Genomic DNA, 72089 nt, shown 5'->3' on the forward strand with positions numbered 1-72089 from the left:
CACACGGGGAGGACGTGCAGACTCCACACAGACAGTGACCCAGCCGGGAATCGAACCTGGGACCCTGGAGCTGTGAAGCATTGATGCTAACCACCATGCTACCGTGAGGCCCCTTGCTACCGTGAGACCTCTCCTTTCCTGTTTCTAACCTCAGCCCATATTACCTCAGTAAACGTGTCCTCATCAGACGTCCTTTCTGCCACCGTAATACTGTCCTTGACTAACAATGCCACACCTCCCCTTTTTTTTTACCACCTTCCCTGAGCTTACTGAAACATCTGAACCTCGGAACCTGCAACAACCATTCCTGCCCCTGCTCTATCCATGTCTCCGAAATGGCCACAACATCGAAGTCCCAGGTACCAACCCATGCCGCAAGTTCACCCACCTTATTCCGGATGCTCCTGGCATGAGGTAAATACACTTCAAACCACCTTCTTGCCTGCTGGTACACTCCTACGACCTTGAAACCTTACTCATGACCTCCCTACTCTCAACCTCCTGCACACTGGAGCTACACTTCAGGTTCCCATCCCCCTGCTAAATTAGTTTAAACCCTCCCAAAGGGCATTTGCAAATTTCCCCCCCAGGATATTGGTAACCCTCTGGTTCAAGTGTAGACCATCCCCTTTGTAGAGGTCCCACCTACCCCAGAATGAGCCCCAATTATCCAGGTATCTGAACCCTCCCTCCTGCACCATCCCTGTAGCCACGTGTTCAACTATTCTCTCTCCCTATTCCTCATATCGTGAGCACGTGGCACGGGTAACAATTCAGAGATAATAACTTTGAAAGTTCTAGCTCTAAGATTCCAGCCTAGCTCCCTGAATACCTGCCTTTCATCCCCATCCCTTTTCCTACCTCTGTCGTTGGTGCCTATGTGGACCACGACTTGGGGCTGCTCCCACTCCCCGTTAAGGATCCCGAAAACACGATCCGAGACATCACAGACCCTGGCACCTGGTAGGCAACACACCAACCCAGTCTTTCTCGTTCCCACAGAATCTCTTCCTGCCTATGTCATTTGAACCAATGTGGACAATGACATCTGCCTATTTGCCCTCCATTTTCAAGATGTCCTGCACCTGTTCAGACATCCATGACCCTGGTATCATGGAGGCAACACACCATCATGGAATCTCTTTTGCGGCCACAGAATCATCTATCTGTGTCCTTTACTTCTGAATCCCCAATTAATATTGCTCTATTATGCTTTGACCCCTTCCTCTGTACAGCAGACAGCCATGGTGCCACCACTCTAGCTACCATTGCTGTCACCTAATGGGACATCCCCCCTCATCAGTATCCAAATGAGCATACTTATTAAAGAGGGGCACGGACACATGGGACTCCTGCACTGTGTGCCTGCCCCGTCTAGAACAAAGAAAATTACAACACAGGAACAGGCCCTTCGGCCCTCCAAGCCACGCTGCCCTTCCGGGGACCATGGGCGGGCTTCTCCATTTTGCCAGCGCCTGGGGGTTTCCAGACAGTGTGGGGCTCCCCCGCAATGGGAAACCCCACTGACTGGCCGGCTTAACGGAGAATCCCGCCAGTGGGTTGAGGCTGAAAAGTGGCGCAGCGGGGCGGAGAATTCAGCCCGATATCCCTCTATTCATGCATTTGTCAAGACGCCCCTTAAAAGTCACTATTGTATCTGCTTCCACTACCTCCCCAGCAGCGAGTTCCAGAGTCCCACCACCCTGTGTAATAAACTTGCGACATCTCCTTTAAACCTTGCCCCTCGCACCTTAAACCTATACAGTTGAGTGGTCACCCATCTATATTCCTGTACCTTGGGTGTGCCCACATGTCTCTAACTTCTATCTATGATGCTTTCTGCAATTTGGTGCTCCAGCTGCTGCTCAAACTGATCATTCATTCAGTCAGCAAGTACAGCTGAATACACTTCCCACAGATCTAATTGTCAGGGATGTTTTCAGCATTCATGATTGACCACAAGTCAGGGGCTGTTTAGCTCACAGGGCTAATCGCTGGCTTTGAAAGCAGACCAAGGCAAGCCAGCAGCACGGTTCGATTCCCGTAACAGCCTCCCCGAACAGGTGCCGGAATGTGGCGACTAGGGGCTTTTCACAGTAACTTCATTTGAAGCCTACTCGTGACAATAAGCGATGATTGACCACAAGTCTCAGTCAAAACACTAAGCCCCACCAACTGTCACGACTAACTCGCTGTTAAATAGGAAATTACTTTAATAAAATAAAAACATGCCTTCTTATATCCACTCTCAGAAGAATTTCTCTTTATGTTTGGTGCTTTCCTAAAGTACTGTTTCTTTTTTTTTGGTTTGATGAGGAAGGAGGGATGTGAACAATACACAGGGGCTATTTCGTTCTTTGGCAGTGGGTCCTCCTCAATTCCCTTCCAAGTTGTGGTGACTGCACTGATTTCTCCCAAAAGGTTTTCAGTACCACCCTCTGGTAAATCATCCCAGTGACTCCCTTTGAACAGTCACGCTGGCCAAAGAGCTTCTGCGCAGACACATTCCATTGGAACCAAGGTTACACAGATTGGGAACACATTTTAATTTTGAAATGCAAGTGGAACAGCAAAGGTCTGCAGTTAAATTTTATTGCCAACCAGAACAATACCAAACATCTCCCCCTCCCACCCCCCACAGACCAATAAAAACCCACTGACAATCAGAGTCTCATAGCCTTTCCAACTCAAGGGCCCATTAAATCCAAAACACCCCCATCGTTAAAGCCAGCTGCCCTCCTGACCACCAACAGCCCAGCCTCTGAAGGCTTGAATGCTGAATTCTCAGCTCGGGGTGAAACATTTCAGATATTCTGCTTGCTCCCACTCTAGTGGGCAGTTGCAGAACCAAACGCTTGGTCTCAGTACCCTCAAGGCTGGAAGGGGCAAATTCAGAAGTTACCAGGGTGCCTGATCACTCACCTGACCCCATCAGTTGGAAAGGCTGGTTTGAACTTTGTCAAGGTGGCCAAGTACATCGCAAAGACTCACTGTCCGTGTACAAAGACAGTTGCTTGGTAGCATGCCGGTGAGAGCGGCAGCTTGAGAAGAATGGATCAGAGGGCGGGGAGCAAATAGTCACTGGGCTAATGCTGTGCTGGAGCTCCATCGCTGTCGGCCTCTCATATCAAACAGTGGCAGCAGAGACTATTTACTTTACAAACACTTACAGCGAAAATGAATGGCAAACTGAAGGTCAGCCAAGGACCTGGACATGGCTTTGAATCAGCGAGAGCCCCCGATTACCATGTACATTTGGGCAGAGCTGTTGCAGTCAATAAAGTTACGTGAATTGAACAAACCATGAGTTTCAAATCCAAGGGTGGCCACAACAGTGCCAGTCCGATCTCAGCAGCACCCCCCGCCCCCGTGGTGTGACGCCTCGTCTCACTCCGTGCTAAGATATCTCTTCTTTTTGGCGGTATTTGTATATGGATGCCAGCGCCATTCAGTGTCAGAGATTTTCTCGTTTTCCAGAGTTCCCAGCTTAATCTGATATACTGCCAGAGGGAAAGACAGAGACAGAGCAGTTATTGGATTTACACAGTTCAAGGCACAGAGGCAGTGGCTGGGAAGAGTCACAAGGCATTGAAATAAAACTACCAAATGTTCTCAAGTACCAGAAGCCCTTGGCCAATCAAATCCGCAACAATGTTTTCTCCATAAACTAGCTAAATCCCACCATAGGCTCAGGCCCAATTTCTTTAATGTCCCAGCTAATCTAATCCCACTCTATGCTCACTCACAATATCAAACAGGGACCACAGGATTTATGAGCAGACATGGTCATTCAGTCCTCGTGCCTGCTCTGCCAATCAACACACTCGTGGCCGATCGGATTGTGGTCTCAACTCCACCTTCCCGCCCGACCGCAAGCCCAGCCCCACTAACCCCGAATCCCTAGTTTTCGACAAGAACTCACATAGCAGATTAATATGTAAAGTTAAAGCGTATGGAATTCCAGGTAGTGTCTTTAGATTGGCAGAACGTTGGTTAGCAAACAGGAAGCAAAACGTTGGAAGCAATGGGTCTTTTTCTGATTGGCTGGCAGTGACGAGTGAGGTCCCACAGGTATCTGTGCTAGGACCCCAACTGTTCACATTATATATTTCTGCCCCCCATATCTTTTCAATGTTCTCTTTGAGTAACAATCTAATTTGCTCAAGAGCAACCTGATTACGCTGCTTCAACATGGGACTTGTGGCAGCCATTCAATCCACAAATGTACAGACCAAATCCCAAGAACAGAAGCAGCAGGAAAATTTAGCCATGGGATAGGCAGTGATGGATTCGGAAGGTCCTTACACTGTGAACGGTAGTGCTGTTCCAGAAGTGGTCTGTGGGTTTGAGATGCTCGGGGATGGAAAGAACCAATTTTAGTGTAGAAAAGAATGATGTGAATGAATGCAAGAATTTCAATATATATTATGTGTATCTGGTGCAGTAAGTTTGTGCATGATTGTTGTAGTCATGTTTTTAAAAATCCTGATTTGAAAGACTGCTAGGCTTTCTGAAGCCAGAGGTGCAATTAAAGCATTGTAAACGTTTGGACTAATGAAATTTTATTTATATTAAGAGGGTTCCTTGGGGAGTAGGCAGTTAGAGACATTGTGTTCAGTTTAGTAAAATTATGTAGTTAATGGGAAGAGATTGGGGCTGATGCAATCATGTGTTAAGGTTCAGAGTACATAGAACGATACAGCGCAGTACAGGCCCTTCGGCCCTCAATGTTGCACCGACATGGAAAAAACTAAAGGTCATCTAACCTACACTATGCCCTTATCATCCATATGCTTATCCAATAAACTTTTAAATGCCCTCAATGTTGGCGAGTTCACTACTGTTGCAGGTAGGGCATTCCACGGCCTCACCACTCTTTGCGTAAAAAACCCACCTCTGACCTCTGTCCTATATCTATTACCCCTTAATTTAAGGCTATGTCCCCTCGTGCTAGCCACCTCCATCCGCGGGAGAAGGCTCTCGCTGTCCACCCTATCTAACCCTCTGATCATTTTGTATGCCTCTATTAGGTCACCTCTTAACCTTCTTCTCTCTAACGAAAACAACCTCAAGTCCATCAGCCTTTCCTCATAAGATTTTCCCTCCATACCAGGCAACATCCTGGTAAATCTCCTCTGCACCCGTTCCAAAGCTTCCACATCCTTCCTATAATGAGGCGACCAGAACTGTACGCAATACTCCAAATGCGGCCGTACTAGAGTTTTGTACAACTGCAACATGACCTCATGGCTCCGGAACTCAATCCCTCTACCAATAAAGGCCATCACACCATAGGCCTTCTTCACAACCCTATCAACCTGGGTGGCAACTTTCAGTGATCTATGTACATGGACACCGAGATCCCTCTGCTCATCCACACTACCAAGAATTTTACCATTAGCCAAATATTCCTTATTCCTGTTATTCTTTCCAAAGTGAATCACCTCACACTTCTCCACATTAAACTCCATTTGCCACCTCTCAGCCCAGCTCTGCAGCTTATCTATGTCCCTCTGTAACCTGCAACATCCTTCCGCACTGTCTACAACTCCACCGACTTTAGTGTCGTCTGCAAATTTACTTACCCATCCTTCTGCGCCCTCCTCTAGGTCATTTATAAAAATGACAAACAGCAACGGCCCCAGAACAGATCCTTGTGGTACGCCACTCGTAACTGAACTCCATTCTGAACATTTCCCATCAACCACCACTCTCTGTCTTCTTTCAACTAGCCAATTTCTGATCCACATCTCTAAATCACCCTCAATCCCCAGCCTCCGTATTTTCTGCAATAGCCGACCGTGGGGAACCTTATCAAACGCTTTACTGAAATCCATATACACCACATCAACTGCTTTACCCTCGTCCACCTGTTCAGTCACCTTCTCAAGAACTCGATAAGGTTTGCGAGGCATGACCTACCCTTCACAAAACCATGCTGACTATCCCTAATCATATTATTCCTATCTAGATGATTATAAATCGTATCTTTATAATCCTCTCCAAGATTTTACCCACCACAGATGTTAGGCTCACCGGCCTATAGTTACCGGGGTTATCTCTACTCCCCTTCTTGAACAAAGGGACCACATTTGCTATCCTCCAGTCCTCTGGCACTATTCCTGTAGCCAATGATGACCTAAAAATCAAAGCCAAAGGCTCAGCAATCTCTTCCCTGGCTTCCCAGAGAATCCTAGGATAAATCCCATCAGGCCCCGGGGACTTATCTATTTTCACCTTGTCCAGAATTGCCAACACTTCTTCCCTACGCACCTCAATGCCATCTATTCTAATAGCCTGGGTCTCAGCATTCTCCTCCACAATATTATCTTTTTCCTGAGTGAATACTGACGAAAAGTATTCATTTAGTATCTCGTTTATCTCCTCAGCCTCCACACACAACTTCCCACCACTGTCCTTGACTGGCCCTACTCTTACCCTAGTCATTCTTTTATTCCTGACATACCTATAGAAAGCTTTTAGGTTTTCCTTGATCCTACCTGCCAAAGACTTCTCATGTCCCCTCCTTGCTCATCTTAGCTCTCTCTTTAGATCCTTCCTCGCTTCCCTGTAACTATCAAGCGCCCCAACTGAGACTTCACACCTCATCTTCACATAGGCCTCCTTTTTCCTCTTAACAAGAGATTCTACTTCTTTGGTAAACCACGGTTCCCTCGCTCTACCCTTTCCTCCCTGTCTGACTGGTACGTACTGATCAAGAACACGCAATAGCTGTTCCTTGAACAAGCTCCACATATCCAGTGTGCCCAACCCTTGCAGCCTACTTCTCCAACCTACACATCCTAAGTCATGTCTAATGGCATCATAATTGCCCTTCCCCCAGCTATAACTCTTGCCCTGCGGGGTATTCTTATCCCTTTCCATCACTAATGTAAAGGTCACCGAATTGTGGTCACTGTCTCCAAAGTGTTCACCTACCTCCAGATCTAACACCTGGCCTGGTTCATTACCCAAAACCAAATCCAAAGTTGCCTCACCTCTTGTTGGCCTGTCAACATATTGTGTCAGAAAACCCTCCTGCACACATTGTACAAAGAACGACCCATCCAATGTACTCGAACTATATCTTTTCCAGTCAATATTAGGAAAGTTAAAGTCTCCCATAACAACTACCCTGTTACTTTAGCTCTTTTCCAGAATCATCTTCGCCATCCTTTCCTCTACATCTCTAGAACTATTAGGTGGCCTATAGAAAACTCCCAGCAGTGTGACCTCTCCTTTCCTGTTTCTAACCTCAGCCCATACTACCTCGGAAGAAGAGTCCCCATCTTGCATCCTTTCTGCCACCGTAATACTGTCCTTGACAAGCAGCGCCACACCTCCCCCTCCTTTGCCCCCTTCTCTGACCTTACTAAAGCACCTAAACCCCGGAACCTGCAACAACCATTCCTGTCCCTGCTCTATCCATGTCTCTGAAATGGCCACAACATCGAAGTCCCAGGTACCAACCCATGCTGCCAGTTCCCCTACCTTATTTCGTATACTCCTGGCATTGAAATAGACACACTTCAAACCACTGACCTGAACACTGCCGCCCTCCTGTGAAGTCAAATCTGTGCTCCTGACCTCTCTACTCTCAATCTCTCGCACCCCAAAACTACAATCCAGGTTCCCATGCCCCTGCTGAATTAGTTTTAACCCCCCCAAAGAGTACTAAACAATCTCCCCCCCAGGATATTGGTGCCCCTTAGGTTCAGATGTAGACCATCCTGTCTATAGAGGTCCCACCTTCCCCAGAAAGAGCCCCAGTTATCAGAAATCTGAATCCCTCCCGCCTGCACCATCCCTGTAGCCACGTGTTTAATTGCTCTCTCTCCCTATTCCTCGTCTCACTATCACGTGGCACGGGCAACAACCCAGAGATAACAACTCTATTTGTTCTCGCTCTGAGTTTCCATCCTAGCTCCCTAAAGGCCTGCTGACATCCTTGTCCCCTTTCCTACCTATATCGTTAGTGCCAATGTGGACTACGACTTGGGGCTGCTCCCCCTCCCCCTTAAGACCCGAAAACACGATCCGAGACATCACGTACCCTTGCAACCTGGGAGGCAACATACCAAACGTCGAGTCTCTCTCGCTCCCACAAATAATCTCCTATCTGTGCCCCTGACTATTGAGTCCCCAATTACTAATGCTCTGCTCCTCTCCCCCCTTCCATTCTGAGCAACAGGGACAGACTCCGTGCGAGAGTCCCGCACCCCATGGCTACCCCTGGTATAGTCGTCCCCCCCACAAGTATCCAAAACAGTATACTTGTTACTCAGGGGAACGACCGCCGCTCTCAATGTTCCCCTCCCGCTCTGCCTGACTGCTTCTTCCCAGTCCCTCTTACAGTTCCCCATCTATCTCCAATCTTTGGTGTAACTACTTCCCTGAAGCTCCTATCTATGACCACCTCTGCCTCCCGAATGATCCGAAGTTCATCCAACTCCAGCTCCAGTCCCATAACTCGGTCTTGTAGGAGCTGGACTGGCTGCACTTCCTGCAGGTAAAATCAGCAGGGACCACAACGGCATCCCTCACCTCAAACATCCTGCAGGAGGAACATTGCACTACCTTCCCTGCCATCCACTTAATTTCAACCAAGTTCTGGGTAAAGAAATATAAAACAAATAAAAAATAATAATATAATACGTATAGCACTTACCTGCTCACACCAATGGGTCTTATTATTAGGTTAGAGGAGGAGGGCGGGGTGGGAGACACTACACGTGTCGTGTCACGGGTATCCTCTCCACCAGAATTATTGGCTAGGAGAAAATCCTGCCCAGAAGTCCGCGGGTCGTACTTCCGGTTCCCGCCTTATATTATCTTTGCTCCACTGGCACCACCGCCGCTCTCAATGTGTCCCCTCCCGCTCTTTCACTGACTCACTGCTGCTCTCCTCGCGCTCTTTATCCTGTGTCCCTCTGAACTCCCGCCGCTTTCTGGGCTCCCTCTGTCTCTGAACTCCCGCCGCTTTCTGGGCTCTCTGTCTCTGAAGCTCCCGCGGCTTTCTGGCTCTCTGTCTCTGAACTCTCGCCGCTTTCTGGGCTTCTCTGTCTCTGAACTCCCGCTGCTTTATGGCTCCCTCTGTCTCTGAACTCCCGCCCGCTTTCTGGGCTCCCTCTGTCTCTGACTCCCGCTGCTTTCTGGGCTCCCTCTGTCTCTGACCTCCCGCCGCTTTCTGGCCCTCTGTCTCTGAACTCCCGCTGCTTTCTGGGCTCCCTCTGTCTCTGAACTCCCGCCGCTTCTGGGCTCCCTCTGTCTCTGAACTCCCGCAGCTTTCTGGGCTCCCTCTGTCTCTGATCTCCCGCCGCTTTCTGGGCTCTCTGTCTCTGATCTCCCGCTGCTTTCTAGGCTCTCTGTCTCTGATCTCCCGCTCATTTCTGGGCTCCCTCTGTCTCTGAACTCCCGCTGCTTTCTGGGCTCCCTCTGTCTCTAAACTCCCGCCGCTTTCTGGGCTCCCTCTGTCTCTGAACTCCCGCCGCTTTCTGGGCTCTCTGTCTCTGAACTCCCGCGGGCTTTCTAGGCTCTCTGTCTCTGAACTCCCGCTGCTTTCTAGGCTCTCTGTCTCTGAACTCTCGCCGCTTTCTGGGCTCCCTCTGTCGCTGAACTCCCGCTGCTTTCTGGGCTCCCTCTGTCTCTAAACTCCCGCCGCTTTCTGGGCTCCCTCTGTCTCTGAACTCCCGCCACTTTCTGGGCTGAAAGGAGAGCTGAGACGGTTTCTGAAGAATACAAACCATGATTCTACATTATTCTGACAGGTTGTCAGGTCTCTATTTCAAGTAGTCTCAAAAGATCTCTTTCTCAAAGTGGATTATCCAAGACATCTCTTTACAGCAAGTATCCTGAGTACTAACGGTATTTACAAGGGAATTGAGATCTGAGATGGGTTTGTTGTTCGAGTGAAAATAAAGATAGCAGTTTAGGGTTGTGTCACTGTACTGATTAAGGAGTAACTGTCAGCTATTTTCTTATGTGATGTTAAAGACATTTTAATACTGTTAGTAATAAAGTTTAAAAAAATATGCCATATCCCTATTTTGCCTGCAATCACTTCTGGAGCGAGATGCCTTTTCCTCACAGTCTTATAAATCAAAATAAAATTTTAGGATTTCCTGTACAGTATCCAGCCATTGTTGGGGTCTGGTCTGAGATCATACTAAAATTGGGGGCTCGTCAGGATTTAAAAGTATAATTCCTCTTTTAAATGGGATTATTGAACTTAAGTTCTTTTGAACTCTTCTCCTCAAAAGGCAGTGGAAGCGGAGTCATTGAGCTTTCTAAGGCAGAGTTAGATAGATTATTGATAGGCGGGTGGGGGGGGGGGGTGAAGGTTTATAGGCAGGGAAGTGGAGTCGAGGGTACAATCAGGTCAATCGCACTGATGGCGGAGCAGGGTTTGAGGTGCGGAGTGGCCAGTTACTAATTTGCATGCTCGTAAACAGTTTGGTTTTAGTTTAGAGTGGTTGAGCTGAACAGACAGTAGGACCAAATCATTCATTGCAAACTGAAAAAAAATACAAGCACGCAACAAGCAGAAAACCTACTATGAATGGAAATAATCAAGTAAGTTTGGGACCTCCGAATCCCTCCTCGAGTGCCTTGCAAGGTCCAATGGCAGCTTTTTCTGGAGACAAGGATTTTACTTTTGCCTTTTCCTGGAAGATCAGTGGGGGGAACTGTGGGGTTGGCAGGCAGTGAACATAGGAACAGGAGTAAGCTATTCAGCTCCTCGATCCTGTGCCGCCATTCAATGAGATCTCTGGCCTAACTCCATATTGGCCCAATATCTTCATTACAGTGTGAATGTAAGCCTACTTATGACAATAAAGAGTATTATATCTCTTAAGACCTTTGCTGGACAATTTAAAATTAACAACTGATCTAGCAGCAATTGCCGTTTGTTGGAAGACTGGTTCCAAAAACCCGTTTCCCCATGCTTTGTGGTGGAAATGACGAAGTAGTACATGGTAGATATAGATGAGATTGATTGAAAATATTTGAACAATGTATCCGGTCTTTTCTCCCTCCTTTATACACAACATCGCACTGTACAAGGGCACCCTTCGCATTAACCTTACTGGTTCCAAGTTATTGAAAACTGCCGGGATTCAAGTTCCCTCAGCAGCCACCCCCTGGCCACCAATAGGCCACCTGAAGGCACTTGGCCGTGGTGGGTGAGTGGGACATAGATACAGACATCTTCACATGCCGAACCCCTAGCCCAGCTTATACCACCAAATTAATTTGTGCACAAGGGACCTCATGGCCAAATTATGGCTCTCTTAGAAAGGGTCAGGCTAGCGGAGGCACGGCACTTGCCTTACAAGGTGGCAGCAATAATGGTGGCCCCAGGCAACCAGAGAGCGATGCTGGTGGATGGGGGATAAAGTAGCCCTGCCAAGGCTCTGGAGGCCAGCCTCTGGCTCCTATTTAAATATATTGTGGATGTGGGCAGTGCCTGCCCAACTTTTGGAATGTAACACCATGCTGACAGCACGGTAGCATTGTGTATAGCACAATGGCTTCACAGCTCCAGGGTCCCAGGTTCGATTCCGGCTTGGGTCACTGTCTGTGCGGAGTCTGCACATCCTCCCCGTGTGTGCGTGGGTTTCCTCCGGGTGCTCCGGTTTCCTCCCACAGTCCAAAGATGTGCGGGTTAGGTGGATTGGCCATGATAAATTGCCCTTAGTGTCCAAAATTGCCCTTAGTGTCCAAAATTGCCCTTAGTGTTGGGTGGGGTTACTGGGTTATTGGGATAGGGTGGAGGTGTTGACCTTGTGTAGGGTGCTCTTTCCAAGAGCCAGTGCAGACTCAATGGGCCGAATGGCCTCCTTCTGCACTGTAAATTCTATGACATCAGAACTGCCCATGTAAACATTGTAGATGGAGTTTGTGCCCGGCAAGTGAGTTTCTGAGATCTCTCCCTCCTCTGGCAGACAAAAAGCAGCCCCACTGAGCAAGTGGTCCTGTACGACAGGCTGATTACCCATCCTAGGGAAAGTCTGGACTCTAGCAGCTTCCGAATATTCCGTTTTGCTTAGCAGACGAGAAACTTACGTTTCATTTCAAACCTGGGCCCCACTTCAGACAGTTTGATGTTTCTGTGGTCCATCTTTTGGTAAACATGGTGCCTGGGAGCAGCGGACAAAAGAAAAAGTTACCATTTAGAAGCTGCGCACCTCCAGCCCTCACTGCGCCCTCCTCAAACTTGCTCTTGCAAAGACCCGATACCCTATTGGGTTACACAGTTTCACAAATGCACTCAAAACTGCCATTTTTTATTCATGAGTAGGACAGTGACAGTTAACAACCAATATCACGAGAGAGCAATTCAGCAATAGAGAAAAGGTGCGAGTGTGTGTGTGTTGTATGGGGGGGAGGGGGGGGGGGGGGGGGGGAAGGAAAAGGGAAATCACAGCCTGACCCTGTCGGCAGCCAATAAATGCTTTGCCATTACTGATACCCACACTCATAGAACATAGAACAGTACAGCACAGAACAGGCCCTCGGCCCTCGATGTTGTGCCGAGCAATGATCACCCTACTCAAACCCACGTATCCACCCTCTACCCCGTAAACCGACAACTCCCCCCCTTAACCTTACTATTAGGACACTACGGGCAATTTATCATGGCCAATCCACCAAACTGCACATCTTTGGACTGTGGGAGGAAACCGGAACATCCGGAGGAAACCCACGCAGACACTTTGCGCAAGTGAAGGAGACACAGCCGGAGTTAGACACATCCAGAGTGGGAATTTGGAACTTAGTAATTTGGTGCAGTGAGGTAATTCGGTGCAGAGTGGGAGAAGTGCTTTTTCCCTAATGCTTTGTTCTCTCTATTTCTTCTGGCCTGTAAGTTTTAATCTGCAGGGAGAGAACCAGAGAGCATCTGAGAACTTGGGAAGGGGAGTGATTTTTATTCATTTTTATTACCTTTTCAAATTGTGGGGGGGGGGGAGAGAAACTGAAGTGACATCACAGTAAAGCTGTGACCCGATTGGCTGGTTGGGAATCTACGCTAAATTTAAAAATTAAGCACTGTTAAACTAATTAAACATAATTACTTAATTAGAATTTAGAGGGATATCTAAGCCAGAGATCGGACAGTACTGTATTTAGCTTTCACATTTATAGTAGAAATCTAGTGCGAGAAAACATAGTTAACAGTAACTTCAGAAAAAAAATTTTTTTTAAATTTAATTTACTAATTAATTGAAAAATGTCAATTAGAGGGGTGCAGTGCTCGGACTCAGGCGTGGCAGGTCCGGCAGGCTTCCAGGCCCAGGATGGCTTCATCTGCAGAAAGTGCACCCAGCTAGAGCTCCTCACAGACCGCATGGTTTGGTTGGAGCAGCAGTTGGATGCACTTAGGAGCATGCAGGTGGCGAAAGCGTCATAGATAGCAGTTATATAAATGTGGTCACAGCCAAGTGCAGGCAGAGAAATGGGTGACCACCGAAGGGGCAGTCAGTCAGTGCAGGAATTCCCTGTGGTTGTCCCCTCTCGAACAGGTCAGATACTGTCGGGGGGCATAGCCTATCAGGGGAAAACAGCAGCAGCCAGAGCAGTGGCACCATGGCTGGCTCTGCTGTTCAGTAGGGAGGGTCAAAGCACAGAAGAGCAATAGTCACAGGGGACTCTATAGTCAGGGGCACAGATCGGCACTTCTGTGGACATGAAAGAGACTCCAGGATGGTATGTTGCCTCCTGGTGCCAGGGTCCAGGATGTCTCCGAACGGGTAGCAGGCATCCTGAAGGGGGAGGGCAAAAAGGCAGAGGTCATTGTACATATTGGTACTAATGACATAGGCAGGACCCTTCATGAGGTCCTGCAGCAGGAGTTCAGGGAGCTAGCCAGAAAGCTAAAAGACAGGACCTCTAGGGTTGTAATCGCGGGATTACTCCCTGTGTGGCAGTGAGGCTAGAAATAGGAAGATAGAGCAGCTAAACACGTGGCTAAACAGATGGTGTAGGAGGGAGGGTTTCCGTTATCTGGGCCACTGGGACCTCTTTTGGGGCAGGTGTGACTTGTATAAGGATGGGTTGCATCCAACCTGCAGAGGCATAAATATCCTGGCCGCGAGGTTTGCTAGTGTCACACGGGAGGGTTGAAACTAGTATGGCAGGGGGTTGGGTACCGGAGCAATAGGTCGGAAGGTGAAAGCATTGAGGGAGAACTAGGGAATAGGGCCAGCATGGCTCTGAGGAAGAGCAGACAGGGAGATGTTGCTGAAAACAGCGGGTCTGGTGGCCTGAAGTGCATATGTTTTAATGCAAGAAGTATTACGGGTAAGGCAGATGAACTTAGAGCTTGGATTAGTACTTGGAACTATGATGTCGTTGCCATTGCAGAGTCCTGGTTGAGGGAAGGACAGGATTGGCAGCTAAACATTCCAGGATTTAGATGTTCCAGGCGGGATAGAGGGGGATGTAAAAGGCGTGGCGGAGTTGCACTACTGGTTAGGGAGAATATCACAGGGAGGACACCTCAGAGGGCAGCGAGGCTATATGGGTAGAGATCAGGAATAAGAAGGGTGCAGTCACAATGTTGGGGTTTACTACAGGCCACCCAACAGCCAGCGGGAGATAGAGGAGCAGATACGTAGACAGATTTGGAAATGAGTAAAAACAACAGGGTTGTTGTGATGGGAGACTTCAACTTCCCCAATATTGACTGGGACTTACTTAGTGCAAGGGGCTTAGACGGGGCAGTTTGTAAGGAGCATCCAGGAGGGCCTTAAAATAATATGCAGACTGTCCAACTCGGGAAGGGGTTGGACCTGGCCCTGGAATTGGGGAATGAGCCCGGCCAGGTGGTAGAAGTTTCAGTTAGGGAGCATTTCGTGAACAGTGACCATAATTCAGTAAATTTTAAAGTGCTGCGGACAAGGATAAGAGTGGTCCTAGGGTGAATGTGCTAAATTGGGGGAAGGCTAATTATAACAATATTAGGTGGGAACTGAAGAACCTAGATAGAGAGAGGATGTTTGAGGATAAATCAACACCTGACATGTGGGAGGCTTTCAAATGTCAGTTGAAAGAAATTCAGGACCGGCATGTTCCTGTGCGGAAGAAGGATAAATACGGCAAATTTCGGGAACCTTGGAAAATGAGAGATATTGTAGGCCTCGTCAAAAAGAAAAAGAAGGCATTTGTCAGGGCTAGAAGGCTGGGAACAGATGAAGCCTGTGTAAAATATAAGGAAAGTAGGAAGGAACTTGAGCAAGGAGTCAGGAGGGCTAGAAGAGGTAACGAAAAGTCATTGGCAAAATAGGGTTACGGTAAATCCCAAGGCTTTTTACACGTACATGAAAAGCAAGAGGGTAGCCAGGGAAAGGGTTGGCCCACTGAAGGATAGGCAAGGGAATCTATGTGTAGAGCCAGAGGAAATGGGCGAGGTATTAAATGAATACTTACATCAGTATTCACCAAAGAGAAGGAATTGGTGGATTATGAGTCTGGAGAAGGGTGTGTAGATAGCCTGGGTCACATTGAGATTGAAAAAGGAGGTGTTGGGCGTCTTGAAAAATATTAAGGTAGATAGGTCCCCAGGGCCGGATGGGATCTACCCCAGAATACTGAAGGAGGCTAGAGAGGAAATTGCTGAGGCCTTGACAGAAATCTTTGGATCCTCACTGTCTTCAGGTGATGTAGGACTGGAGAATAGCCACTATTTAAGAAGGGTAGCAAGGATAATGCTGGGAACTACAGGGCGGTGAGCCTGACATCAGTGGTAGGGAAATTACTGGAGAGAATTCTTCGAGACAGGATCTACTCCCATTTGGAATCAAATGGACGTATTAGTGAGAGGCAGCATGGTTTTGTGAAGGGGAGGTCGTGTCTCACTAAGTTGATAGAGTTTGTCGAAGAGGTCACAAAGATGATTGATGCAGGTCGGGCAGTGGATGTTGTCTATATGGACTTCAGTAAGGCCTTTGATAAGGTCCCTCATGGTAGACTGGTACAAAAGGTGAAGTCACACGGGATCAGGGGTGAGCTTGCAAGGTGGATACAGAACTGGCTAGGTCATAGAAGGCAGAGGGTAGCAATGGAAGGGTGCTTTTCTAATTGGAGGGCTGTGACCAGTGGTGTTCCGCAGGGATCAGTGCTGGGACCTTTGCTGTTCGTAGTATATAAATGATTTGGAGGAAAATGTAACTGGTCTGATTAATAAGTTTGCAGACGACAAAGGTAGGTGGAATTGCGGATACCGATGAGCACTGTGAGAGAATACAGCAGGATTAGATCGTTTGGAGACTTGGGCGGAGAGTTGGCAGATGGAGTTTAATCCAGACAAATGTGAGGTAATGCATTTTGGAAGGTCTCATGCAGGTAGGGAATATACAATGAATGGTAGAATCCCGAGAGTATTGAAAGTCAGAGAGATCTAAGATCAGTCCACATATCACTGAAAGGGGCAACAGAGGTGGAGAAGGTAGTCAAGAAGGCATAAGCCATGCTTGCCTTCACTGGCCGGGGCATGGAGTATAAAAATTGGCAAGTCATGTTGCAGCTGTTATTAGAGAATGTGTAGGATTTAGATCGTTTGGAGACTTGGGCGGGCGGAGAGTTGGCAGATGGAGTTTAATCCAGACAAATGTGAGGTAATGCATTTTGGAAGGTCTCATGCAGGTAGGGAATATACAATGAATGGTAGAATCCCGAGAGTATTGAAAGTCAGAGAGATCTAAGATCAGTCCACATATCACTGAAAGGGGCAACAGAGGTGGAGAAGGTAGTCAAGAAGGCATACGCCATGCTTGCCTTCACTGGCCGGGGCATGGAGTATAAAAATTGGCAAGTCATGTTGCAGCTGTTATTAGAGAATGGAGCACAGTCCTTTGGTGGAAGAGTTGGCACTGGCAGAGGGACCTTAGTTAGGCCACACTTGGTGTATAGTGTTCAATTCTGGTTGCCACACTACCAGAAGGATGTGGAGGCTTTAGAGAGGGTGCAGAAGAGATTTACCAGGATGTTGCCTGGTATGGAGGGCATTAGCTATGAGGAGAGGTTGAATAAACTTGGTTTGTTCTCACTGGAACGCCGGAGGTTGAGGGGCGACCTGATAGAGGTCTACAAAACTATGAGGGGCATAGACAGAGTGGACAGCCAGAGGCTTTTCCCCAGGGAAGAGGGGTCAATTACTAGGGGGCATAGGTTTAAGGTGCGAGGGGCAAGGTTTAGAGGAGATGTACGAGGCAAGTTTTTTTTACACAGAGGGTAGTGGGTGCCTGGAACTTGCTGCCGGAGGAGGTGGTGGAAGCAGGGACGATAGTGACATTTAAGGGGCATCTTGATAAATACATGAATAGGATGGGAATAGAGGGATACTGACCCAGGAATTGTAGTAGATTTTAGTTTAGACGGGCAGCATGGTCGGCACGGGCTTGGAGGGCCGAAGGGCCTGTTCCTGTACTGTACTTTTCTTTGTTCTTTGACATGGGGAGAACGCGCAGACTCTGCACAGACAGAGACCCAAGCTGGGAATCGAACCTGGGACCCTAGAGCTGTGAAGCGATAGTGCTACCACTGTGCTACTGTGCCGCCCAAGGAAAAAAATTACAAACATCTCCTTCTCAAACAGTCACTCAGAGTCTAGGATGACTTCTCTTCCACAATAAAAAGGAGTTCTCAGGTGACTGGAAAATAACGAGACACACACTCGAGTGAACTACTGTGGCCCCGCGTTGCCTCAGACTGCGCTGAGTGGGGGAAGGACCAAAGGCACCTCAAACCTGCCGCTCATCACCTCCACAGTTCAGGACTTAACCATTTAATCCACTGCCCACTGCCAACTCTGCCACCAAAGGACTGTGCTCCATTCTCTAATAGCAGCATGGCTGCAGAGACTGATGCTCACTATTGCAGTCATACCTGGAGCAGGACAAGCCCCAACAGAGATGCCCTAGAACCAACGCCGCCAGAACCACAGCAATGCCTGGTGGTCCACACTTCGTAAAACTGCTGAGTGCAGCATGGCACCAGCCATGAAACGGCGCAAAAAGCTACGATGCTCGTGCTTCACATATGAAGCAAGGTCTGCCCCAGCAGAGGGCAGCAAATGGAACACAAGAGACATGGAAACTTACAAACTCTTCACTAAAGACACAAAATCTGTTTGTGTGGAGTTTGCACGTTCTCCCCGTCTCTGCATGCGTTTCCTCTGGCTGTTCACCGGTACTCTCCCACAGTCCAAAGACGTGCAGTTTATGTGGATTCGCCATGCTCCTTGTTGTGCAGGGTACGTGGGGTTATGGGATTGCGGGGATAGGGCAGGGAGCGTGCCGATGTAGGATACTCTTTCAATGGGTTGAATGTCTTCCGTCTGACTGTAGGGAATCTTTGATTCGGTGAAGTGACAGCCCAAGATGTGAAATTCACAAAGCAGGCCCCACCATCCCCCATTTTGCCCGCAATAATAGCTAGACAGTTCTGCCCGATTTACCTGAAGGAGATATAGTCATCCTGGTTCGCAAATGTGATTACCTTCTACTGTCATCTTTCGGGACTGGAAACAAATACTTTAGGATATGGATACCTGTGGATAACACATTCAGTTAGGAAGCAAACAGGCAAGCGATCAGTCACTGACAACTCAACATGCAGCAAAGAACAATACGGCACAGGAGCAGGCTCTTCGGCCCTGCAAGCTTCTAACGGTCATGATACCACCCTTGGTCCAAAACCGTCAGCACTTCCTATGCTGTATCCCTCTATACCCATTCCTATTCATGTATTTGTTGAGATGCCTTTGAACGCCGTTAATGTATCTACTTCTGCAACCTCCCCTGACAGCGAATTCCACGGCACTCACCACCGTTGTAAAAAACCTGCCTCGCATATATCCTCTAAACATTTGTCCCACGGACCTTAAACCTATGCCCCCTAGTGACTGATCCCTCCACCCTGAGAAAGAGTGCCTCCCCATCCACACTATCCATTCCTCTCATAATCTTGTAGACCTCTAGGAGGTCGCCCCTCAACCGTTTCAATGAAAACAGCCAACGTCTATTCTATTCTAGAGCAGAGACTAGCTTCTTCACCAGGTCCAGTCTCAGGATAAAGGTCTGATCATTTAGGACTGAGATCAGGAGACATTTTTTCACTCGAAATTTGTGAATCTGTTGGAATCAATACCTCAGTGGTTTGTGGATGAATCATAGAATCTACAGCGCAGAAGGAGGTCATTTGGCCCTTTGAGTCTGCACCGGCCCCTGGAAAGAGCATGCCCACGCACCACCCTAATCCCGTAACCCAGTAAACCTACCTGACCTTTTTTGGACAACAAGGGCATTTTATCATGGCCAATCCACCTAACCTGCACATCTTTGGACTGTGGGAGGAAACCAGAGCAACCGGAGGCAACCTCACGCAGAAATGGAGAGAATGTTGCGACTCCTCACAGACAGTGACCAAAGCTGGGAATCCGAACTTGGGACCCTGGTGCTGTGAAGTAACTGCTAACCACTGTGCTACGGTGTTGCCCCTAATGATGCTTCATTCCTGGATATAGAAAACATAGAAAATAGCAGTAGGAGGCCATTCGGCCCTTCGGCATGCTCCGCCATTCATTATCATGGCGGATCGTTCAAGTTCAATATCCTGATCCTGCTTTCCCCCCATAACCCTTGATCACTTTTTTAAAAAATATATTTTTATTCATCTCCTTTTTCACATTTTCTCCCAAATTTGCATCCACCAACAATAAGCAGTAATGAATATAATGTTAATCCCCATATCAACAACAACAATCCCATCCTCCCACCAACCCCCTAACAACTACCCGCTTGTTAACATAAGCAATAAAAGGGAATCAGGAATCACCCTCGGTCACCGTTAACACATGCAGTCCCCCCCCCCCCCCAACTAATATCCGACGCTTGAAAGTGCATAATGAATAATGCCCATGAATAACTCTAGAACCCCTCCATTCTTCCCTCAGTTCAAACTTCTCAGGAGTCAATAATTCCAACAGCACCCCCCCCCCCCCCCCCCCCCAATAGGGCATAAGGCTGCTTTCCATCCCAACAAGATCCGCCTTCGGAGGCTACAACATCTGCCTCCACACCTGTTTCCAACCCCGGCCAGTCCGACACCCCGAATATGGCCTCCCGAGGGCCCGGTTCCAGTTTCACATGCACCACTTTAGAGATTACCCTAAAAACCTCAGTAATCCTCCAGATTTGGACAGGACCAAAACATATGAATGCGATTCGTGCCCCCTCCGCCCCACCTCCCCGCAACGCTCACACACATCTTCTACCCCTCAAAGAGCTGGCTCACCTCGCCCTTAAATCCCTTGAACCCCAAGAGCTGTATCTAATTCCTTCCTGAAATTACACGTTTTGGCATCAACTACTTTCTGTGGTAGCGAATTCCACAGATTCATCACTCTCTGGGTGAAGAAATTTCTCCTCACTTCTGTCCTAAAAGGTTTACCCTTTATCTTCAAACTATGACCCCTAGTTCTGGACTCCCCCACAAATGGAAACATTCTTTCGGAATCTACCCTGTCTAATCCTGTTAGAATTTTGTATATTTCAATGAGATCCCCATCTGGAGGAAGGTATAGGTGGTCTGATTAGCAAGTTTGCAGATGATACTAAGATTGGTGGAGTTGCAGATAGCGAGGAGGACTGTCAGAGATTACAGCAAAATATAGGTAGATTGGAGAGTTGGGCAGAGAAATGGCAGATGGAGTTCAATCCAGGCAAATGCGAGGTGATGCATTTTGGAAGATCTAACTCAAGAGCAGACTAAATGGTCAATGGAAGAGTCCTGGGGAAAATTGATGTACAGAGAGATCTGGGAGTTCAGGTCCATTGTACCCTGAAGGTGGCAACGCAGGTCGATAGAGTGGTCAAGAAGGCATTACAGCATGCTTGCCTTCATCGGACGGGGTATTGAGTACAAGAGTCGGTAGGTCATGTTACAGTTGTATAGACTTTGGTTAGGCCACATTTGGAATACTGGGTGCAGTTCTGGTCGCCACATTACCAGAAGGATGTGGATGCTTTGGAGAGGATGCAGAGGAGGTTCATCAGGATGTTGCCTGGTATGGAGGGTGCTAGCTATGAAGGAAGGTTGAGTAGATTAGGATTGTTTTCATTGGAAAGACGGAGGTTGAGGGGGGACCTGATTGAGGTCTACAAAAATTATGAGAGGTATGGACAGTGCGGATAGCAACAAGTTTTTCCAAGTTGGGGGTGTCAATTACAAGGGGTCACGATTTCAAGGTGAGAGGGGAAAAGTTTAAGGGAGATGTGCGTGGAAAGTTTTTTTCACGCAGAGGGTGGTTGGTGCCTGGAACGCTTTGCCAGCGGAGGTGGTAGAGGTGGGCACGATAGCATCATTTAAGATGCATCTGGACAGATATATGAACGGGCGGGGAACAGGGGAAGTAGACCTTGGAAAATAGGAGACAGGTTTAGATAAAGGATCTGGATTGGCGCAGGCTGGGAGGGCCGAAGGGCCTGTTCCTGTGCTGTAATTTTCTTTGTTCAAACATCTAAACCTCCAAGGAATATAATCCTAACCAATTTTAAGTCTCTCCTTCATACATGACAGTCCCATCATCTCAAAAATTAGCCTGAATAAACCTTCGCTACACTCCCTCCTGCAAGTTCATCCTTCCTCAGATAAGGACAACAAAACTGCAGGACAATACTCCAGGTGTGGTCTCACTAATACCCTCTACAATTGCAGTAAAACAGCCTCTACTCCGATACTCAAATCCTCTTGCTATGAAGTACAACATATTATTTCCCTCCTTTACTGCCTGCTGTAACGGCTCGCTTACTGTCAACGACTAATGCACGATGTGACTAAGGTCTCGCTCAGTATACATCTCTCTCAATTCAAATAACCCATTCAAATAATAATCTGCCTTCCTATTTTTGCTACCGAAGCAGATAACCTCACATTTATCCACATTGTACTGCATCTGCCATGCATATGCCCACTCACTAAGGCCTGTCCAAATCCCACTGAAGCATCTCTGCCTCCTCCTCACAGCTCACCCTCCAACCCAACTTTGTATCACGTGCAAATTTGGAGATAATTCAGTTAGTTCCCTCATCCAAATCATTAATATATAATGTTCCCTTTGGGCAGCAGGGTAGCATGGTGGTTAGCATAAATGCTTCACAGCTCCAGGGTCCCAGGTTCGATTCCCGGCTGGGTCACTGTCTGAGTCTGCACGTCCTCCCACTGTGTGCGTGGTTTCCTCCGGGTGCTCCGGTTTCCTCCCACAGTCCAAAGATGTGCGGGTTAGGTGGATTGGCCATGCTAAATTGCCCGTAGTGTCCTAATAAAAAGTAAGGTTAAGGGGGGGGTTGTTGGGTTACGGGTATAGGGTGGATACGTGGGTTTGAGTAGGGTGATCATGGCTCGGCACAACATTGAGGGCCGAAGGGCCTGTTCTGTGCTGTACTGTTCTATGTTCTAATGTGAACAGTTGGAGTCCCAGCACAAATCCCTTGCGGTATCCCAGTAGTCACTGCCTGCCAATCAGAAAAAGATCCATTTATTCCAACTTTTTGCTTCTTGTCTGCTAACCAGCTTTTTATCCATCTCAAGACACGACCCGTAATCCCGTGCGCGACATATTAATCTGCGAGACCTTGTTGAAAGCCTCCTGAAAGTCTCAATAAACCACATCCACTGGTTCACCTTGGTCAACTCTACTAGTTACATCTTCAAAGAATTTTAGTCGATTCGTCAAGCATGATTTTCCTTTTGTAAATCCATGCTGACTTTATCTGATTACACCACTGCTTTCAAATGCTGTGCTATGAATATAATATAGTTCTTATGCCCTTAGGATTCAAATATAACTCAATACATAACAGCCACTGATCAAGTGGTGTAATAGATAGTCCGACCAAACACAGCTGCAGAGCTGGGCTGAGAGGTGGCAGATGGAGTTTAATGCGGAAAAGTGTGAGGTGGTTCACTTTGGAAGGAGTAACAGGAATGCAGAGTACTGGGCTAATGGCAAGATTCTTGGTAGTGTAGATGAACAGAGAGATCTCGGCATCCAGGTACATAAATCCCTGAAAGTTGCCACCCAGGTTAATAGGGCTGTTAAGAAGGCATATGGTGTGCTAGCCTTTATAAGCAGGGGGATTGAGTTTCGGAACCACAAGGTCATGCTGCAGCTGTACATAACTCTGGTGCGGCTGCACCTGGAGTACTGCGTGCAGTTCTGGTCACCACATTATAGGAAGGATGTGGAATCTTTGGAAAGGGTTCAGAGGAGATTTACTAGGTTGTTGCCTGGTATGGAGGGAAGGTCTTACGAGGAAAGGCTCAGGGAATTGAGGTTGTTTTCGTTAGAGAGGAGAAGGCTGAGAGGTGACTTAATAGAGACATATAAGATAGTCAGAGGATTAGATAGGGTGGACAGTGAGAGTCTTTTTCCTCGGATGGTGATGACCAACACGAGGGGACATAGCTTTAAATTGAGGGGTGATAGATATAGGACAGATGTCAGAGGCAGTTTCTTTACTCAGAGAGTAGTAGGGGTGTGGAACGCCCTGCCTGCAACAGTAGTAGACACGCCAACTTTAAGGGCATTTAAGTGGTCACTGGATAGACACATGGATGAAAATGGAATAGTGTAGGTCAGATAGGCTTCAGATGGTTTCACAGGTCAGCGCAACATCGAGGGCCGAAGGGCCCGTACTGCGCTGTAATGTTCTATGTTCTAGGACAGGAACAGCATGGGGTTAGATGCATAGTGAAGCTCCCACTACACTGTCCCCATCTAGCTCTCCCAGGACAGGTACAGCTCGGGGTTAGAGTGAAGCTTCCCTCCCCATCAAACACTCCCAGGACAGGGGTGGCACAGTGGTTCGCTCTGCTGCCTCATGACACCAACGACCCAGGTTCGATCCTGGCCCCGGGTCACTGTCCACGTGGAATTTACACATTCTCCCCGTGTCTGCCTGGATCTCACCCCCACAAACCTAAAAGATGTGCAGCTTGGATAGATTGACCACATTAAATTGTCCCTAAATTGGGTAAAATCTCCCAGGACATGGGTCAGATACAGAGTGAAGCTCCTTCTGCACCAAGGTTTCTCAAAGTAAGGGTTGGGGGCGGTATTTGAAGGGCTCGCGGAAAAATCGGCTGTAATGATCCCGATTGTGGGAGGAGCACCTGTCTTTTACTTTGAGAACGGCGGCCGAGTTTGAAAATGTCCGTGGCTACGGCGGAGAGGTCGAGTCAACAATGCAGGGGTGGTCAGAGGGGTGGAGAGAGAAACTTGAATGCCGGTGGCTCGGGGCTCACTTCCAGTTTCTGTGGAGATGTCCGAGTGTCGGCTGGTTTTGTGCCAGGCGCTCAGGGGAGGTGAGACATGGCGATTGAGGGGTGGTGAGGCCGCTCCATCCCCTCGTTCTGGAAGAATGTCCCCCCTTGTGAGTAGCTTGATCTGATTCCCACTGCACCTGTGCCCGAGGCTTGGGTGTGCTGCCCAACTGCACCCCCCACCCTCCTTCCCCCGGAAGCAATGTTTCAGTGTAGTCAATGACCAATGTACATTTTTGGCGTTAGTTGAGGGAGAAATGTGGGTTCAGGATCCCTCCTCGCTCCCCACGCCCTTTTTTCTCTCTACCTGAAAAAGCAGGTGGGTCTCAGTTAACAGAGCAATGCAGTACTCCCTCAGTACTTCACCACAGCTGTTAGCCAAGGAGCAAATATCTGGCAGTAGTGTTCAAAGCTACGACCAACTAGTGGGAAGGACACAGAGGAGTCAATTTACAGAGGGGCATAAGAATAGAAGATCAGTGAGAACGGATGTTCCATAAAACTGGAATAGTAATGAAGGATTTCCAGAACGCCTTCAGAAATTTCTTGATCGTTAAGTTTGAAGCCCATTGTTGGATTTGGTTCTGGGGGAACGAGGGAGAGTCAAGTGGATCAAGTGATATATGGTAAATTTCTAGGGAATAGTGATCACAGCAAGGGAAGATTTTCATGAGGAGGAATATAGGGCAAGCAAAACCAGAGCTCCCTGGACAATGCGAAAGGTAGATTAAAAAGAACCGGGATGAACAGATGTTAAGTTGACAATACAGGAAAGAACCAGGCTGAATATAGAAAGTTCATAGGGTTAAAAGTTCACACGTTTAAAGGAGAAATAAGAGTGGCAAAGAGAGAGAAAGACCAGCAGCTAACAAGAAAAATAATTTAAAAGTCTTCCCGAAAGAACAGACTGACAGTAAGAGGAGGACTAGGAACCAAAAAAGATGATCTCTGGATGACGAACGAGGTATTAAATGAGTATTTTACTTGTCTTTACCAAAGATGATGATACTGGCAAAGACACACTAAAAGAGCACAGAATGGGTTAAAATGAAGAGATGCATTTTAAAAGCCCAGGTGCATTGGGGTTTGGCCAACCAATATTTTCTGTTGGGCAGTTGAGAACTGCCAGGGTACTTCCTGTTGATTCCCTTATTTCCCCTAACTTTATTTTTGCCTTCATTATTTTTGATCCATGTGTAGTGATCCTCGCCTGAGTGTGTACAGAAGGGGCTGATGGGAAATGGAAGTACCACCAGGGGGCAGAGTGGGGACATACAAGAGGGACGCCGAAGGCCCGCCCTCGCCGACTTGGACCGGAGGGTTAAAGAGGCAGGACGTGGAAGTTGAGCTCAGGGCTGCAAGTCTTTTGGGCCTAGTTGCAGAACATTGAGGAGCAGTGTATTCTCAAGTGCAATTCTGTAACTTATTGTGGAGCACAATAAACCATCCTTTAACTTAAAGACGACTTCGAGCATTCTTTCAAGAAGCATAACATGGTACAGGAGTGGCTTCTCTGAACAGAAGGAACCAGCGCTACCAGCAAAAGCAACAGCAACAGGCAGGCCACCAGACTTTGCAGCCTATCGACTCCAGACGAACTTCTGAAACAATGGAACACACGCTACTTCCAGGGCCAATGAGAACTACAGGTAATTTAAATTACAACTGGAAAATGTTTAAACAACAGTTTGAGATGTACTTATCAGCTCAGGACTTACATGCAGCCACCGATGACAGAAAAATTGGACTTTTACTCAGATCGGCAGGCCAGCAGGCGGTAGACATACATAATTCTTTCACATATGCTGATACTGAAGATAAAACCAAGTATCACGTGATAGTCGCGAAATTTGATGAACACTGTAAATCTCAATCCAATGAGATCATTGAAAGATTCACACTGCGTCACAGAATTCAAAAAAACAGGGAGACTATCTCCCACTTTGTGGCAGATCTACGCTTGCTAGCACAAGGCTGCAACTTCGGTGATTTAACAAACTCACTCATCAGAGATCAGCTGATCTATGGTCTTGCCGACGGAAATCTAAGAGAATCACTAATACTGCAAAACGATTTAACACTTAAAACCACCATAGATAAATGCTTACTACAGGAGCAGAAAAAGCAGCAGGTCCTGCAGCTATTTGAAAGACATTCATTGCAAAATACTCACCACGAGGCAGATATAAAGATGGTGACCTCTCCTCACAGGCCGTATCTTCCGTTCTCCGGCCCGTCTGCGCATGCGCATCATCCCGAAAGACGCGATCCCGGAAGTGATCGGTACGCGCATGCGCACTTCTCGCAATACTGGCCCCGCGCATGCAAACGCAATATACGCATGACGTCATGACGTGTCATTATTGTGGCTCCTCCCATTTAAAAGGGCAATGTCCTGCTCAAGGAAAAAGGTGCAGAAAGTGTTTAAAAAATGAATCACTTCGCCTCCCAATGTCAGTCCACAGCCAAATATCACTCAACAATGCAACGGCACGGAAACCTGAAGGTCCGCACAGTTGATGTAATGAACACTCCGGCACCCGAAGACAATTTTTCCGACCACGAAGAATTCAACTCCTGGGAGAACATGTACAGCATTGGAGTTACAAACGCCACAGCGGAACCACAGGAGCTGACGACAAAACCTCGACACGTGCATGCCATCAACTCCGCAAGCGAATGGACTGCTATGGTGCGAGTCAATGACTTCCCCATCACGTTCAAGCTGGACACGGGAGCCTCAGCAAACTTGATGACGAGCAAAGACCTCGCAGCCGTCCCAGGGACGCACGAGATGTTACCTGCCGCATGCAAGCTCACTGACTACAACGGAAACCTGATCACCTCAAAGGGATCTTGCCACCTACAAGTTGCCAACAACACGGTCACAACAGGACTATGATTTGAAATTGTAGATGAAAAAAGATCCTCACTGCTAGGTGCTCAAGCCTGCAAGGATTTGCGGCTAATTCAAAGGATCTTCATGCACGCGGCTGAATCATCACGCATTGCCGATGACATACAGCTGCTACTCAGCGGGTACCCCGACGTCTTCTCGGGCATGGGTACGCTACCCTACACATACAAAATCCTGCTCAAAGAGAATGCCATACCGGTCGTTCATGCCCCACGGAGGGTGCCGGCTCCATTGCGGGACAAGCTAAAAGCTGAACTTCAACGTCTCCAAACTCAAGGCATCATCTCACGAGTCACACAGCCGACTGACTGGGTCAGCTCGCTGGTGTGCGTTAAGAAGCCGTCTGGTGAACTCCGGATCTGTTTAGATCCCAAAGATTTGAATAAGAACATTCGCAGGGAACACTACCCTATCCCCAAGCGAGAGGAGATAACGAGCGAAATGATACAAGCTCGCATCTTCACCAAGCTTGATGCCTCACAGAGTTTATGGCAAATGCAGCTCGATGAGTCCAGCCGCCTGCTCTGCACCTTCAACACGCCGTTTGGCAGGTACTGTTATAATCGGATGCCCTTCGGCATTATATCTGCATCCGAAATATTTCACAGAATTATGGAGCAGATGATAGAAGGCATTGAAGGCGTCCGTGTCCATGTGGATGACATCATAATATGGTCAACGACAGAGGAAGACCATATTGCGAGGGTGAAGCAAGTCTTCCAGCGGATCCACCACTTTGGACTGAAGCTCAACCAAGCCAAGTGCACTTTTACACAGTCCTCTCTGACCTTCCTGGGCGACACAATATCAGAGCACGGGGTGAAGCCGGACGCTGAGAAGATCGCCGCAATTCAGAGCATGCAGAGACCACAGGACAAGAAAGCAGTTCTAAGATTCCTGGGATTCATCAACTTCCTCGGTAAATTCATACCGAACCTAGCAGCATGGACGACGGCGTTGAGGAACGTGACAAGGAAGGACATGGAGTTTGCCTGGACCCAAGATCACCAAGATGAAAGGGATGATCTGAGACACCAGTTGATGGCAGCTCCAACACTCGCTTTTTTTGACCCGGCAAAACCTACCAAGATCTCCACTGACGCCAGTCAACATGGAATTGGTGCTGTCCTACTGCAACAGAATGACCAGTTGGACTGGGTCCCAGTGGCTTACGCTTCACGAGCGATGACCGCCACAGAGTGCAGGTATGCACAGATAGAAAAGGAGTGCCTAGGGCTAATCACAGGCGTGACCAAATTCCACCGCTATGTGTACGGTCTCCCCACGTTTCTCGTGGAAACTGATCATAGGCCGCTGGTCAACATCATCGACAAAGACCTAAATGATATGACACCGCGCCTACAACGCATGATGATGAAGTTGCGAAGGTACGACTTCACGCTGGTCTACACCTCTGGCAAGGACCTTGTGATAGCTGACACATTATCACGAGCCATGGACGCTGACAACCCGCCACTGGCTTCCATCAATGATGTGGAAGCTCATGCACAGTGGTGCAAGGAGACACTCCCAGCAACGGACGAGAGGCTGCAGCAAATTCGTCAGACAACACAGGGGGACGCCACCCTCCTTCAAGTCATACACAACCTTCAGCATGGCTGGCCAAATGGGCGGTGCCCACAGTTCCAAAACGTCAGGACTGAATTATCCATGGTCGATGGCATTATACTGCGAAACGACAGAATCGTCATCCCAATGGCGCTCCGGGCGGACATTCACGAGGGGCACCTTGGTGCCGAAAAGTGCAAAAGGAGAGCACGACAATCTGTTTATTGGCCAGGGATTAACGAGGACATAACAAACATGGTGCTCACTTGTGACACGTGCCAAAGACATCGACCGGCACAATGCAAGGAGCCACTGCAGCAGCATGAGATGGCCACGTCACCATGGGACAAAGTGGGCATTGACTTGTTCCACGCCATGGGCCGCAACTATGTTCTGCTCATCGGCTACTACTCCAACTTTCCGGAAGTCATGAAACTCCCGGATCTCACAGCGGCATCAGTCATCAAGGCCTGCAAAGAAACTTTCTCCAGGCATGGCATCCCACGGACGGTCATGTCCGACAATGGTCCTTGTTTTGCCAGCTGGGAGTGGACGGACTTCGCCAAGAACTACAACTTCAAGCATATAACGTCGAGTCCACACTTTCCGCAATCAAATGGCAGGGTGGAGAAAGGTGTCTACATAATCAAACAACTCATCAGCAAGGCTGCGGACTCAAAATCCGACATACACTTGGCCCTCTTGTCATACCGATCGTCACCTTTGAGCTCTGGACTATCACCAGCTCAAATGCTCTTCAACAGAGATGTGCGGACAACGTTACCGGCACTACAATTCAGCAATCCCGATCACTCGCCTGTCCTGGATAAAATGCGTCACCAACGTCAAGCGCAAAAGCAACACTATGACCAGCAGGCAAAAGTACTGCAACCGTTGGCAATCAACGATACGGTGAGGTTGCGACACCCGGCTGGGGGCTGGTCCAAAATGGCGTTGGTCTTCTGCCAAATATCGCCACGATCCTACATAGTGCAGTCTGACGATGGAACAATGTTTCGACGAAATCGCCGAGACCTTCTACAAGTTACACCTCGTCAACGGGTATTTCCAACACTCGATCTGCAGGACGCACTAGATCTACAGGACGCTGTCATGCAACATCCTGGAACTCTAGCAACAGGTGTCCAAATGGACATAGAAGACCCTGGATCTCCATGCCCACTCAGGAGGTCTACCCGGATCAGACGTGCACCCAACCGTCTGAACCTGTGAACATGGACTGACAATTGCATTGCCCTGCCTTGTCATGTGTATATAAACCTAACTGTCTACATTTGTGTTTAGTTACAGCTCTGCAACTACAAAAAAAAAGTGAAAAAGGGGGATGTAGTGATCCTCGCCTGAGTGTGTACAGAAGGGGCTGATGGGAAATGGAAGTACCACCAGGGGGCAGCGCGGGGACATATAAGAGGGACGCCGAAGGCCCGCCCTCGCACACTTGGACCAGAGGGTTAACGAGGCAGGACGTGCAAGTTGAGCTCAGGACTGCAAGTCTTTTGGGCCTAGTTGCAGAACATTGAGGAGCAGTATATTCTCAAGTGCAATTCTGTAACTTATTGTGGAGCACAATAAACCATCCTTTAACTTAAAGACGACTTTGAGCATTCTTTCAAGAAGCATAACACCATGGATGCTTAATGGACATGTATCTTCAAGTCAAGCAGTAGAGAGATAAGAGATTCAAGAAGTTGCAACATAGCATATGGTGCTGGGGCGTACCTCAGTTCGATTGGTCAGCTGGTATCCAATGAATTGGCCAAAAGGCGATATCCTGCTGAGTAACAGGTGATGATTGGGTCCTACTCAAGTTGAATGATTTCTAGAGACCCAAGAGAAGCATAATTTGAATCCTAGACACATAGGGACAAAGGCCTGGTCCCTCTCCTCTCAATGTCCAGAAAGGCTGTGGAGTTTATATTTCTGAACCTACACAGAACCCGAATGAATGAATCTACTGTTAAACCATTACAGGCAGCAAACAGAGACCTGGATATGAAAGGAAGGTCTGCTTAAAAACCATCCAAAACAAAGACTCTTTTTCCTTTTACTTATTATTTTCACCCCTCTCTTCCCCTTTGTGTCTGTGTGTATATACAGTTGGGGGGCAAGTTAAAGTGGGGAATTTAGGAATCAGGTATTAGCTAACCAGTTGTATTTGCTGCATATTTCATTACAGTTCTTATTATAAATAAAAAGTAATTGTGTATGATCTTACAAACTTGGTGGCTGTAATTATTGGCTAAGGCCAAAGACTTCACGTATTTTCTAAGAATTATTCATTTGTTCAATTGTGTTGCGACTCCGGGTTGGGGCCCTCTCCCAGGATTTTGTAACAGAACACAGAATTCAGGCGATAAAAAATAAGTAAACTAGTGAGCAGTTCGCTGTTGGCAGTTTTAGAACACATTCCAGCATTGAAGCAGGGATCTGCGAATAGAGCAGAAACTGTGTGAGCATGTATTACGCGATATATCCTATATCACTGTTGTTAGTGAAAGGCATGAAAATGACATAACACTAAAAGCCCAAGGGCGAGGGATTTGTAACTGAGCAATATCCACTGCTTTTTAGTGTTACCAGAGCCCACCTGAACTTTTAAAGGGAGTCTCCGGGGACTTCAGTTGGAACACGGCTGCTATGATTACAGCCCGAGGGTTGAAATGAAATGAAATGAAAACCGCTTATTGTCACGAGTCGGCTTCAATTAATTTACTGTGAAAAGCCCCTAGTCGCCACATTCCGGCGCCTGTCCGGGGAGGCTGGTACGGGAATCGAATTGTGCTGCCTGCTTGAAAAGCCAGCGATTTAGCCTGGTGAGCTAAACCAGCCCCTAATGATTGCATGGGAAATGAGAAATCCTAAAACTGAAGGCTCAGTTGAAAAGACAGATTGGACCTGGTCCTATGCTGGCACAGGAAGTGCTCATTACTACGCAAGGTCTATCTTTGTTGTATTGACCAAGTGAAATTTATCCGTTTGCAATATTAATGTTTGAAAGTTGTTGGATTTAAATGGTTTGATACAGTACAGTTTGAAAGAGTGAAATATTGGCTTTTTGGGGGATTGTTGGTCTCCACATGGATCGTAACACTGATCATAAGCATCCAACATTCCTGAGATACGAGCAGGGTGCCAGAGGAATGGAGCATTAAAAATGTCACATTGGTTTTCAAAATCGGGTGATTGGCGCACCAAGTACAGGCTAACGTGTTTCACCTTGGCGACGGGAAAGCTTTTAGGAATGACAATCTGTGATGAAAATTAACAATCGCTTACCATGGAATTCCTACAGGACAGAATTCCTACAGGACAAAAGGAGGCCATTTGGCCCATGGAATCAGCACCGACCCTCTGAAAGAGCACTCTACCTAGGCCCACTCTTCCACCCATGCCCCATAACCCCACCTAACTTGCATATCTTTGGATTACATTTGGATCAATGTAGAATTATTAAAGAAAGCCATTGGAGATTTGTTGAAGGAAGATGGCGAGTTAATGGAGAAAGCTGATTGCAGAAACGTGGTTGATACGATATACATGGACTTCCAAAAGGCATCTGATAACATACGACATAGTAAGGCTTGTCTGCAAAGTTAAAAGTTCATGAAATGCAAGGACACCATGGATACGCCTTCCTCAGCTCTCAGTCAGGTCTGACCTACGACTTCCTCCACAGGTTGGAGAAGGAAGCAGTTCCTGAACGTAGCCCAGCCGGGACGGGAATCGAACCCTGCACTGATGGCACCAATCTGATCCACATCGAATGCCCCGATTCTCCAAGAGTCCAAGCCATGTGGCAACATATGCTTTTCCACACAATACGTCAGAGCTACAAATTGTCGCAGGACTTGAGGCTCCAATTTATTTCTATCACATGGCGGCTGATCAGGAATCTCTCACGTGGCAGTGGTTAGCATTGCTGCCGCACAGCGCCAGAGATCGGGGTTTGATTCTGACCTTGGGTGACTGTCTGTATGGAATTTGCAAATTCTCCCCGTGTGTGTGTGGGTGTCCTCTGGGTGCTCCGGTTTCCTCCCACAGCCCAAAGATGTGCAGGTTAGGTGGATTGGCCATGATAAATTGCCCCTTAGAGTGGGGTTGCTGCACGAAAATAGTGGAGATTGGGCTTAGGTAGGTTTGTCCAGGTTTGGGCCAAATGGCCTCCCTCTGCACTGTAGGGATTCTATAATTCTTACCACCTGCTACTGGTGGATGTTGGGGGGGGGGGGGGATATGCAAGTCCTGGAGTGGGACTTGAACTTGGGAGCTCAGAGGCTCAATGCACCACAAGACCTCCTGCATCATGGACACAACATTGTATACAGGACAGGAAACAAGAGAGAAGTGGGGAACATTTGGCCTTCAGACTGGAGGAAAGCATTTGGCGAGGTGCCCCACTGCCAGTACTCAGGACGCGGCTTTCCTTAATCATGAGTACTGAAACTGAGTCGATAATCGGGAAGAGGAGTCGTCTGACCCCTGAGCCTGCTGTATGGTGCACCGCCATAACAATCGGCCCCCTTGTTGACACTGCTACCATTAGCGCAGAAGACACTGGTGCAGCCACAACTGGAGAATTGTGTGCAGTTCCGATCACCACATTACAGGAAGGATGTAATTGCTCTGGAGAGATTTTTTTTAAGAAAGGTGCCAGGGTTGGAGAGTAGCTATGATGAGAAATTGGAGAGATTGGGGCCATTTTCCTTGGAACAGAGAAGGCTGAGGGGTGACATGATTCAGGTGTACAAAATTGTGAGGGGCAGAGATAGACTGGAAAGGAGGAACCCGTTTCCCTTGGCAGAGTGTTCAAAAACCAGGGGTCATAGGTTCAAGCTAAATGGCAGAAGGATGAGCGGGGATATGAGGAAAAACCTTTTTATGCAGAGGGTGGTGGGTCTGTAATTCGCTGCCTTAGTTGTTAGTGGAGGCAGAGACCCCAAGATCTTTTAAAAAGTACCTGGATCTGCATCAGACATAGAAGTGCTGTAAACTACAGGCTATGGGCAGGGTGCAGGAATCACAGAATCCGTAGAGTGCAGAAGGAGGCCATTCGGCCCATCGAGTCCCACTGACCCCTTGAAAGAGCACCCTACCCCCCATAACCTAACCTGTACATCCCTGGACACTAAGGGGCAATTTAGCATGACCAATCCACCTAATCTTCACATCTTTGGACTGTGGGAGGAAGCCAGAGCACCTGGAGGAAACCCACGCAGACACGGGGAGAGTGTACAAACTCCACACAGCCCAAGGCCGGAATTGAACCCGGGTCCTGATGCTGTGAGGCAGCAATGCTCACCACTGTTCCACCATGTCACCCCAGGTGGAATTCGAAAGGCCACGTGGGTGTTTTTGGGTCGGCACGGACAAGATAGGCTGAATGGCCCCCTTTCTATGCTGTATCTTTTCTTGGGATCTGTGAATGGGTCAAGAATCAGAGGGATAAATATCAAAGTGATTGAAAAAACACAACACACGGACTTGGAGCAGAGAAGGCAGAGGGGGGTCCTGATCGAGGTGTTCAAAATTATGAGGGACATTGGGTGGAAAGGAAGGAACTTTCCCCCTTAGTGGAGGGGCTACTAAACAGGCGACATCGATTTACGTTAAGGTAAAATAGATTTAGAGATTTGACAAAAACCCGGAGGGCGGTGAGAATCTGAAACTCACTGCCTGAACGGATGGTCGAGGCAGAGACCCCATAACATTTAAGAAGTATTTAGATGAACATTTGAATCAAGACAGCATACAAGGCTATAGACCAAAAACTGGAAAACGGGATTCAAATAGGTGCTTGACGGTCTGAAGGGCATTGTTTTGAACTGTATGATTCTATAAAAGCTGTTGTCATGCAGCAGGTGTTTATGGCCTGGAATGCACGACAGGTCACAGTAGATTCAATGGAGCCTTTTAAAGGGGAAACAGGGTAGGCACTTGAGGGAGTTAAGTTCCAAAGATACAGAAAGGTCAGGAAAGCAAGGTGACCTGGATCGCTCTTGCACTGAGCTAGCAACGACTTAACAGGCTGAAGGATCGGCTTCTACGTAATGACCTGTTCTGTGAGTCTGCGCAGAGAGACTGCAATATTGACACTGAGAAGGGTTGGGAAACAGTGACCCGAGGGTTTGGGTTTTTAAATGGTGCAGATGTATGAAGAGAGTTCGAAGAGAGGGAAGGTGAGGTGATCCTCACCTCTTGAATATTGTACCTACCCTCAGGCCAAGCTTCGAGTTGAGGTTGTGGAAAATGAGGTGCGGGTAGGCCTCTGACATGGTGCCAATGTTTGGGATGTCGTGTCGCATCACCACGTTGGAGAGGGTGAAGTAGGCTGTCGGACCAAAAGGCAGGTGGCAAACGATGAGGCCGTCTGGAAGAAGCATCGGTTGGGTGAGGAAAAAGGGCAAAAGAAAAGAGGTTAGCACAGACTTAAGGAGCAGCAATGCCAAGCATTTACCACTTAGGCCATCCACAGAACAGGATATTTCATGTTACACTTCAGGCCATCCAGACACCCCTCAGACCATTCACAGAGCAGGACATTCTCAGTTACCCTTCAGGCCATCCAGGGAGGTCATCCACGGAGCAGGACATTACCAGTTACCCCTGAAGGAGGGGGGGGGGGGGGGGGGGGGGGGGGGGGGGGGGTTGCGATGATACCTCTCAAAGCTGAATAATTAGCATGCCACTAGAGTAGTTTTACATAAGTTATTTTATTAAGGATTGAGATGAATTATATGACTGAGTAATCAGTATTAACCATTAAACATGTATTTTTGGAGAGCACTTCCGGTCGGCGAGCGAAGCGGTCGCAGGGAGAGGGGCTCCCGCAAGCGGCAGAGAGCAGGGAAGGGACCCCCCCGGGCAGGCCGGTCGGCGGAGGAGCATCGGCGGCGGCGGCGGCGACGGGGCTTGGTGGCGGCGACGGGACTCGGCGGCGGCGACAGCGGGGCTCGGCGGCAGCGGCGGCGACAGCGGGGCTCGGCGGCAGCGGCAGCGGCGGCGACAGCGGGGCTTGGCAGCAGCGGCGGGGCTTGACGGCAGCGGCGGCAGTAGAGGGGCTCGGCAGCGGCATGTCCAACCCGGTCCAAAAACCCCCCCCCCCAACGCAGGCCAGGAGCGGTGCGGCAGCGGCAGGCCCTCCCTCCCCCCCAACGCAGGCCAGGAGCGGTGCGGCAGCGGCAGGCCCTCCCTCCCCCCCAACGCAGGCCAGGAGCGGCGCGGCAGCGGCAGGCCCTCCCTCCCCCCCAACGCAGGCCAGGAGCGGTGCGGCAGCGGCAGGCCCTCCCTCCCCCCCAACGCAGGCCAGGAGCGGTGCGGCAGCGGCAGGCCCTCCCCCCCCCCCCCCCCCCCCCCCCCCCAAATGCAGGCCAGGAGCGGTGCGGGACCGAAGGGGGGGCCAAGCCGGAGGCAGCGACCAGGAGGTTGCGGGGTGCGAAGTGCGGCAGCGGGGACCCCCCCCCCCCAACCGGCAGCAGGGACCCCCCCCAAACCGGCAGCGACCACCACGTGGCAAGAACAAAGGGACTGGGCAAAAGCCTCTCTCTCTCTCCTGGGTGAGTGAGGAGAAAGGAAGGGGGAGATAAAACAAAAAAAAAGACTTATATTTCTGTTTTTTTTTAAAAACCCAAAAGAAAACTGGTAAAGAGAAAGGGGGGAGTATATACTATTTTCTCTCTTTATACACTCGCTCCCAGCAAAAGTAAGCCCATCGGAGAGGAGCTGCATAAAAGCGGGGAGGAGGAGAGAAAATAATTAAGAAATAAATAAATAAATAAAGGGGTAAAGGAAAGAAGGGGGGGGGGGGAAATACATTTTTTTTTAAAAAATAATAATAAATAAAATAAAAATAGGATGCGGAAAAGGGGGGGGAAAGAAAAACAAGGGGAGAAGAAAAGATGAAAGGGAAGGGGGAGAAAAAAAATGCCAGAAGGGGGCCAAGAGAAAGGGGGCACCAGAAGTGGACGGGGCAAAGGGCAAGTTAGCTCGGGCGAACGAATCAGCACACGAAGCGGCGGGAAGGATGTATCGCCGCATAAAAAAGAGCTGGACAGACAGGTACCCTCTCCCCTGGGGTTAGAGGGGGACGTGAATTGGAAGGCAGCCTTGGCCGAGGTGGTGAGGGAGCAGCTGCAGGCAATCAAGGCAGAGTTGAAAGCGGACGGAGAGGCCGCAGTACAGACAGCAGTGGCCAGGGCCATGTCAGGGGTGCAGCAGGCTCTGACCAGATTGGAGGAGAAAGTGGATGCCCAAGGGGAGAAACTGGAAGCCCATGAGGCAACCATTAAAGAGCTGGAGAAAGCAGCGACCGACATGAGCGACCGGGTCACGGCCCTGGAGAGGGAAGTGGCGAGACTGGGTGCAGCACAGGGGAGCCTGAAGGGCAGGGTAGACGACCAGGAGAACAGCTCGAGAAGGCAAAATGTTAAGATAGTGGGCCTGCCAGAGGGGAACGAGGGCAGAAACCCCACAACATTCGTGGCTGCGATGCTGGGCTCCTTAGTTGGGGGGGGGACACCTTTCCCACCCCACCGGAAATGGACAGAGCTCATCGGTCACTGCGCCCGAAGCCCAAGGAAGGGGAACAACCGAGAGGCAGTCATAGCCAAACTGCACCGGTACCGGGATAGGGAGACAATCCTGCGCTGGGCCAAGGAAAATAGAGCCTGCAAATGGAAAGGGCACGCCATCCGAGTCTACGAGGATCTTGGAGCGGACATAACTAAGAGACGGGCTGAGTTCAACAGAGCGAAAGCAGCCCTCTACAAGAGCAAAGTGCGTTTTGGTATGCTGTACCCAGCAAAACTCTGGGTCACATACCAAACAAGGAATATTTCTTTTACAGCCCCTGCTGAGGCGAATAGGTTCGTCGAGGAGCACGGGCTGGAAAACGCCATGGGAGGTAGGGACGAGGGGCCCATGGCAAGGAGAAACGACATGCTGACGGGGGGGATGGGGAGGGGCGAGGCAAAGCCAGCCCCCTCCCCCCCGGCAGGAACACCCAGAACAAAAAACAACCCACTGCCCAAGGGACCGCTCCAGGTGGGAGGCCAGGCCCCAGCACGAGGGAACGGGAGTATTGGAGAAGGGAGAGGAGAAGCGGGACAGCAACCTCCGAGAGGGGAGCCACTGTGCTAGCAGGAAAGCTAGCGACGGGGGCACGCAACAAAGCAGGGCCGCAGCGCACCCCCAACAGGGGGGAAGGCGCCAGGCAGGGGAGGGGGGGGATCACCCATCAAAGTCGGGAGAGCAAATGGGGACTGGAATAGGGGATAGAGGGGCAAAGGAGGGGTATACAGGGGAGGGGGGAAAAGGGAGAGAGCGGGGGGGGGGGGGGCACTCGGGGTGCGAGAGACCAGGGAGGGGAAACGCAGGGACAAAGGGACAAAAGAGGCCAGAAATGGACCAGGGCCACAAAGTGCCACAAACAAGGGCTCGAAACAGGGAACCGCTGCAAGCACCCACCCAGTACGGTCTGTGAGCGAAGGGGCCCCCCGGAGTGCAGGGGACTACCCGCGTGGCGGACACACAGTGGACGGCCATGGCGGGTGCCCCCGGGACAAGGGAAAACCCCGGTGCGCAGAGACCCGACCGCATGGGGAGAACAGTGGTAGCGGCCATCCTGGACGGCCCCCTAACAAAGGGAAACCCCGGAGGGCAGGGGCTCGTCCACCAGACAAATATGGTTAATCCCACAGGAACGAGGGGGCAGAAGCCCCCCACCAGGATAGTCACCTGGAACGTAAGGGGACTTAACGGCCCTGTGAAGAGATCTAGAGTCCTCACCCACCTTAGAAATACGAGGGCCGACATAGTCTTCCTCCAAGAGACGCACCTGAGGGAGCAGGACCAACTGCGGGTAAGAAAGGGCTGGGTGGGACAAACCTATCATTCCTGTTTCGGGACAAGGGCCAGGGGGGGTGGCGATCCTGATTGGCAAGAGGACAATGTTTAGGGCGACAAAGACGGTTACAGACCCAGGGGGGCGGTATGTCATGGTCAGCGGGGCCCTGGATGGGGCGCCGGTAGTTCTAGTCAACGTGTACGCGCCCAACTGGGACGACACGAGCTTCATCCATGGCAGAAATCCCGGACATAGCGACGCACCGACTAATCATGGGGGGGGACTTCAACTGTGTACAGGATCCAAAGACGGACAGATCAAACCCCAGAACGGGGAAAACCTCAAACATGGCAAGGGAACTCAGTCACTATATGGAGCAGATGGGAGCAGTAGACCCCTGGAGATTCGCCCACCCGGGTGATATCAGACCACGCCCCACACTACATGGACGTGCGGCTGGAGACGGGAAGGGCCCAGCGCCCCACATGGAGGCTGGACGGTGCCTTACTAGCTGACAAGGCCTTCAGCGAAAGGATAGCGCGGGCCATAGCGGAATACACGGAGAACAACCAAAACGGGGAGGTCTCATCCTCCACGTTCTGGGAAGCGCTTAAGGCCGTACTAAGAGGGGAAATCATTGCCTACAAAGCGCAAAGAGATAGGGAGGAAAGGGTGGCTAGGCAGAAGCTGGTCGACTCCATACTGGAGGTAGACCGTAAATACTCCGAGGCCCCGACCGTAGAGCTCCTGGCGGAGAGAAAAGAATTACAAAGGAACTTTGACCTGCTCTCCACCAGGAAAGCAGTACACCAACTCCGCCAGGCACGCGGGGCCCTGTACGAACACGGAGACAAAGCCAGCCGCCTGTTGGCACACCAGCTGAGAAAGCAGGCAGCCAGCAGAGAAATTGCGCAAATCAGAGGTACCAGAGGCACGTGGGAAACAGAACCAGAGAGGATTAACGAAACCTTCAAGGCCTTCTACCAAGAGCTGTACACCTCAGAGCCCCCAACGGGGAAGGCTGGGATGAACCGGTTTCTTGATGGACTGGACATACCAGTCGTGGGAGAGGGCAGAAAACGGGATCTGGAAGCACCACTAGCACTGGGAGAGATCATGGAGAGCATTAGCTCCATGCAGACGGGGAAGGCGCCGGGACCGGACGGATTCCCGGCGGACTTCTACAAAAAATTCGCGACAGCGCTGGCCCCGCACCTGCGGGAGATGTTCACAGACTCGCTAGCTAGGGGCACACTGCCATCCACGTTAGCACAGGCCTCAATCTCGCTGATACCTAAGAAAGACAAAGACCCAACGGAATGTGGGTCATACAGACCCATATCTCTGCTGAACGCAGACGCCAAAATACTGGCCAAAATCCTAGCCAAAAGGCTAGAAGACTGTGTACCTGAGGTGGTCACAGAGGACCAGACGGGCTTCGTCAAAGGTAGACAGCTTACTGCGAACATCAGGCGCCTGCTGAACGTGATAATGACCCCCTCCGGGGAGAGAACACAAGAGGTGATCGTCTCCCTGGACGCAGAAAAGGCCTTCGACAGAGTCGAATGGAAATACCTCATAGAGGTACTGGAGCGGTTCGGGCTTGGAACAGGGTTCACCGCTTGGGTAAAGCTCCTATACAACGCTCCCATGGCGAGTGTACGGACGAACAATACCAACTCCCAATACTTCCAGCTGCACAGGGGCACCAGACAAGGATGCCCACTGTCCCCGCTGCTGTTCGCACTAGCAATCGAACCGCTAGCAATCGTGCTCAGGGCAGCAAAAAACTGGAGGGGGATCCGAAGGGGAGGTAGAGAGCACAGAGTCTCACTCTATGCGGATGATCTGCTCCTCTATATCTCGGACCCACAAAGCAGCATGGACGGAATCATCGCGCTCCTGAAAGAGTTTGGAGCCTTCTCGGGCTACAAACTCAACATGAGCAAAAGTGAGATCTTCCCAGTACACCGCAAGGTGGGGGGGGGGGGGGGGGGGGGGGGCGGGGGTGGGCAGCAATAAAGGGGCTGCCGTTCAAACAAGCCCGAAATAAATTCCGCTACCTGGGGATCCAAATAGCCCATGACTGGAAAAACCCCACCCAAAAAACACTCCACAGCCCAGTGGTGACAGCCACCCTCCAATCCTGGAACAACTGCGGCAGCAATTTGGCCTGTACAAAATGTCGGGCAAGGCTCCCATCTGCAACAACCATAGGTTCAAACCAGCACTGACTGACGCCACCTTCAAAGGTGGAGGCAGGACGGGGGGGACACTGACAGTCAGGGACCTATACACGGACGACAGGATCGCAACACTGGACGAACTGACAGAGAAATTTCAGGTAGCTGGGGGAACGAGCTACGGTACCTGCAGCTCAAAAACTTCCTACGAAAGGAGACAAGGACGTACCCACAACCGCCACGACAGACACTACTGGAAGACCTACTGGACGCAAGTATCCTAGAGAAAGGGAACTGTAGTGACATGTATGACCGACTGGTAGATAGGGACGACACCGTACTGGACGCAACAAGAAGGAAATGGGAGGACGACCTGGGGATGGAGATAGGGTGGGGACTCTGGAGCGAAGCACTGCATAGGGTCAACTCCACCTCCACGTGCGCAAGGCTCAGCCTGACGCAACTAAAAGTGGTACATAGAGCCCACTTAACGAGAAACCGTATGAGTAGGTTCTTCCCGGAGGTGGAGGACAGATGTGAGCGGTGCCAAAGAGGCCCGGCCAACCACGCCCACATGTTCTGGTCTTGCCCCAGACTTGTGGAGTACTGGACAGCCTTCTTCGAGGCTATGTCCAAAGTGGTGGGGGTGAGGGTGGAGCCATGCCCGATAGTGGCGGTCTTCGGGGTTTCAGACCAGCCAGATCTATTCCTGGGGAGGAGGGCGGACGCCCTTGCCTTTGCCTCCCTGAAAGTAAAAAGCTGACAGACAGCCCAGCTCCACCCACACTCTGACATCACTGATAAGCACCCCATTTCTTAAAGGTACTCTCACATGACAGTAGAAGTACTGTGTTCTTTGTGTTCGGCAGAACAGGTCTTGGCAGATATCCAGTCTGTTCTCCGTGTACACGTAACAAGCTTGATTAAATAAGCCACCTTGGCCAGAGTGTCATGTTTGTTCCTCTCTGCATTGAGCTGAGCTGACTCAATACACAGGTCTTGAAACCGCTCCTACAACCCCTCAGACCGTTCTGGGAACAGGGCAATACCAGTTACCCCTCGGACCACCCCAAGAGCAGGACATTCCCAATTGACCCTTGGGCCATCCCGGCAGGACATTCCAGTTGCCCCTGAGTCACACAGAAGTCTCACCACAGGCTCACCTCCCTGAGATATCAGCTGGGAAACAACATCCCAATGTCACACACTCCTATGCACAACGCCATTTATCTGACACTCAAGATAGCAGCTTCAACAGTAAAGATCCCAAGTGGCTGGATGCAAGATTGATCCAAACATGAGATGGAACATGTTCCAGCTGCTGGCTACGCATAAAGTTTCAAGGGGGTTAAGGGAAGACAATGGTCAATGCACAGAGGACTGGAGCCTGGAGCGGCTCTGGTGGGGATCTTGACAGTGGGGATCACGGAACAGAGGGGATTCAGTGCTGCGGTCTCTCCTATTTTCTGGTTCCCCACAAAATCAGAGAACACTATTCAAGAACAGGATTTTCACTGAGTGGTCTTGCCGTTTTAACAACATTATCAGGACTGTGTCCTCCATGGACTCCACTTGGCCACAGAGCTGAGACTGTAATCTGGGATTTGTGATGCGAGACAGAATTCATGTCATTCAGCAAAACGTGCGTGCGTCTCTCGCTCTCACACAGAGACATACACAGAAATCTGCAACTCTCTCAAGGCTTTCCATCCATAGCCCAACACCATCACCATTTCCATAGTCATTTTCTCAGTGTTCCAACCTTCCCACCACATTCGGCAACAAGGTCCATTTATTCTGAACACCCTGCGTCTCCCATGTCTTTGTGGACCCCTCATCTGCCCCATGACACCCACACAGTATTTCTCAAGAGTTCTCTCACCCTTACATGGTAACACGCCGCTATCCGGCCCCCGTGCGCCGCTATCCGGCCCCCGTGCGCCGCTATCCGGCCCCCGTGCGCCGCTTTCTCACCTGGTACCCCACGGTGCTCGTGCACGATTAGAAGGTCGGTAACACCATTCGTCTTGGATGCCTTGACCAGTGTGCCAATGTCATGCTTGCCTCGGTTCATGCGCTGGCCATTTGGGAAAATCAACTTAAACTCCTGAAATAGAAAGGAGAGATTGGTGTATTCAGAGCCTGCTGGAGATAACCACTCCAGAGCATGGAGAAACTCTAAAACCCGTCCCCTTCTTCAAGATTTCAGCAACACAACACACCCAGAATTGACTTGGTCGTCATTGCTCAGCAACAAATCACTGCTTCATTTCCCCGGGGGAAAGTGCTCCATAATTATTAGGAAGTGGCAATTTTACACAGTGCCACAGAAAAAACAAACGGCAGGTCACTTCAAACAGAGTTACACGGTGCCACAGATACATCAAACAACAGGTCACTTCAAACAGTTACACAGTGCCACAGATACATCAAAAACAGGTCACTTAGTTAGTGTCACGGAAATATCAAACGACAGGTCACTTCAAACAGAGTTACACAGTGCCAGGTACATCAAACGGCAGACATGGAGTGAGTGGTTGCAAATTTGGTGGCTCCCGCTCAAGGTGGAATTTTTGGTCCTCGCCCATCCGATTTACGGGCTGCTTGCTGGTGTGAGGTGCATGAGCTCTGGGGAATTGCAATACTTCATTGGTACTCCATCGGTGGGGCCGGTTTATGGCTTACCAGTTGAGGACTGTAACAAGGAAGGGGCAGCAGCTTGACCAAGAGTATATTTGAGTATACGGGAAAAGATGGTGGAGGGTGCTGGGGTGCCGTTGCCCGCCCAGTGGTCTACCGGACAGCTGGTGAACTTTTTGAACTTTAAATTTCAGCAGGAGAGGAAGGAGGCCTCAAAGGGCATGGCAAAGGTGGTGGAGCCACTTAAGGCAGATTACATACAGTCATAGAGGTTTACAGCATGGAAACAGGCTCTTCGGCTCAACTTGTCCAAGCCACCCAGTTTTTAACCACTAACCTAGTTATTCACATCTCTGGGGGCCAGGGTTCGATTCCCGGCTTTGGTCACTGTCTGTGCGGAGTCCGCACGTTCTCCCAGTGTCTGCTCTGGTTTCCTTCCACAAGTCCTGAAAGACGTGCTCGTTAGGTGAATTGGACATTCAGAATTCTCCCTCAGTGTACCCGAACAGGCGCCGGTGTGTGGCAACTATGGGATTTTCATAGTAACTTCATTGCCGCGTTAATGAAAGCCTACTTGTGACACGAAAGACTATTATAAAATTGCCTGCATTTGGCCCATATCCCTCTATACCCATCTTACCCACATAACTTTCTAAATGCTTTTTAAAAAGACAAAATTGTACCCGCCTCTACTACTGCCTCGTTCCAGACACTCGCCACCCTCTGTGAAGAAATTGCCCCTCTGGACCCTTTTCTCTCCTCTCCCCTCTCATCCTGAACCTATGCCCTCTAGTTTTAGACTCATCTACCTTTGGGAAAAGATGTAGACTATTTACCTTATCTATGCCCCTCATTAGTTTATAGACTTCTATAAGCTCACCACTAAGCCTCCTATGCTCCAGGGAAAAATGTCCCAGTCTATCCAGCCTCTCCTTATAACTCAAACCATCAAGTCCCGGGAGCATCCTAGTAAATCCTTCCCGCGCTATTTCTGGTTTAATAATATCGTTTCTATAATAGGATGACCAGAACTATGTAGTTCCAAGTGTGGCCTTACTTAATGTCTTGTACAACTTCAACAAGACGTCCCAACTCCTGTATTCAATGTTCTGACCAATGAAACCAAGCATGCCGAATACCTTCTTCACTACTTTGTCCACGTGATGTACTCCTTTATCTCTTTGTTCCATAACTCTCCCCAACCCCCTACCATTAACTGAGAAGGTCCTGCTCCGATTTTCTCTACCAAAATGCATCACCTCATATTTATCTAAAATAAACTCCATCTGCCATTCATCGGCAATTGGTCAAGATCCTGTTGCAATCTTAAGAACAAAGAAAATTACAGCACAGGAACAGGCCCTTCGGCCCTCCCAGCCTGCGCCGATCCAGATCCTTTAAACCTGTCGCCTATTTTCCAAGGATCTACTTCCCTCTGTTCCCCACCCGTTCATATACCTGTCTAGATGCCTCTTAAACTATGCTATCGTGCCCACCTCTACCATCTCCGCTGGCAAAGCGTTCCAGGCACCCACAACCTTCTGCGTAAAAAACTTTCCACACAAATCTCCCTTAAACTTCTCCCTCTCACCCTGAAATCGTGATCCCTTGTAATTGACACCCTACTCTTGGAAAAAGCTTGTTGCTATCCACCCTGTCCATCCCTCTCATAATTTTGTAGACCTCAATCAGGTCCCCCCTCAAACTGTAACATGACCTGCTGACTCTTGTATTCAATACCCCGTCCGATGAAGGCAAGCATGCTGTATGCGTTCTTGACCACTCTATCGACCTGCGTTGCCACCTTCAGGGTACAATGGACCTGAACTCCCAGATCTCTCTGTACATCAATTTTCCCCAGGACTCTTCCATTGACCGTATAGTCTGCTCTTGAATTAGGTCTTCCAAAATGCATCACCTCGCATTTGCCTGAATTGAACTCCATCTGCCATTTCTCTGCCCAACTCTCCAATCTATCTATATTTATCTTATATAACCTTCTTCACTATCCACTATGCCACCAACCTTGGTGTCAGCTGCAAACTTACTAACCATGCCTCCTACATTCTCATCCAAATCATTAATATAAATAACAAATAACAGTGGACCCAGCACCTCCAAGGCACATCGCTGGTCACAGGCCTCCAGTTGAAAAACAATCCTCTATAACCACCCTTTGTCTTCTGTCATCAAGCCAATTTTGTATCCAATTGTCTACCTCACCTTGGATCCCATGAGATTTAATCTTATGTAACAACCTACCATGTGGTACCTTGTCAAAGGCCTTGCTAAAGTCCACGTGGACAACATCGACTGCACTGCCCTCATCTCTCAGGAGAATAGAGCAGAGGCATTCCAGAAGATGGAGGAGTTGATGAGCGAACATGAGGACCAACTGGCCTTGTCGGAAGTGGAGATGGTGCTTGTGGCGGACAACCAAAAGGGGTTCATAGAATCCTTACAGTACAGAAAGAGACCATTTAACCTATCAAGTCTTCACCAACCCTTTGAAAGACCACCCTACCCAGGCCCCATCCCCCGCCCTGTAATCACTTAAGGGGCAATTTATCATGGCCGATCCACCTAACCTGCACATCTTTAGACTGTGGGAGGAAACTGGAGCACCCGGTGGAAACCCACGCAGACACAGGGAGAAAGTGCAAATTCCACCCAGTCACCCAAGGTGGGAATCGAACCCGGTATGAGGCAGCAGTGCTAACCACTACAGCACTGTGCTGCCTCTGAACAGGAAAAAATAAAGGTTGTGGGAGAAGGTAGTGGATCTTGAGAACCGTTCCAGGAGGCAGAATCTCTGGATCGTAGGCTGCCCGAGGGGATTGTAGGAATGCAGGTATGTGGCAAATACGCTGGAGAGCTGGTGGAGGAGGGAGTCTTTGACGGTGGTGGTGAGGCTGCATAGTTTTCTCGACAAGGAGAAGATAACCAAAGGGCATGGCAGACTAAAAAGTGCATCTGGGAAGTAAACATACTGAGCACATACCAGGACCTGTGTGCGGAATTGATAATCGGATCATGGCTTCGCTCTCACAAGGGGTCAGTTTTGGCCTGTTGCACCAGAATCGTGAGTTTTATTTTGATACCCAGAGGCGGCGAATAAATTTGAGGGACCATGGACTGGGAGGTGTATGAGGACACTGAACTTTGGAGATGTCAAAGTGGGGAATGTGGGTTCAATTGACAGGCGGATTGGAGCATTCAAAGAAATGCGTGTGGAGTTGGTGAGCGTGCTTTCTTTTTGGTTTGTTCTGGTCGTGGGGTATTGTGGGTGTGGATTGGTTGTGGGGAAGGGGGGTAGTCTGGCGTCTCGGGTAGGAGCCAACATGCTAGCTGGTTGGCAAGTTAACGGGAGCGAAGTGGGGAGCCGACTGGAGGAGGGAGTGTGGGGGTTGGGTTTGCTTTTAGATATTGGTGGGGCAGTGGTGGGGGGGAAGATGCTGACGTAGGTGCTGTTGATGTGACGCAGTTGGTTACGAGGTAATGGAGGCAAACATCCTGGGTGGGCCCCAGGAATAGCGAGGGTATGGCTGACCAGCAAGGGAGGGGGCAGAGAACCCCTCGATCCAGTTGATTACATGGAATGTATGGGGTTTAACTGGCCCAGCAAACGGTTGTGCATTTTCACACCATTAAAGGAGATTGAAGGCGAATGTTGTGTTTTCTTCAGGAGATGCACCTGAAGCAGGGGGACAGGACAAGGATGAGGAAGGGCTGGGTGGGGCAGGTTACCCACTTGGGGCTTGATATGAAGATGAGTGAGGTGGTGGCGCTGGTTAACAAGAGGCCTTTGAGGTCTGCTGTATTGTATCCAATCCTGGGGGTAGGTTTGTGATGGGGGCTAGTGAATGTTTATGTTCCAACTTGGGATGATGTGTATTTCCTGAGCCTGGGCTTAAGGACTGGGACATGGTTATGGGGGTAGACTTCAACACTGTTCGGGATCCTAGACTGGACTGGTCATGACCCAGGTCCCTGAAGGTTTCTGCTATGTTGAAGGAGTTGATGGGGTTTATGGCAAGCATGGGGGGCACGGACCTGTGGTGGTTTGAGAGGCCAAGGGCAAAGGAGTTTTTGTATTTTCCGGACGTGCACTCGGTATACTCCGAGATGGTTTTCTTTGTGTTGGACAGTGCGCTGCTGGCAGCGGTGGTTGGATCAGAGCATTTGCCGATTGTGGTCTCTGACCACAAGCAGCACTGGGTGGACCTGTGTCTGATTCAGATGGAGGCTCAGCGGCCGCAGTGAAAGTTAAGTTCGCCATTCATTCAAGGTGAAGGGTTCACCTTGACGTGGAAGCTGTTTACTGACTTCTTTAAGGAGTACTGGGTCGTCAACAGGCAGTGGGGGTGAGCAGAAGTGCCACAGTATCATAGAAATATCAAATGGCAGGTCACTCAAAATTGTCACACAATGCCAGAAATATCAAATGGCAAGTCACTTCAAAACAAACAGAGATCCCCTCCTTAACCTGATTACTGAGAACCAGTAACACTCAACTGGAACAATCACTCTCACCTTGGCGAATTGTTTGAGCTTGGAGCTGGGATCTCGGGATGTTGTGATCATAATTTTTGGATCTTCCACCCCTGCCCACTTGTACTCATCATCAATCTGGCTGCTTATTCCTGTGGAGAACAAATTAGTGAATGAGAGAATCACCCACCATAACCCACCCTGACACTGCTCAGCCACATCGTGACACGGCCTGACACTGCCCAGCCACACCATGACCTGACCCAGCCTGACTGGCACTACGACCCGACCCTCAACTGCACTATAACTCAGTACAACCCAACCAGCTGCGTAACCCAACCTGACACGCACAACACTCCATCCCAGCTCTGACCTGTCACGGTAATTGAAATGCACTGCATCAACGGGATCTAAACCCTTTTGATCCTCAAATTGGCTGCTCGACACACATTTCCCACATTGTTGAACCCATATGATTTTCAAGCTAGGAAGATCTGCCCTCCCTCAGATTTCCTCCCCTCCCACAGCTCAAGTTCAATGATGCCTGGTATTGCCCCGTTCTTTCCATTCCGGCCTCGCTTTCTCCTGAGAGGGAAGATGAATTGCTCTCACCTTCGCCTCCTTCATCATCATATTCCAGAACCTTCTGCAGTTCCAGTGCGTCGCGCCGCAACTCCGTGGGAATCAGCTTGTTTTCTATAAGAGAGAAAAGGAGAGGAGATAAAACCCGTCACAGCAACACAAACCAAGGAATTTCCACCAAATAAAATGACCTCTTTTGGCATTGCCCGTAGCAGCAAGAACAAAGTGGTGGAAGCATACCCCCTATGCAAGGAGATAGTGCCCAGAGCTAAACATGCAAACATTAGAGGGCTGCAAAAGGTTTCTGTCACTACCCCCTTCTCCGCAAAGTGAAACTCTCGATCTGCCATGAAGGACTGGTCCATCAGCCCACAGTCGAAAGATGGCAGGTTAGGTGGATTGGCTGTGCTAAATAGCCTTCTGGGCTAAGTGGGTTTACGGGAATGGTGGTGGGCCTGGGGAGGGTTCTCTTTCAGGAGCTCGGTGCAGACGCGATGGGCCCAATGGCCTCCTTCTGCACTGTAGAAATTCTATGCTTCTATTCTTCTATGAGATGAGTCCCAGCACCTACTTAATCTTCCCAGTTGGGTTCAGAGCTGGCGAATCGACAGTATTCCCCCCACCTACTGGTCACGAGGTTTGGGTGATGGTTACACAAAGTGATCATAGAACCCCTGGAGCGCAGGAGGCCATTCGGCACAGAGTGCAACCACCCCTGAAAGAGCACCCTACCTAGCAACACCCCACCCCCCCATTCCTGGAACCCAACCCACACATCCTTGGACATAAAGAACAAGTTAGCATGGCCAATCCAATAAAACTGCACATCTTTGAACTCTGGGAGGAAACCGGAGCACCAGAGGGAACCCACGCAGACATGGGGAGAACATGCAAACGTCACACAGACAGTCACCCAAAGTTGGAATTGAACCGGGGTTCCTGGCACTGTGAGGCAGCGGTGCTAACCACTGTCACCGTGTTGCTCAAATTAGGTAGGCCAGGGAAAGATAGTAGATTTCCTTCTCTAAAGAACATTACTGAATCAGTGGGTTTATAACGACATTCAACAATGGTTTTGAGAGTTTGGCATGTCAAGTTGCAATCAGAGCTTGATGGGAAATGGCATGTCAAGTTAAAATCAGAGCTTGATGGGAAATGGAATGTCAAGTTTGTGTAATATGTGTACGTGCCTTGTGAGATGAATTGCTTCTGTGTTCGGCCTTATCACGATCCTGTGAACTATCTGTGGGAATGAAACGCAGCCGTGGGATGGGACCCTCCTTCCTTGATAAAGAATTGCTATGCTATGCAACTAATAAGCTAACTGTATGATTAATGATTGAAAGAAATAACTATATGAAGGAGGGGTTTTACAAGTATATAGTTAACTGTAACTAAAAGAAAAGTGCCTCATGGGGCCTCACGGTAGCATGGTGGTTAGCATCAATGCTTCACAGATCCAGGGTCCCAGGTTCGATTCCCGGCTGGGTCACTGTCTGTGTGGAGTCTGCACGTCCTCCCCGTGTGTGCGTGGGTTTCCTCCGGGTGCTCCGGTTTCCTCCCACAGTCCAAAGATGTGCGGGTTAGGTGGATTGGCTATGCTAAATTGCCCGTAGTGTAAGGTTAATGGGGGGATTGTTGGGTTACGGGTATACGGGTTACGTGGGTTTAAGTAGGGTGATCATTGCTCGGCACAACATCGAGGGCCGAAGGGCCTGTTCTGTGCTGTACTGTTCTATGTTCTATGCCTGCACTTGCTGTAACTCTGAAGTTACACTTGTGTAACTCCTCGGTAAATAAAAGATTCTTTGAAGTTATCTGGTGTTCGACTGATGCTTACATCTGGACTGAAATTTAGAATTCTCAGTTTCATGGTCAACAGTAGACTTTAAATTCCACATTTTTATTGAATTGAAATTTCACGAAGGTGGGATTTGAACCCACGTCCTTGGATCTTGCCCCAGGTCTCCGCATTACAAGCCAATGCCACTGCGCCACCACCTCCCCCAACTACTGTCCATCAATCCTCCAACTTCAAATCTGCTGTCACCCTCGGTTACCAATCCAAAGTTCTCGAGTGTGACGGCGCCTCCCAAATTCGTACCTAGACTTCTCACTTTTGCAATTCTGCATCCCTCCAATCAGCCCTGCCCTAATACTGAAACAGTTCTGATCAAAGTCAGAACTGACATTCGTTGAGGGTGCGACTGTGGTAAACTATCTTTCCTCATGCTCCTCCACCAGTCTGTAGCATTCAACGTGATCACAACATGCTCTTAACCCTCATGTCACCAGCTGGGCGGTACGGTGGCTGCTGGTTTAAGTCAAATTCCTTAAACCAGGGCCAGAGAATCACTGACAATGGTTTTCTTCCCACTCCTACAACATTTACCACCACCAACCCTGCCCCGCTCCCTCAAAACCAGGCCCCACAAGTACCTTCCTTTGGACCCACCTATTTCTTATCCACATGCAACTCCTTTGTGATATCATTTGAAATATATCAAGTTTCACATGTACACTGGCACCACTCAGCTGTGCCTTAGATTAGATAGAGAGTAAGGCTCCCTCTGCACTGTCCCAGTCAAACTCTCGCAGGATAGGCATAGCATGGGGTTAGATACAAAGTTCCTTGACACTGTCCCAGTCAAACACTCGCAGGATAGACACAGCATGGGGTTAGATACAAAGTTCCTAGACACTGTCCCAGTCAAACACTCGCAGGATAGACACAGCATGGGGTTAGATACAAAGATCCCAGAGACTGTCCAGTCAAAGACTCGCAGGACAGGCACAGCATGGGGTTAGATAAGATACTTTCAGAGTTCAGCGACTGACAGAAGATAGGCATTCACGACTTCCAGTGGCAGTTATGCAGCAGTAAGCCACACATGTGGGAGCTACCGTTTTAAAGAGATTTTTCGGCTCTTTTGAGAGCCCAAAACGGAAATTTTTCGACGTCTCCCGGTGGGGGAAGGTGTGCTGAACGACTTTCCCTGCAGTCCATGACTCGAACTCGGAGTGGAAAGGTGGAAAAAACAGCAGCAGCTCCTCAGAAAAAACGGGGGAAGGGATCCAAGATGGCCACTGACAGAGCTCCAGAGGAGTGGAGACTCTGGGCCCAGGAACAACAAACTGATCTCCTGCGCTGCTTTAAAGAATTCAAGGATGAAGTACTGAGCTCTCTGCAGGAAACAAACAGAAGGCTGTCAGGGATTCAGTCCACCCAGGGTGCTGCCATCAAGAAGTTGCAGACGCAGGCCATTGAACGAGAGGAGGAGGCCGTGATCCTCGTGAGTAAGGTGGAGGGGCACGAAGCACTCCACAAGAAGTGGCAGGAACGCTTCGAGGAGCTGGATCACCGCATGAGGCGGAAAAACCTGCGGATCTTGGGCCTTGCGGAGGGGCTAGAGGGATCGGACCTGACAGCCTATGTGGCTGTAATGCTGAATTCGCTAGTGGGGGCCGGGTCTCTCCATCTGCCCCTGGAGCTGGAGGGAGCACACAGAGTACTGGCCAGGAGGCCTAAGGAGAATGAACCCCCGCGTGCGGTGCTGGTGAGGTTCCACCGGTTCAGTGATCGGGACTGCGTGCTGCGCTGAGCCAAGAAGGTGAAGAGCAGCAATTGGGAGAATGGGGTAGTACGGATCTACCAGGACTGGAGTGCGGAGGTGGCTAAGCGGCGGTCCGGATTTAATCGGACGAAAGAGGTGCTTTACAGAAAAAAGATAAAGTTCGGAATGTTGCAGCCCGCGCGCCTGTGGGTAACTTATTCGGACCGGCACCATTATTTCGATTCCCCGGAGGAGGCGTGGGCCTTCGTGCGGACGGAGAAACTGGACTTGAACTAGGGGTTGGGGGTTGCGAGGTCGGCTGTAAGATATTAGTGCTGGATTCGGCTGTTGCTGTGTTCTCTTTTTCTTCGGTTTTTTTCGTCTTGTTTTAGTACTTTTGCAATTTTGATATGGTTATTTACGGAGGGGTTGTTCTGCTATGTTTTTGTTTTTGTGCTTGGGGCATTGTTTGGGCTGTGTATCTTGCGGGGAGGGTCGGGGGGGTATGTTGTATTCTATGTCGGAGTGGGGGTATGGAGGGGGGCTGATATTTGGGAGCTGCGTCAGAAGGGTGTGGTGGGGCAGGGCGAAAGCAGCGGGCTTTCCTCTGGTTTCCCGCACTGCGGGGCTGGGGGGGCGGAGACGGTGACGGGGGAGGTGGGGCCTTAACTGGTTCTTCCCCGCGCTGGAGCGGTGCCAGGAGGAGGGATAGGATGGGGGAATGATCCCACTTCGGGAGGGGTCGAGTTATTGGCGGGAGTTTCCGGGGTCAGCAGAAGTTAGCTGACCCACGGAAGTACAATGGAGGACGGTTCGCGGCTGGGAGGGTTCCTAGCCTGGGGGGGAAGGGAGGGGGGGAAAGGGAATACCGGGTTGCTGCTGGTAGGGGCAAGAAGGAGCTGGTGGGGGTTGGGGGGACAGAGGTGAGGGGTTGTCGCTATGGGGACGGGGTCGAGCAGGGGATGCTGGCCTGGGGCGGGCAGTCGACGGGCTATGGCTAGCCGACGGGGGAGGGGGGCGGGACGCCCTCTGATCCGGTTGGTCACCTGGAATGTGAGAGGGTTGAATGGGCCGGTGAAGCGGTCAAGGGTACTGGCTCACCTGAAGGGGCTAAAGGCGGATGTGGCAATTCTGCAGGAGACCCACCTGAGGGTGGCGGACCAGGTCCGCCTGAGGAAGGGATGGGGAAACCGGAGCACCCGGAGGAAACCCACGCACACACAGGGAGGACGTGCAGACTCCACACAGACAGTGACCCAGCCGGGAATCGAACCTGGGACCCTGGAGCTGTGAAGCATTGATGCTAACCACCATGCTACCGTGAGGCAGGTTTTCCACTCGGGGTTGGATGTGAGGAACCGGGGAGTGGCGATTCTGGTGGGGAAAAATGTGTTGTTTGAGGCATCGGAGGTGGTGGCGGATAAGGGGGGTAGGTATGTGATGGTTAGGGGCAGGCTGCAAGGAGAGAAGGTGGTACTGGCTAGTGTGTATGCCCCAAATTGGGATGATGCGGGCTTTATGAGGCGTATGTTGGGACGGATCCCGGATCTGGAGGCGGGAGGTCTGATCATAGGGGGGGGACTTTAATACAGTGTTGGATCCTTCACTGGATCGGTCCAGCTCTAGGACGGGTAGGAGGCCAGCGGCGGCCAAGGTACTGAGAGGGTTTATGTATCAGATGGGTGGAGTGGATCCATGGAGGTTTGTGAGGCCGAGGGCACGTGAGTACTCTTTCTTCTCCCACGTACATAGGGTCTACTCTCGGATAGATTTCTTCGTGGTGAGTAGGGGACTGATTCCGAGAGTGGAGGAGGCCGAGTATTCGGCCATTGCAATCTCCGACCACGCTCCGCATTGGATAGAGTTGGAGATGGGGGAGGTGCGAGACCAACGTCCATGGTGGCGGTTGGATGTGGGGTTGTTGGCAGAGGAGGAGGTGTGTAGGAGGGTCCGGGCAAGTATTGAGGGGTACCTTGAGGTGAATGATACGGGGGAGGTTCAGGTGGGGATGGTCTGGGAAGCCCTGAAGGCAGTAATTCGTGGGGAGCTGATATCCATCCGGGCACACAGGGAGAGGAGTGAGAGGGATAGACTGGTGGGAAAGATGCTGGAGGTGGACAGGAGGTATGCAGAGGCACCAGAGGAGGGACTGTTGGGGGAGAGGCGCAGCCTGCAGGCTAAATTTGATTTGCTGACCACTAGAAAGGCGGAGGCACAGTGGAGGAAGGCACAAGGGGCAGTGAACGCACATGGTGAAAAGGCGAGTAGGATGCTGGCTCATCAGCTCCGTAAGCGGGATGCGGCTAAGGAGATTGCTGGAGTGAGAGACAAGAGTGGGAATGTGGTGCGGAAGGGGGTAGAGGTGAATGAGGTCTTCAAGGACTTTTACGGGGAACTGTACCGGTCGGAGCCAACGGGGGAGAGGAGGGGAATGAAGAGGTTCCTCGACGGGCTTTCTTTCCCGAAGGTGCAGGAGGAGAAGGTGGAGGGGCTGGGTGCGCCGATTGAGCTGGAGGAGCTAGTTAAGGGGATCGGGCAGATGCAGTCAGGGAAGGCACCGGGGCCGGATGGGTTCCCGGTGGAATTTTATAAAAAGTTCGTGGACCTAGTGGGCCCCTTGCTGGTGCGGACACTCAACGAAGCGTGGGAAGGGGGGACTTTGCCCCCGACGATGTCACGGGCACTGATCTCGTTAATTTTAAAGAAGGACAAGGACCCCCAGCAGTGTGGTTCATACAGGCCCATATCTCTCCTCAAAAATCCTGGCCACCAGGATAGAGGACTGTGTGCCAGGGGTTGTGCACGAGGACCAGACAGGTTTTGTGAAGGGAAGGCAGCTGAACACGAATGTGCGGAGATTGCTGAATGTCATTATGATGCCGGCGATTGAGGGGGAGGCAGAGATAGTGGTGGCGCTGGATGCGGAGAAGGCCTTCGATAGAGTGGAGTGGGGGTACCTATGGGAGGTGTTGGGGAGGTTTGGATTTGGTGAAGGGTTCATTAGATGGGTAAGGCTGCTATATGAGGCCCCGATGGCGTGCGTGCCCACGAATAGGAGGAGGTCGGAGTACTTCCGGCTTTACCGAGGGACCAGGCAGGGTTGCCCCTTGTCCCCCTTGTTGTTTGCACTGGCAATCGAGCCGCTGGCGATGGCATTGAGAGATTCAGAGAGGTGGAGAGGCTTGGTGCGAGGTGGAGAGGAACATAGGGTGTCGTTGTATGCCGACGACCTGTTACTGTATGTGGCGGACCCGGTGGGAGGGATGCCGGGAGTGATGGAGTTACTAGCCGAGTTTGGGACCTTCTCAGGTTATAAATTAAACTTAGGCAAGAGCGAGGTGTTTGTGGTGCACCCTGGAGACCAGGAGGAAGGAATTGGTAGGCTCCCGCTTAGGAGGGCAGGGGAGAGCTTTAGGTACCTGGGGGTGCAAGTGGCCAGGGACTGGGGGACTCTCCACAAGCATAACTTTACCAGACTGGTAGATCAGATGGAGGAGGAGTTCAGGAGGTGGGACATGCTGCCATTGTCGTTGGCGGGGAGGGTGCAGTCCGTCAAAATGACAGTGCTTCCGAGGTTCTTGTTCCTTTTTCAGTGCCTGCCCATATTTATCCCCAGGGCCTTCTTTAGGAGAGTGACCGGCAGTATTCTGAGCTTTGTGTGGGCACATGGGACTCCGAGAGTGAGGAGGGTGTTCCTGGAGCGAGGAAGAGATAGAGGCGGGCTGGCGCTGCCCAACCTTCTGGGGTACTATTGGGCAGCCAATGTGTCAATGGTGCGTAAATGGGTGATGGAGGGGGGAGGGGCGGCGTGGAAAAGAATGGAGATGGCGTCATGTAGAGGTACGAGCCTGGGTGCCATGGTAACGGCACCGTTGCCACTCTCCCCCAAGAGGGTTACCACGAGCCCGGTGGTGGCGGCGACCCTAAGAATCTGGGGACAGTGGAGACGGCATCGGGGGGAAACAGGGGGCTCGATGGAGGCTCCACTGGGTGGCAACCATCGGTTCATCCCGGGGAACACGGATGGGGGATTCAGGGGATGGCAAAGGGCGGGCATCAGCAAATTGAGGGACCTGTTTATTGGCGGGAGGTTTGCGGGCCTGGGGGAACTGGAAGATAAATTTGGCCTTCCCCAGGGGAACATGTTCAGATACCTGCAGGTAAAGGCGTTTGCTAGGCGACAGGTAGAGGGATTCCCTTTGCTGCCCTCGCAGGGGACAATGGACAGAGTGCTTTCGGGATGTGGGTAGGAGAGGGGAAAGTGTCTGACATCTATAAGGTAATGCAGGAGGTGGAGGAGTCGTCAGTGGAGGAGCTGAAGGCTAAATGGGAGGAGGAACTCGGGGAGCAGATAGAGGACGGGACTTGGGCCTTGGAGAGAGTCAACTCTTCCTCCTCATGTGCGAGGCTTAGTCTCATCCAATTTAAGGTGCTGCACCGGGCCCACATGTCCGGGACTAGGATGAGTAGGTTCTTCGGGGGTGAGGACAGGTGCACCAGATGTTCGGGGAGTCCTGCGAACCACGCCCATATGTTCTGGGCATGCCCAGCACTGGAAGAATTCTGGAAGGGGGTGGCGGGGACGGTGTCGAGGGTGGTTGGATCCAGGGTCAAGCCAGGGTGGGGACTCGCGATTTTTGGGGTTGGGGTGGAGCCGGGAGTGCAGGAGGCGAAAGAGGCCGGGGTCCTGGCCTTTGCGTCCCTAGTAGCCCGTCGAAGGATTCTGCTACAGTGGAAGGATGCGAGGCCCCCAAGCGTGGAGGCCTGGATCAGTGACATGGCGGGATTTATAAAATTGGAAAAGGTCAAATTTGCCCTGAGAGGATCAACACAAGGGTTCTATAAACGGTGGCAGCCTTTTCTGGACTTCCTGGCTCAGAGATAGGTAACTGGGTCAATAGCAGCAGCAACCGGGGGGGGGGGGGGGGGGGGTGCATTATTGTAGTGTTTATTCTGTAACTTTATAGTGTGTTAATTTGCGTTGTTGTTAAAATGCTGGGTTGTTCATGGGGATGGGGCGAATGTATATGATTGTTAATATTATTGTTATTTTCGGTATTTTACTAAGGTGCGTTATTGTTGTATAAAATCAAAATTTCTCAATAAAAATTATTTAAAAAAAAAAAAGAAGATAGGCATTCACCTTCGAGAGCACACTTGAGCTTCTGTTTCTTCTCCTCGATGCTCCGAAGTTTATCTTCCTGTGCCTTATGGAACAGATACTCGCGTCGCAGTCGAGCTTCCCGACGTAGCTAAACAATTGAAGATTGTGAATACAATCAGTGAATACAACACAAGGTACTCAACCAAGAGCGCGCGCACGGCACAGAGCCCCGCCCCGGCAGGAGGTGGGGGGGGAAGAGAGAGAAGACAGTGTTCTTGCATGTTCTCCCGGTGTCTGCGTGGATTCAAAAATTAATAATAATCTTTATTGTCACAAGTAGGCTTACATTAACACTGCAATGAAGTTACTGTGAAAAGCACTCTCCCCCTCGCACATGCATTCTCCCCCTCCCGTACGCGCACCCACTCCCCCCTCGCACACACCGCCGCCTTCACACACTCGCGCGCCCTCACACACGCACACACCGCCCCCTCACACACGCGCGCACCCTCACACTCCTCAGCCTCTCTTCACACACAGTCTCGCGCTCTCACACGCACACTCTCGCGCTCTCACACACACTCACGCTCTCACACACACTCACGCTCTCACACACACTCTGGCGCTCTCTCACACACACTCTGGCGCTCTCACACACACACTCTGGCGCTCTCACACACACACTCTGGCGCTCTCACACACACACTCAGTCAGTCTCTCTCACACACACACTCAGTCAGTCTCTCTCACACACACACTCAGTCAGTCTCTCTCACACACACACTCAGTCAGTCTCTCTCACACACACACTCAGTCAGTCTCTCTCACACACACACTCAGTCAGTCTCTCTCACACACACACTCAGTCAGTCTCTCTCACACACACACTCAGTCAGTCTCTCTCACACACACACTCAGTCAGTCTCTCTCACACACACACTCAGTCTCTCTCACACACACACTCAGTCTCTCTCACACACACACTCAGTCTCTCTCACACACACACTCAGTCTCTCTCACACACACACTCAGTCTCTCTCACACACACACTCAGTCTCTCTCACACACACACTCAGTCTCTCTCACACACACACTCAGTCTCTCTCACACACACACTCAGTCTCTCTCACACACACACTCAGTCTCTCTCACACACACACTCAGTCTCTCTCACACACACACTCAGTCTCTCTCACACACACACTCAGTCTCTCTCACACACACACTCAGTCTCTCTCACACACACACTCAGTCTCTCTCACACACACACTCAGTCTCTCTCACACACACACTCAGTCTCTCTCACACACACACTCAGTCTCTCTCACACACACTCAGTCTCTCTCACACACACTCAGTCTCTCTCACACACACACTCAGTCTCTCTCACACACACACTCAGTCTCTCTCACACACTCAGTCTCTCTCACACACTCAGTCTCTCTCACACACTCAGTCTCTCTCACACACTCAGTCTCTCTCACACACTCAGTCTCTCTCACACACTCAGTCTCTCTCACACACTCAGTCTCTCTCACACACTCAGTCTCTCTCACACACTCAGTCTCTCTCACACACTCAGTCTCTCTCACACACTCAGTCTCTCTCACACACTCAGTCTCTCTCACACACTCAGTCTCTCTCACACACACACTCAGTCTCTCTCACACACACACTCAGTCTCTCTCACACACTCAGTCTCTCTCTCACACACTCAGTCTCTCTCTCACACACTCAGTCTCTCTCACACACACTCAGTCTCGCTCACACACACTCAGTCTCTCTCACACACACACTCAGTCTCTCTCACACACTCAGTCTCTCTCTCACACACTCAGTCTCTCTCACACACACTCAGTCTCTCTCACACACACTCAGTCTCGCTCACACACACTCAGTCTCGCTCACACACACTCAGTCTCGCTCACACACACTCAGTCTCGCTCACACACACTCAGTCTCGCTCACACACACTCAGTCTCGCTCACACACACTCAGTCTCGCTCACACACACTCAGTCTCGCTCACACACACTCAGTCTCTCTCACACACACTCAGTCTCTCTCACACACACACTCAGTCTCTCTCACACACACACTCAGTCTCTCTCACACACACTCAGTCTCTCTCTCACACACACTCAGTCTCTCTCACACACACACTCAGTCTCGCTCACACACACTCAGTCTCGCTCACACACACTCAGTCTCGCTCACACACACTCAGTCTCGCTCACACACACTCAGTCTCTCTCACACACACTCAGTCTCGCTCACACACACTCAGTCTCGCTCACACACACTCAGTCTCGCTCACACACACTCAGTCTCTCTCACACACACTCAGTCTCGCTCACACACACTCAGTCTCTCTCACACACACTCAGTCTCTCTCACACACACTCAGTCTCTCTCACACACACTCAGTCTCTCTCACACACACTCAGTCTCTCTCTCACACACTCAGTCTCTCTCTTTCTTTCTTTTTCTCTCTCTCTCCCTCACTTAATCCCTCACCATTTTCACCGCACCAGCCTTTCCTGAGCACACACCAGTGTCGCACTATCAGATTGGTTGAAATTCCTCTGCCTATCGCAGCGCCAGTTGGTGACGCAGGAGGCGGCGGGCACTGTGAATGCCGGTCCTGCTTTGTGATAGGAGGATGCAGGCAGCGGGTGGAGAACGTTGACGGCCTCTGATTGGGCAGCTCCCCTGACCTGTGCTGTCCGATTGGCGGAGCGGTGAAGGGCCGTGTCCTGATTGGTGGAGCAGTGAGAACCGCTTTGAGAAGGAGTGATCCAGACTGGAAAGGTTCGCTCCTTTCCCCCTGCTGGCTTTCAGAGATGCTCAGACTGTCCACTAGTTCCTGTTTGTTTTACATTCCATAATCTGCAGCAATTTGCTTTTTCCTGATTCCTGGGGTGAGGAGCTGCGTCCTGATTGGCACATTGACCACATTGGTCCTTTTTTTTGGTTCTCGGGATGTGGGCGTTTGCTGCACATCCCTGTTGTGTTATGTAATTTGGAAAAATATGCATGATATGCAGTCATGCACATAATGAGATACTAACAGGCAGCTAATGAATACAGAGAACAGGATATAACCAATCAGCACTTCAATCTCAGTGCCAACTGGCGGACTTTCAAGCAAAGGTTTCTGCTGTACATCGAAGCCTCAGACCTCGAGGGTGCATCTGATACAAGAAAGACCATGCTTCTCTCAACTGCGGGGGATCAAGCCCTTCAACTCGCTGAATTTCAGCGAAGGCCAGGACAAGACAAAGTTTCAGACCGTCCTGGACAAGTTTGATAGTCATTATGAAGTGGGCACCAATGAAAACTTCAAGCGCTATATGTTCGAACAACGCCTCCAAGGTAAAGATACATCTTTCAACTCCTTCTTAACTAATCTCCGTCTACTAGCGCTGTCCTGCAACTTTGGTGATATAGCTGACTCCATGATCAGGGACCAGATCATTTTTGGAGTTTACTCTGATCCTCTGAGAGAGTAGCTTTTAAAAATCAAGAATATGACCTTCCAGTCGTGATTGAAACATGAACAGTACATGAGCATGCCAAAAATCGGTATTCCCAATATAAATTGCCTGAAAAGGAGAAACCTGCCTCCCATGAGGCAGAGAGTCTGCAGGCCATTGCCCGGATGCGACGCCTCAGCCTTGATGAAAGAGGCCATTTCACGCTCTCTTCCCGAAGCCCCATGCATGTGCGATGTGACTGGGATGATGAAGTGGCTGGTCACCACTCTGCGCAGATGAGAACGTCTCCTGACCGCACTGCACATGTGTGACGGCGCACGGAGCGTAATGATGTCATGACGTGCCCGAATGTAGCACCGCCCACTTAAAGAAACACTGCCCTGCAAGAGGAAGGCGCTGTTTAAATTGCAGACATCCTGGACACTATGTAGCCGTGTGCAGGTCTGCACAACCAGTCAGGCTTCAATCCCGACAATCAAGATGCCATCGTCCCCACCACCACCTCTCCGGCGGTCGACCAGGATCAAGTCCCAGAGACTTGACTCAAGAAAACTTGTTTTGTTTGCTATGTTCTGTTTTTGCACCTTAGACACCTGTTTTCCCATGTTCCCATCTGCTACTGTATGTAATTAAGTTAGTTTTTTTGGCCTACACATGTGAACACTTTCACATAGGCCAGAGAAAAACATTTCAAAAGGGGAGATGTTATGATATGCAGACATGCACATAATGAGATACAAACAGGCAGCTAATGAATATAGAGAACAATACATAACCAATCAGCAGGCAGAACACTTGGGGGTGGTTTCCCCACTATAAAAGGCATGAGGCACACACACACCGCCTCTTTCCACTGGTGACATCTATAGTGTGAGCCAGGGTGCACATATATAACTCCGACAACACTTGGCTAAGAGCTAATCTGGTTCAGTCAGACAGATTAATCACACTGGGTCAGTGACATGACAGTTTATCAGGCTGGAGAAGATCAAGTTTGCTTCAAGGAGTTCAATACAGGGTTTCACTCGGAGGTGGCAGCTGTTCATCGACTTTTGTAAGGAAAACTGACCATCAGCAGAAGGTCGGGGGGGAATGGGAGGCATGGAAGTGGAGAATAAGGGCAGGGAATCTAATATATGGGTAGTTAGGAGTTAGGGCGGGGGGGAAGTTGTGTATGTTACTGTGGGGTTTTTGTGTGTCACACTGTTCTATTAATGTTAATATGTTCAATGTTAAAATTATAAATGCCGCAATAAAATATTTCCCAAATAAACAATTCACTCCACGTGATATCAAGAAGGACTAAAGACATTGGATACTGCAAAGGCTATGGGCCCAGTCAATATCCCGGCAATAATACAGAAGACCTGTGCTCCAGAACTTGCGGCATCCATAGCCAGACTGTTCCAGTACGAGCTGTACACTGGTCAACATTTATGCCTCCAACTGGGATCTGAATTTTATTAACTCTCTGCTGGCCTCCTCCTCCAACCTCAACTCACATCGGCTTATATTAGGGGACCCGAACTGTGTTCTGGACCCGAGATTGGATTGTTCCACGCCTAAACCTTGATTCCATTGGGGATGGCCAGGGGTTTGTCATCCGTGACAGCTAAATACTCAGCAGTTGTTATTTTGGACCATGCTCCGCACCTTATCGATTTGTTGCTAGAGTCTAGTCCCATCCAACATCCACCCTGGAGGTTACATACTACACTGTTAGCTGGTTGAAAATGTGTAAGTGTATGACCACTGCCACAGACGAATATATAAAATCAAATAGGTCTGATTCAATTTCACCTTCCACACTGTAGGAGCCTCTTAAGGTGGTCCTCGGGGAGGAATTATCTCTAGCAGGACGTATAGAGCATAGAACATAGAACAGTACAGCACAGTACAAGCCCTTCAGCCCACGATGTTGTGCCAACCATTTATACAACATAGAACATAGAACAGTACAGCACAAGATCAGCCTAACCTACACCCCTCAATTTACTGCTGTCCATGTGCCTGTCTAAAGAGTTGGTTAAATGTCCCTAATGACTGTGACTCTACCACCTCTGCTGGCAGTGCATTCCACACACCTACCACTCTCTGTGTAAAGAACCTACCTCTGACATCTCCCCTATACCTTCCTCCAATCACCTTAAAATGATGTCCCCTCGTGACAGCCATTTCCACCCTGGGGAAAAATCTCTGGCTATCCATTCTATCCATGCCTCTCATCACCTTGTACACCTCTATCAAGTCACCTCTCTGCCTTCTTCGCTCCAGTGAGAAAAGCCCTAGCTCCCTCAACCTTTCTTCATAAGACATGCCCTCCAGTCCAGGCAGCAACCTGGTAAATCTCCTCTGCACCCTCTCCAAATCATCCACATCCTTCCGATAATGAGGCGACCAGAACGGGACACACTATTCCATAGAACATAGAACAGTACAGCACAGAACAGGCCCTTCGGCCCTCGATGTTGTGCCGAGCCATGATCACCCTACTCAAACCCACGTATCCACCCTGTACCCGTAACCCAACAACCCCCCCTTAACCTTACTTTTTAGGACACTACGGGCAATTTAGCATGGCCAATCCACCTAACCCGCACATCTTTGGACTGTGGGAGGAAACCGGAGCACCCGGAGGAAACCCACGCACACAGGGGGAGGACGTGCAGACTCCACACAGACAGTGACCCAGCCGGGAATCGAACCTGGGACCCTGGAGCTGTGAAGCATTGATGCTAACCACCATGCTACCCTGCTGCCCCAAATGTGGTCTAACTAGAGTTTTATAAAGCCGCAGCATAACCTCGCAGCTCTTAAACTCAATCCCCCCTGTTAATGAAAGCCAACACACCATTCGCCTTCTTAACAACCCTATCAACCTGGGTGGCAACTTTGAGGGATCTATGTACGTCGACCCCAAGATCACTCTGTTCCTCCACAGTTCCAAGAATCCTGCCTTTAACCCTGTATTCAGCATTCAAATTCGTCCTTCCAAAATGAATCACTTCACATTTATCAAGGTTGAACTCCATCTGCCACTTCTCAGCCCAGCTCTGCATCCTGTTAATGTCCTTTTGTAACATACAACAACTCTCAACACTATCACCAACTTCACCAACCTTCAAGTCATCTGCAAACTTACTAACCCACCCTTCCACATCCTCATGCAAGTCATTTATAAAAACCACAAAGAGCAGAGGTCCCAGAACAGATCCTTGCAGGACACCTCTGGTCACCGACCTCCAGGCGGAATACTTTCCATCCACTACCACTCACTGTCTTCTTTCGGCCAGCCAATTCTGTATCCAGACAGCCAAATTTCCCTGTATCCCATGCCCCCTAACTTTCTGAATGAGCCTACCATGGGGAACCTTATCAAATGCCTTACTGAAATCCATATACACCACATCCACTGCCCGACCTTCATCAATGTGTCTCGTCACATCCTCAAAGAATTCAATGAGGCTTGTGAGGCATGACCTGCCCCTCACAAAGCCATGCTGACTATCTTTCAAACTATGTTTTTCTAAATAATCATAAATCCTGTCTCTCAGAATCCATTCCAGTACTTTGCTCACCACAGATGGAAGACTGTAATTCCCAGTGATTTCCCTGTTCCCTTTCTTGAATAGGGGAATAACATTCGCCTCCCTCCAATCATCCAGTGCTACTCCAGTGGAGAGTGAGGACGTAAATATAATCGCAACGGTGCAGCAATCGCCTCCCTCGCTTCCCATAGTAACCTTGGGTATATCCTGTCAGGCCCAGGGGACTTATCTATTCTGATGCTTTTCAAAATTTCCAGCACATCCTCCTTCTTAATATCAACCAGTTCGAGTCTATTAACCTGGTTCACACTGTTCTCATGGGCAACAAGGTCCCTCTCTCTCGTGAATACTGAAGCAAAGTATTCATTTAGGGCCTCCCCCATCTCTTCAGACTCGAGGTAGACGTTCCCTCCACTTTCTCTGATCGGCCCGACTCTCATTCTGATCATCCTCTTATTTCTCACATAAGTGTAGAACGCCTTGGGGTTTACCCTAACCTTCCCACCAGAGCTTTTTCATGCTCCCTTCTAGCTCTCCTCAGTCCATTTTTGAGTTCCTTCCTGGCTACCTTGTAACCCTCTAGAGCCGAGTCAGGGCCTTGCTTCCTCCACTTTACGTAACATAGAACATAGAACTGTACAGCACAGTACAGGCCCTTTGGCCCACAATGTTGTGCCGAACTAGTCTGAAACTAAGATCAAATCAACCTACTCCCAATCATTCTAGTGCACTCCATATGCCTATCCAATAACCGCTTGAAAGTTCTTAAAGTGTCCGACTCCACTACCATAGCTGGGAGTGCGTTCCATGCCCCAACCACTCTCTGAGTAAAGAACCTACCTCTGGCATCCCTCCTATATCTTCCACCCTGAACCTTATAGTTATGCCCCCTTGTAACAGCTACACCCACCCGAGGAAAAAGTCGCTGAATGTCCACTCTATCTTTCCCTCTCATCATCTTATAAACCTCAATTAAGTCACCTCTCATCATCCTTCGCTCAAATGAGAAAAGCCCTCGCTCCCTCAACCTTTCCTCATACGACCTACCCTCCAATCCAGGCAGCATCCTGGTAAATCTCCTTTGCACCCTTTCCAATGCTTCCACATCCTTCCTATAATGTGACCAGAACTGCACACAATACTCCAAATGTGCTCTAACCAACATAACCTCATGGCTCTTAAACTCAATCCCCCTGTTAATAAATGCTAACACACTATAGGCTTTCTTCACGGCTGTATCCACTTGAGGGGCAACTTTCAGAGATCTATGGACATGAACTCTGAGATCTCTCTGCTCCTCCACATTCTTCAGAATTCTGCCATTAACCTTGTAATCCGCATTCAAATTTTTTCTACCAAAATGAATCACATCACACTTATCAGGGTTAAACTCCATCTGCCACTTTTCAGCCCAGCTCTGCATCCTATCTATGTCTCTTTGCAGCCTACAACAGCCAGGATGACAGCAGCGGGATCATCACTAATGTTCAGGGAAATTTACGTTCGAGGTTATTCATTTATTCATTAAGAATCTCTCTATTTTATTATGTTTAATTATTAGCTTATGCCTGCAATAGTGTGCACTGCTGAGTCATTTGAGTCATTCTATACTAGCTTACTCACCAGGCAATCTAATTCTGCAATGACCTGATAAGGACAGTTACTGGCGAGTCATTCTCTAATTGACCTACCAACATCTGCAATGTTACGATTAATTGCTAAGTCATTCTGTTATTGACAAATTGATCGTTAACTATTGAGACACTTGTTATCCTTGTAATTGTGGCGAATATGATTGGAAGCTAATTGTTGCTAGGGGGCCTAATTGATCATGGATGTAACCCCCCCCCCCCAAGCTAATTAGGAACTAACCAAGTGTTGTAAATGTATAAAAGAGGCTAACTGCTATTGTCCAATTGAGAAGGTGACCACGAGTACTGTGGAGTGCCTGGCTTTCTCCCAAAAGTTTTTGCCAATAAATTGACTTGACTCAACTCTTTGATGTGAATAAGTTACTTTCCACTTCAATTGGCGACAAGGATGGGATTCTGTCTCCGGACTGAAGCAGCTGGCCACCCCTTCAAGAAAGCTGGGACAGAATAACCGAACATTGGTAAAGTCTTGAGTCAATTCATGAAAGGTTCAGTGACTGAGAGAATGGTAACTGCCTGAGTAAACCGAAGGACAAGGAAGTGCTAGTCCCTAACACACAGCCTTAGACAGATTGTTGAGGGAGGAAATCCTCTCTCGCGAAGGTCAGGTCCCTGAAGTGACTGTCGGGACTGGAGAAAGAGCACTTGTGAGGGAGACTCAGGCAGCTGTGAGAAAGTGTGTGTGAGCGGTCAAAGATCGGAACAAAATACGGATTGGATACGTGTGTATACGACAAGAGAGAACTGATCATTCCAGAGTTTGTCAGACTTGGGTGACGACGGCCCCCGAGAGAAAGACATGGCTGGTGGTGGGTGGGTGGGGTGGGGGGGGGGGGGGGGGAAAGGCGTTCTAAATACGATGGTTGAAGAGCGCTCTCCGGTGAATAAACATGATCTGGAGAGTCGGGGATAATCGTGAGTATAAAAGTTGTTACCGAAATGGCAGGAGAGGAAGTGAAACAGGGACCGACTGATAAATAAGTATCTGACCGACTAATTAAGAAGATGCAGAAAGATAGTTGGGATATCTCTCAGACATTGGAACAACAAAGGAAATGGATAGATGGGGAAAAGAAAGATAAAACAAAGAAACTTGGGCAGCACGGTGGTTAGCATAAATGCTTCACAGCTCCAGGGTCCCAGGTTCGATTCCCGGCTGGGTCACTGTCTGTGCGGAGTCTGCACGTCCTCCCCGTGTGTGCGTGGGTTTCCTCCGGGTGCTCCGGTTTCCTCCCACAGTCCAAAGATGTGCGGGTTAAGTGGATTGGCCATGCTAAATTGCCCGTAGTGTCCTAAAAAAAAGTAAGGTTAAGGGGGGGGGGTTGTTGGGTTATGGGTATAGGGTGGATACGTGGGTTTGAGTAGGGTGATCATGGCTCGGCAAAACATCGAGGGCCGAAGGGCCTGTTCTGTGCTGTACTGTTCTATGTTCTAAAGTAGGAGTATTGTTAGTGCACCAATTGAAAGGACGAATTGAACAAGTAACAGCCTGTGGAAGAGAAATTAACATCAATGAAATACTGCTGAAACATTCTGGTTTTGGCCTTATTATAAAAACACATTGTCCTCCAAAAGATAACAAAGCCAAGGGCAAGAACATATGTACTACGTATTTCATCGCACATACTTTCCAAGGTCTATTTAATATAAACATGCCTGTTTACTTCAGATTATAAAAACATGATGTCTTCAATCGAATCTCAGAGTGCAGTGCAATGGCTTTGCAGCTAGAACACTGTCTTGCAAATATATTTGTGTAAATAAATTTCCTTAAATCGAACCTCATGGAAATTGTCTTTATGATGATTTACACGACAAATTGGCGTAGTCGTTGCAGTTTCCCTAATTTAATGGGAAGTGAACCCCGAAACAATTCTCTACACAGGACTCTCTCAGCTGCGAGAGAGCCATAGCGCGCGACCCCAGCTGCGGCTCGGCAGCCTTAATTACTGGCCAATGACTCATGCTAGGAGGGTTATCTTAATTAATAAATTAATGATAGCTGCATGGGAAGAAAAAGGTGCCTTAGAGACTAAAATTTTTAAAAATGACTTTGAGGTTCGTGAAAGGATAAACACCGGTGTGCGCTCCCTGTGGTATTTGCAAATGATTTCCGCAGTTGTTATTATTGTTATGTATATGTTCCAAAGTATTTTTCAGAAGGAACTATGAGCAATAAACTCGATGCCCCTCACAGGTCATCCCGAAGCCTCGGTAAAGATATCCGGAGTGAGAAAGAAGGTGAACTCCTTAAAGAGGGCAGATAAGGGAGACAAAATGAGTAAGAAAATGAAAAGAAACAATCGTAAAGCAACGGAATGAGGAAGGAAAACCTGTATGTCTTGCATAGGAATCTAATGAAGCTGACCCCCCTCGGAAAAAAAAACAGGTGAGTAAAAGTAAATAGAAGATTAAGGTCAAAGTTCCTGTAGAGAAAGGGAATTCAGATTTTCTGTAGCCGTGAGATAAGGCTAATGGTTAACTGTGATATTTGTGAGCTATGAGAATCTGTGTGTTTTGTTTAACCAATTAATTTTAGTCAAAGCATGAAGTGCTAAGTGGGTTGTATTTTTTATCGTCTTCATTGTGAGTCCGAGATTCTAACTTAAGTGATTTTTGTTGAGATTTCTCTAATGAACGGAAACATTGGAAATTACGTTAAAAGGAAAGAAAGTACCTTTACGAATAAAAGTAATTGAATATTAATACGTTTTTAGATTACATGAATAAACGCAAATGACATCATGCCAAGTTCTCCGCCCCTTAGATTCTGCAGGAAACATTAACCATTTCAGCAGACAGTTGACTTTTTCTGAATTGACAAAGAACAATATATGTCTCTAAGAATAGCTAATGCCTACAAAATCAATCATTGGAAATTGACATAAGTGTGTGCTATTTATAGCCCCCACCCAGGGGATGTTTTGCTGCTTCTAAAATACTCTTATGGTGCATCTTGGTCAGCTTTGAATTATGGGATTGCAGTCCCAACCAGCATAAATGGGGGCTGGGTTCCCATTAATGATAATCATTTGAATGAAGGAAATGAGTCCCTCGAACACTGGTTAGCAAATAGAGGGAAAGTAGCTATTGGGGAAAAAAGTGATTTTCTCAGCGAATTAAGCATTTTGAGTGATTTGCCCTTTGGTTTCATAGAGGCTTGCATAAAAATTTACTATTTTTTTCAACCATTCATTTTGGGAAAAAAGTGATTTTCTCGGCGAATTAAAGGTAATTTTCTCGGCGAATTAAGCATTTTGAGTGATTTGCCGTTTGGTTTACGAGAGATTTCCATACAAATTTACTATTTTTTGCCAACCATTCATTTTGGGAAAAAAGTGGTTTTCTCGACGAATTAAGCATTTGCCAACCATTCATTTTGGGAAAAAAGTGATTTTCTCGTCGAATTAAGCATTTTGAGTGATTTGCCCTTTGGTTTCAGAGACGCCTGAATAAAAATTTACTATTTATTGCCAACCGTTCATTTTGGAAAAAAGTGATTTTCTCAGCGAATTAAGCATTTGCAAACCATTCATTTTGGAAAAAAGTGATTTTCTCAGCGAATTAACCATTTTGAGTGATTTGCCGTTTGGTTTCAGAGACGGTTGAATAAAAATTTACGATTGATTGCCAACCATTGATTTTGGGAACAAAATGATTTTCTCAGCGTTTTAAGCATTTTGAGTGATTTGCCCTTTGGTTTACGAGAGACTTGCATGAAAATTTACTATTTTTTGCCAACCATTCATTTTGGGAAAAAAATGATTTTCTCAGCGAATTAAGCATTTGCCAACAATTCATTTTGAAAAAAAAGTGATTTTCTTGGTGAATTAAGCATTTTGAGTGATTTGCCCTTTGGTTTCAGAGAGGCTTGCATAAAAATTAACAATTTTTTCCAACCATTGATTTTTGAAAAAAAAATGATTTTCTCGGAGAATTAAGCATTTTTAGAGATTTGTCCTTTGGTTTCAGAGAGGCTTGCATAAAAATTTACTATTTTTTGCCAACCATTCATTTTGGGAAAAAAGTGATTTTCTCGGCGAATTAAGCATTTTGAATGATTTGCCCTTTGGTTTCAGAGACGCATTAATAAAATTTACTATTTATTGCCAACCGTTCATTTGGGAAAAAAGTGATTTTCTCAGCGAATGAGTGATTTGCCCTTTGGTTTCAGAGAGACTTGCATGAAAATTTACTATTTTTTGCCAACCATTCATTTTGGAAAAAAAATGATTTTCTCAGCGAATTAAGCATTTTGGGTGATTTGCCGTTTGGTTTCAGAGACGCTCGAATAAAAATATACTATTTATTGCCAACCATTGATTTTGGAAATAAAGTGATTTTCTCGACGAATTAAGCATTTGCCAACAATTCATTTTGGAAAAAAAGTGATTTTCTCGGCGAATTAAGCATTTTGAATGATTTCCCTTTGGTTTCAGAGACGCATTAATAAAAATTTACTATTTATTGCCAACCGTTCATTTGGGAATAAGTGATTTTCTCAGCGAATGAGTGATTTGCCGTTTGGTTTCAGAGACGCTTGAATAAAAATATACTATTTATTGCCAACCATTGATTTTGGAAAAAAGTGATTTTCTCGGCGAATTAAGCATTTTGAGAGATTTGCCCTTTGGTTTCAGAGAAGCTTGCATATAAATTTATTATTTTTTGCCAGCCATTCATTTTGGGAAAAAAGTGATTTTCTCGACGAATTAAGCATTTGCCAACCAAACATTTTGGGGGAAAACGTGATTTTCTCGACGAATTATGCATTTGCCAACCATTCATTTTGGGAAAAAAGTGATTTTCTCAGCGAATTAAGCATTTTGAGTGATTTGCCGTTTGGTTTCAGAGACGCTTGAATAAAAATGTACTATTTATTGCCAACCATTGATTTTGGAAATAAAGTGATTTTCTCGACGAATTAAGCATTTGCCAATCAAACATTTTTGGGAAAAAAGTGATTTTCTCGGCGAATTAAGCATTTTGAGTGATTTGCCCTTTGGTTTCAGAGAGGCTTGCATAAAAATTTACTATTTTTTGCCAACCATTCATTTTGGGAAAAAAGTGATTTTTCTCGGCGAATTAAGCATTTTGAGTGATTTGCCCTTTTGTTTCAGAGACGCATTAATAAAATTTACTATTTATTGCCAACCATTCATTTGGGAAAAAAGTGATTTTCTCAGCGAATGAGTGATTTGCCCTTTGGTTTCAGAGAGACTTGCATGAAAATTTACTATTTTTTGCCAACCATTCATTTTGGAAAAAAAATGATTTTCTCAGCGAATTAAGCATTTTGGGTGATTTGCCGTTTGGTTTCAGAGACGCTCGAATAAAAATATACTATTTATTGCCAACCATTGATTTTGGAAATAAAGTGATTTTCTCGACGAATTAAGCATTTGCCAACAATTCATTTTGGAAAAAAAGTGATTTTCTCGGCGAATTAAACATTTTGAGTGATTTGCCCTTTGGTTTACGAGAGCTTTCCATACAAATTAACCATTTTTTGCCAACCATTCATTTTGGGGAAAAAAGTGATTTTCTCGACGAGTTAAACATTTGCCAACCATTCATTTTGGAAAAAAAGTGATTTCCTTGGCGAATTAAGCATTTCGAGTGATTTGCCCTTTGGTTTCAGAGATGCATTAATAAAAATTTACTATTTATTGCCAACCGTTCATTTGGGAATAAGTGATTTTCTCAGCGAATGAGTGGTTTGCCGTTTGCTTTCAGAGACGCTTGAATAAAAATATACTATTTATTGCCAACCATTGATTTTGGAAAAAAGTGATTTTGTCGGCGAATTAAGCATTTTGAGTGATTTGCCCTTTGGTTTCAGAGAGGCTTGCATAAAAATTAACTATTTTTTGCCGTTTGGTTTCAGAGATGCTTGAATAAAAATATACTATTTATTGCCAACCATTGATTTTGGAAAAAAAGTGATTTTGTCGGCGAATTAAGCATTTTGGGTGATTTGCCGTTTGGTTTCAGAGACGCTCGCATTAAAATATACTATTTATTGCCAACCATTCATTTTGGAAATAAAGTGATTTTCTCGGCGAATTAAGCATTTGCCAACAATTCATTTTGGAAAAAAAGTGATTTTCTCGGCGAATTAAACATTTTGAGTGATTTGCCCTTTGGTTTACGAGAGCTTTCCATAC

The 72089-nt window shown here is 48.8% G+C and overlaps 1 protein-coding gene across 1 annotated transcript; it reads right to left on the bottom strand.

Annotated features, from left to right (window-relative positions):
- Positions 1–2522: 2522 nt before the first annotated feature.
- Positions 2523–59850, bottom strand: imp4 (IMP U3 small nucleolar ribonucleoprotein 4). Its single transcript, XM_038782069.1, is given in 10 exon segments — positions 2523–3500; positions 12067–12140; positions 18458–18503; positions 18506–18550; positions 35040–35198; positions 42830–42962; positions 48029–48138; positions 48599–48682; positions 57266–57374; positions 59743–59850. Coding segments are annotated over 10 exon segments (876 nt in total). The 5' UTR covers positions 59746–59850; the 3' UTR covers positions 2523–3387.
- Positions 59851–72089: the final 12239 nt, after the last annotated feature.

The sequence above is a fragment of the Scyliorhinus canicula genome, chromosome 21 (genome assembly GCF_902713615.1).
Source record: "Scyliorhinus canicula chromosome 21, sScyCan1.1, whole genome shotgun sequence".
NCBI lineage: Eukaryota > Metazoa > Chordata > Chondrichthyes > Carcharhiniformes > Scyliorhinidae > Scyliorhinus > Scyliorhinus canicula.